General features: G+C 48.0%; 2 protein-coding genes across 2 annotated transcripts; both read left to right on the top strand.

Moving 5' to 3' along the window:
- Positions 1-50,882: 50,882 nt before the first annotated feature.
- LOC125759977 (uncharacterized protein K02A2.6-like) lies at positions 50,883-52,553 on the top strand. The gene is made up of 2 exons (XM_049419519.1): positions 50,883-51,306; positions 51,760-52,553. Exons 1-2 carry the CDS (start codon positions 50,883-50,885, stop codon positions 52,551-52,553), a joined length of 1,218 nt encoding a protein of 405 aa, XP_049275476.1.
- A 75-nt stretch (positions 52,554-52,628) lies between these two features.
- On the top strand, positions 52,629-62,274 carry LOC125759976 (uncharacterized). The gene is made up of 4 exons (XM_049419518.1): positions 52,629-52,920; positions 53,188-53,354; positions 54,074-54,216; positions 61,923-62,274. The coding sequence occupies exons 1-4, from the start codon at positions 52,629-52,631 to the stop codon at positions 62,272-62,274; spliced, it is 954 nt and encodes a 317-aa protein (XP_049275475.1).
- The last annotated feature ends 9,815 nt before the right edge of the window (positions 62,275-72,089 follow it).

The raw sequence follows: 72,089 nt of genomic DNA, 5'->3' as shown, positions 1-72,089 counted from the left end.
GGCTGCGGGCGCGGCGCGTTGACGGCGAATCCGCGTAGCCCCATCTGTCGATACTGGCATTGGCGGTATGTGTGGCCGGCTTCCCCGCAGTGATAGCAGAGCGGTCGGTTGTCAGGGGCACGCCAAACGTCGGTCTTTCGGGGGTCGCAGCGTTGTCCTGTCGGCGGGCGGTATGGCGTCGGTGGTGGTGACGGCGGTGCCTGGCGGCGGAACTGCTGCGGCGGCGCGGCGTCTTGACGTGGGCGAGGAGGGGGGGCGTTGCGTCGGGCTGCAGCAGCATAGCTCATGGCTTCCGGCTGAGCCTGCGGTGCTTCGGGAATTCCAAGCGATTGCCGGACTTCCTCGCGGACAACGTCGGCGATTGAATCCATTTGATGCTGCGGCGAAGGTAACAGTTTGCGCAGCTCCTCCCGCACAATCGCTCTCATGGTGTCACGCAGGTCATCAGACTACAGCGCCTGAACCTCCCCGTAGGTCGTCGTAGGAATGCGGCGGTTGTACTGCCTAGTGCGGATTTCTAGTGCCTTTTCGATTGTGGTGGCCTCCGAAAGGAATTCCGAGACCGTCTTCGGCGGGTTGCGCACAAGTCCGGCGAAGAGTTCCTCCTTCACTCCCCGCATCAGGAAGCGAACTTTCTTTTCTTCGGACATGGCTGGATCGGCATGGCGGAATAGGCGAGTCATTTCTTCGGTGTACAGTCCGACGTTCTCATTGGGGAGCTGTACACGGGTCTCGAGAAGGGTTTCAGCCCTTTCTTTCCGGATGACGCTCGTGAAGGTGTGGAGAAATCCGGTGCGGAAGAGGTCCCATGATGTTAGCGTGGACTCTCGATTCTCGAACCAGGTCCTTGCGCCATCTTCAAGGGCGAAGTAGACATGGCGTAGCTTCTCGTCACAGTCCCAGTTGTTGAACGTGGAGACCCGGTCGTATGCCTCCAGCCAGCTTTCTGGATCCTCGCATGGTGATCCGCGGAATGTCGGCGGCTCCCTCGGTTGATGCATGACGACCGTTGTAGGTGGCAGGGGGTCTGTCATCGTCTCGGCGGTAGATGTGATGGTCTTCGGCTGCCTGGCGTTTTCGCGAAGGAGCCCGTACTCTGGTTGTAGTCCCTTCTGCCGGCGGCTGGTTCGAGGTTCCGGGTTGACCTTAGAGTCGTCTTCTTCGCGGCTTGGGCTTGGGTCAGCGCTCCGCGGTGGCGTCCGGATCATGAAGCAGCACCTCCACCAGATGTCACGTGGTCGTGACGTCGACGAAGACAGCAGTCGGCGTTTGCAGGATGAAACTGTTTATTTGGCCGAACTTGTGGCCGGAAAATGAGAACTAGGACTACAGCAATACACGCTGTACAATGATAACGGCGAACAGGGCGTCGTCCGTCGATCAACTGACAAGCGGTCAAGTGCGTCGGTTTTTATACAGGTGCTATGGAACTTTCCAGCGATATCGCTGGTGGCGGCGTTATCTCTCGATAAAGCTGGAACATTCGCGTGCGGCGCGAAATCTTAACAAAACGATCTACTACAATCGAGAAGCCTCTCGAACACTGCTTCGCGGGCAGCGTCGAGCGTTGATAATCGCCCTTGCTGGTCAAACCCAAAAAACATCAAAATAGGACAAGAAGTGGGCGTGGCAATATGCACGTCGTGCAGGGCATGATTATAGATGACACGCTCGTCGTATGCTCGTGGCCGTTTCGTTAGCATGATATACACGAAAATTGGTATTGCGTGAGTGACTGTACGACGAACATAATGATAGCTTTACGCGACTATCATGACATGCATGTCAAGTAGGGCATTATTTGCATGCCAGGCTCATAGTGGGCTCGCGACCTCATTTACCTCGAGTGTATTTCAATGATGCAGCCGACTCTATCACCTGCAGCAGGAATCGTCCACATAAGAAGCAAATAATCTTTGCTGCCATCGCTGTAATTGAGCCAGTTTCCAGTGAACTGCCGCATTTCTATATGCGCAAAGAACCCAAGCTTAGTTTTGCTTGGCTGCTTTGTACCGTATTGCTCGAATTGTTTTATACCATGGAGTACCACCATGTGATACCTTAAACATTGCTAGTACCTCTCTGTAGCTTCCAAAGAGCGCAGTGGGTACGTCATACTGCGACCTTCGGTCTCTGCAGCGCAACTGTCCTGGGAAACAGAAGCAATTTTCTGTCGTACAGACGAAAAGTATAAATTGTTTCGCATTGTCGGGCGTCAAAGGCTCGTTCGGACCTTCGTACACTTTTGTAGTGCACACAATCTCTGTAACGCACATCATACCTGCAATAGACTACTGCAGCTCATTGGATGATGCACCAGCCGCGTCACCAGGTTCACGGACTCGGCAATAACAACCTGAGAAACCAAACAGGAGGAAAAAGTGGCGCGCCTATTTAGGTATACGTTAAAAGTGGCGATCATAAGTGGGATACGACACACGCCGACACGCAGGTTTGCTCCTGGGGCAGGAATGGATGGACAGCACAGCTGATCGGGAGATGACTCTCCTTTTGGGCACGCCGAGAGTCTTCCCGAGCGCAGCATTGTACTTGCTTGAAATGCGCGCGCTTAACGTAGACAAGGGCGTAACAAAATAACACGGACATTTCTTTACGTCCTTGTCTAGGTTAAGCACTCGTATTTCAAGCAAGCAGAATGAATCACCAACTAGCCCAGTCAGCCATTTTGGTAGCATTGTACACATAATCTGATGGCGAGACGTTCAGAGAAAATAGCATCGGTTTCTCTCGCTCCTTATTCTGCCGTCAAGTAAAGGGCACAACGTTAAGCCATTGCGTACGACGGGGCTCATCGCAAGGCACCACATGAAACGATACAGTTGCGTCGACACACCCGCTGCCTTTGAGCAGACGGCTTGGGTCGTTTGTACAGCTGGCTCACGCCGTCGTCCACATCGCTTGCCTTGAACCTGGTATTTCCAGTGAGGAGAACGTGTCAGTGTATCATCCGATGGTGAGCATGGAGGTGGTATCCAATGGGGTCTACAAATGCACCACGCATTTACCACCTACAAATCCCACGCTTTCGCGAATTCATTCCGAGAATCCCCGCCGACAAGGTACGCGTTGAGTCGGGATAGTGACCCGGAAGGTCGTCGACTTCGGAGATATTCCATGACGGCCGCTGCCTCGAGGACCGAAATGCTTGTGCTTGCGTTCCTATGAAGACGGGCCCTGGCGTGATGAGTAGCTTTGCAGCGACCCCGCCTCACGTTCAACAGCGCGCAGAAAGAGGTGTTCGCGACTGCCCCGTCGGACTTCTGCGTAACGCCACGACGACAGGCCGCCTCACTCACTCGACCGGGTTTACCAAGCACCTTCCGGGTAAATGCTAGCTCGATGCTTCTGTGCAGTGCTGACACCAGTGGGAAATGTTCCCGGCCGGCAGGTCATTCCATACCGGTGTCTGTCCTTTTGGTATAGTGAACTGATATTTAGCAGGTAACGCAACGAAACCAACGAAACTGCAAGGCCGGAGCGCGACGCTGGCAAAATAGGCGAAACATGGACGCTTTGCACGGAGTGAAACTGCAACCACCACGGCTGCACGCAGCGCCATGCTCGAGTGTACTAGAATACTTTGAGTGGCGCAACCGAAGCCGGCGCACCTTGCAAATCGGTGTCCACCTTTTTGAAGAAAGTAGCGGCGGCGCTGACGTCGCATAATCTTGAACACGGCTGGGGACGCGACACGCGCAAATGAAGGAACGCGCGCGTCTCCCGTCTTTCCCAGCCGCGCCGAGGAAAGTTGGCATGCTCTGACTCGCTTGCGTTCGCGTGTGCGAGTTGCGCCGCGCATAAGTGACCTAAATGCAATAAACAAAAATGAACAGCGTTTAACTCACTGCTAAGCGCCCGGGTGCAATACCTTGTACGCACGCATGAGCCAAGGCCACAAGATATCGCTATTTAAAGCTCCAATTTTGTGTGTCTCTATGCGCGGAGAAAGCGCGAATCAAGGTACCCTAGTCCCAATGATAAAGAGCGACAACTTGTGTGGTAAAGAAATTCGTGCCGATTTGACAAGCCCCTCGATGCCGATTGCGCTGTGTGGGTATATCACTTTGAGCCTCACTTCATCGAGCGACACTACGTGCATGTAACTAACGGAGCGGAAGTTCGAGTGCGGAGAGAAAAATTGGCCGCGTATCTGTGTGCTTCGCTGCAAATGTCCTCTAAAGACGATAGAAGATGCGCTGCGGGCGATATGGACGCCATCTGGCAATATGTCGGGAAACATGAGTGCTGTGTTGCGGGCTGGTAGTTCCGGCGCAGCGGCAGGCGAAGACCGGCGGTGACCAAAGCGACCGGCGGGGACGCCGGCCAGCCCGAACACGCGGTTTGACGCGAAGCGCTGAAGCAGAAGAAACGTCCGCACTCAACGAGTACTCTCCACACACTGTTTTATTTACACGTCGCCTGGGTAAAACAGGAATGCCAGAGCGGCGCCCCATGGCATTCGTACATTGCAATACAGAACCGAAACCGAAACACAACAATGAGCTCGTGCAGAGGGCACGGAGGAAGGCAAGTTTAAGCGCAATCGCATTTTCAGCGCAGCTTAAGAACCGAGGGTCTTTAGAATTGCGTATGTATGCATTTTCTATTAAAGGAACACACCACCTAATACTTACCTAGTGATGTTGCACCTCAAATGTGCGTAATGTTTGCTATTTGATCGACAATGTACACAAGTATGAACCTAGTCAGACGTTCAAGTTGGCTGGCCTTTGGGCAAGTGGTTCAACTTTAGCCAAGTGGCTAAATCGAGTGACGTGCCGACAAACAGAAAGACAGACTAAATTGTGGTAGCGTCTCTCAGTTTTAGATCGCGATCCTCCTCTTTTGTGAACAAACGCGGCCAGCGTCCCAGCGGCGCTTTGTCGGCGAGCCTGCCGGCTGGCAGGACCTGAGGTCTGTCCCATCGTCGTCGGTCCTTTCGGGGACCTGCGGGGATGACGTCGAGGCCTCTGCCACCGACTCCACCGAAGGAGCACTGCTTCACGTTTAATGTGGCCGAAGATACTGTGTCAATCGACGAGATCATCGACAGCGTTGAGGAAACCGTTGGCGATGAATGGGTACTGTTCTTGCAGCACCCAGGAACGTCAGAGTTCCTGGTAACAGCAGACCAAGCTACAAGTCTCCTAGTCAACGAAGGTTTCTGCATCAGAAAGAGAAAGTGCCCGTCGACGCTGTTGGACCCCCGATCGTTCATGTCAACGTCTACAGGCTGCCGCCGTACGTCTCCAACGACTCACTCGTCGCGGCTCTTCAACCTTATGGCAAGGTGCGTGACCTGCAATACACAACAGCGCAGAAGCGCCAAACGACCTACTCAGGAACGCGAGTCGTCAAAATGGAGATGACAAGGCCAGGCCCCAACTTTGTTACTGTACTCGGGTATCGCGCCATGCTCGAATACCGAGGCATGCGTCGAGTGTGCGCTCGATGCAGTGGCGAAGGTCACAAGGCCGCTACGTGCACCAAGCCTTTTTGCCAGAGGTGCAGTGCATTTGGCCACGTCACGGAGACGTGCACTGTTGCGTGCAGAAAATGCGGTGGGTATCACTCTGCCAAAGAATGCTTCCGAAGAAAATCTTATGCTGCAGTTAAGCAGAGCACAGTGGCCTCTCAGGAAGATTTTCCGTCACTAAGCGACGCTTTGGCCGAGCGCACGCGTACTCCCGATGCTACACCCAGGCTCGAAGTACTAAAGTCTACGAAGAGAGTTGTGCGACGCACACCTCCAGACAGCATGGACAGTGACTCGCATGCGAGTAACGCTCCCACGACGCGAAGCCCGAAACTTCGAGCTCCGAGTCTGAAGTGATCGCATGCGAAAGCTCGAACAACGCGGAGAGCGTCGCGACAACCAGCAACGCTGTTGAATCGTCCAGCGACTACCCGTCGTCGCAGTTGGACACGGATTGCACGTCACCGCCTAGGAATGACAAACCAGCGTGTCCAGTGACTACCGCGGAGGATGGAGCGTCGGCGCTTTGTTCAGGGACAGAAGCCGCTCGAGCTTCGCACGCTGCGACAAAGGCAACGACAGGAAAGAGAAGCGGCAGCAGAGTTACACGCCAAGAAGGCCAAGCACAGCGTTCTTCTACAAGAAGCAGATCCAGGAGCAGATCAGCGCAACGCAAACTAGACTGTAGCCCTATTTCGGACAGTGAGGAGGACCCATACACTCGAGGTTTCCTTTCGCTGCCTGACGAGGCGTCCAAGGAACTACCCAGCAGCCAGCGGCGGCCAAAGCCAAGTAGTTCCAGTGGAAACAGCGATGAAAACTGCTATGTGACTTTCAAAAACAGCATATCCACGGAGTGAATGATGCTGAGTGGGCGAAGCTGCGGAGGTTCATCGGTAAACCGTGAATCTTCCGTGAATTCTGCCCAGTACATCATCACCGACGTGAGATCGGGCGCGTTTATACTAAAGGTTCGATGAGTTATGACGACTTGCAGCTCACTTTAATTTTACATGTACGCTGTGAATCCGATACATGTGGCAGGTAGATGCATTTTTCTCTCTGACGCACGCCACCTCACACGGAGTCGGTGTCATTTTTATGAACAACAGGCTTGGAAGAGGGGCGCATTGTAGATTTGATACGGATGGCAGGGTGATCGCGCTTGACCTGTCACTGGATGGCAAGACAACAAGAATTCTAAACATCTACGCGCCTGTAATAATAACTCTCGCTAATGCGTTTTACAGAGGAGTGCGTTCGTTCATGCTCGAACCACTCTAGTACATCTTGCTGGGAGATTTCAACTGTGTCCTCGACACTTCGCGCGATATCCGAGGCGCGGTACAAGGTGGCTGTAACTATCAGGCACCAGATCTTGGCAAAATTGTTGCAGATTGGCAGTTGTTAGATGCATGGGTCACTCTGCATGGTGACGCATTTGCTGCCACCAGAGCGAGTGGACTTCACGGGAGCCGCTTGGATAGGGTATACGTACCGGAACTGTTTCGCGCAGCGCTCGTGACATGTGATGTCATGCAAGTGCCTTCATACTGCTTGACTGTCAGTGATCACAAGCCGCTGCTGTTCACCATGCAAGTGTGCAATGGTGGGCCATTTCCCCGCTCCTGGCGCATGGATCCCACCATATTGCACGATGAGGAATGTATCAAGTACATGGGAACAGAAGTAGCGGCTTCCATTGCTGAGGTGGAAGTGTTAGGTCCAGCCACGTGGGACAGGCTCAAAAAGCGATGGAGGTTGATCTCCGAAGAGGCGGGAAAGGAGAGGCATGCGCGCATTACGAGTCGCATGAATGAGACTCTCCGACGCATCCAGATAGTGGAGAGAGGAAACACGTCTACACAGGCGATGCGTACTTACGTGGACGCCCAAAGAAAGGTGTATTCTAACCTGTTGCATAAGAGAGCGGAAGCGTCTAGAATAGCAGACGAGTTGCAGCTGCCAAATGATGAACTCGGGAATGTCGCACTTGCAGTGATGACCGGAACCCGGCGAAATGAACCACAGCGGTTTTGGCGGCAAAAAGAGAGGACGGCAGCATAACGACCGAGCCAGTCGAAGTACGGATTACATTCAAAACTCATTTTGAGCGTCTTTTTGCACAAGAACTGCAGTTAGACGACCATGATTTTGAGCCCAGATTTCTTTCGTTCTGTAATGGACTACCCAAGTTCGAGGCCGAGGATACCGAGAGATTGCACCCCCAGCAACGAAAGATGAAGTCTCACAAGCCCTTAAGGCTATGAACACCACATTGGCACCTGGCCCTGATGGCATCCTCACGGCCTTTTACGTGCGTTTTTTCGAAATTCTTGGGGATATCCTGACTGATGTGGTGAATATCTTTATCACCGAAGGAAAAAAGCCGCTATCGTTCAGAGATGGTAGAGTGGTTCTTTTGTCGAAGAAGGGTATGGATCGGTCTAACCCCTAGTAGTGGAGACAGATCACTCTCCTCAACACGGACTATAAACTCGTGGCAACACTCTTAGTACTGCGGCTGAGACCCCTGCTGAACGAGTTAGCGTCACCCCTCCAGTCATGTGCGGTCCGTGGCCGCTCGGCTTTCGCAACGCTAACGCTGATCAGAGACCTCTTTTATTATGCCAAAGCAAAAGGAATTTCAGGAACTTTAGTAGCCCTAGATCAAGCGAAGGCGTTCGACAGGGTCGAGCGGCGTTACTTGTTCGCAGTACTGAGGAATTATGGCTTGCCAGACGAGTTCGTTAAGTGCTTTGAGCTGCTATACGAAGGCACAAATAGTCACATCTACTTAAACGGTGACATGACCGAGAGCTTCGCTGTAGAAAGGGGAGTTAGACAGGGATGTCCAGCCGCTCCTGTTTTGTTTGTGTTGTCGCTAGATCCCGTGATCAGAAAAGTCGCGATGTGTCCTAGAATTAGAGAATTCCCCATGCCAGGCACTAATGAAATTAAAGTTACAGCCTACGCGGACGATATTTCGATATTTGTAAGAAACAGGTTTGGTTTTGCCATATTATTGGAGCTTTTGAGGAGTACTCCGTTCTCTCTGGCGCGTACTTGAATGCCGACAAAAGCAAGGCGATGCGCTTTGGAGACTTCGCCGATGATCTCCCAGGTGGATTTTAATTCGTGGACGCGGTCAGAGTTCTCGGAGTTATCTTTGAAGAAGGGAGCATCGCAAATAGCATATGGGAAGACGCAATAGCCAAAACGAGGGACGTGATAAACAGGATTTCAGAATACAAGCTGTCACTCGCAGCGAGGGCAGGTGTGGTGAAGACGCAGGCGCGCGCGTAGGCTCACTACATCGCACACGTTGCGCTCTTGCCGCGCAGTTTCGCAGAACGCCTCAGGACACTTACCGGAGCACTTATATGGGAACATAAACCTGCCAAGATTAAGACTAGTTGCCTGAGTCTGCCAGCAGAGCGCGGCGGTCTGGGTCTACCAGATATTAAGATCTTCTCTAGAGCATTGGCAGCAAAAACAATGTCTACTCTGTTTGTTGAACTGGACTATCCAGGAAGCATCCTTCTAATATACTGGACAAATACTCTAAAGGCTACGTTTACAACGGAGAGATACAGTGCACCGCAAGCTGAGAGACCGCTCGAGTTTTAGAAGGGTGTGTGCGACTTTAGGCGCACAGTAGATCAAAAAACGGAGGGGAAAGGGTTTGAAGAACTAGCGCCAATAGAATTAGGTTAATTGCTGACGGAAGAGACACCAGTAGACGAAGATAAAAGAAAAACGAACCCAAGCCGATGGAAGACATGGAAGAAAAGCAAAGTCCCTCAAGTGGTTCGCGAATTTGACTGGCTGAGAAGATGGAGCATGTTGCCGACGCGTCAACGCCTCGCCAGATTCCACGTGACACCAAATGATAGATGCGTGAACTGTGGGCGATCCGAGACCACTAAACATGCGTTATTCGAATGCGCTGCTACAAAGGGTGTATGGCACCTTGTTTAGCGCGCCTTTGGATTTAGGGCTACATCCCTGTCCCAAAAGAATAAGGCAAGTTTGCCCAGTTAATACTATTGGTGACAATGTACATGATCTGGAGACGTCGGTGCCAGGCAGAAGCTTGTCGGCGTTCCCAGCCATGTTCCCAGCCATGCACCGTATTTATCGAATTGTTTTCGGATACCAAGTTGACGAGCTGGAAGCGAGTGGTGTTGATGCCTTCTTAAGGCGCTGGCACACTCGGTTTTTCAAACTACGTGGGGAGAAACTGGAATTTCCAGCAGCGCCATACTGAGTTCGGAAAAAGAAACAAGTTACCCGACTCCCCGTGCTACACTTCCCCCCCTTCCATTTTCTCCACTGTTTCTTTATTTTTTTCCTCATCTCCTTGAGAAGTAAGATGCTTTAGTTAATTTGGTTGTTGTTTTATTGTTGCTCGGTAGCGTACAGTGTATTACCCCAACCAGTGATTGCGTCTAGCGTTTGTATAAGTTACACTGACGCAATTTATAAGTATTTAGTTTATAAGTGTCTCTCGCGCTTGCGTGTACAGGTTCAATAAACTTTCCTTTGTGACCAAAATTTCTCCGTTTATGTATCCACTATCGTCTTTAAAATCCGTCTGTTCGACCTGACGCGGTGCCGGCAATTTTGCCGAATGCATCGGTATATCTCTCCAAGGAAACACCGGCGCCGCGGCCTCGGACAAAGCGGTGTCAGCTTGCGTCTAACGATCACAGTGAATGGAAACGACGTCGCATCGAGCAGGGCAATGCTCGTCGCCCGACGAATGTTCAACAGTCGCTGCTGCGAAGGAAGGCAGTGAAACGTAAAGTGAAACGGCGGGTGCGGTCGTGGCAATTGCTTTTCAGCAAGCCGCATCCGTTGACGACCTGCACAATTTCGCCGTTCCATTGACGTCGTGGGCAGTGCTTGAATTTCCTGATTTCCTGAGCTTAACAGTGCATACGTTGCGTGCAAGTTGAAGCAATGCTTAGAGCAAATTTCAAGAAATGGCAGGTTCATAACTGTGTTTTCTATAACTAGATTACTGTCGCGCTTCACCACTGCACGACAAGGTACAATCACTCTGCGCCTCATAAAAAAAGAACAACAAGCAGTGTATCTCTGTATGAGCGCAACCGATGAGCGAAGCTCCTTAGAAATGGGACGCAAATGACTATGTACGTTTTGAAACTGTTTATGTCCGCCGCGCGCCTTGTTTTTTGTGACACGCGCGCCGAACACCGCGGGGGCCTTTTTTATTTTTTTTACACCGCGCTTAGCGTTTTGATGTCTTTCTGTGCCGGCGCCGCATCTACATTGCAGAGAGCTTTGATGGCGACTGTGGGCCTAAGGAGCTTCGCTCCTAAGAAAAAGCAAAAAAAAAGAACTCGAGTCTGCCAGCGGCTCACACGGCACATATTAGTTGTAGCCGGCACGTTATTGTGGTTCAGTTGCGATGGAGCGTTCATTTCTACATTCTTCTTGCTCTTTCTCGCCGCCTCTGAAACGCAACGGCAAGCAGCCGCCTGCGACGTCGGGGGACGCTTTCAAGAGTAGTCGACTGCAGCGCCGCCGCTATTTTCTACACAAAATGGGCCGTTCTAAGGCAGCCGGTTGCGCCACTCAAAATATTCTAGTACACTCTAGCCATGGCGTTATTTCTGTTTTCCTTTTAGTTTTGTGCTAAATTTGTTCTTCCTTGAGTGGCGCGGCTTAAATAAGCGACAAATATTGTTTATGGACGTTTAAGAGAAATTTAATCGGGTGTTCCTATTAGCAGCATTAAATCACTGTCGACCATTTCCTGCCGCCTGCGTTTGACACTTTTCACATCACGAGTGCGTAGTGTGGGAAACCCCAAGGGGCGTCAGCACCCATCCTTTGCTTTTTCTCTATATTCTCGCTTTCGAAAGCTTTGCTTGCCATAACAAAGGTACCGTTGTAATCGCCATAAGATAATCTACCATCGAAGCTCAACTTCCGGTTTTACTTCAGTGTCCCTTTAAATGCGAAGCATTTCTTAGCGAACCTCAGGCGTTATGGCTGTTTCTTTTTATCTATCTATCTGTTATGTATGCAAAGCTGTAGTTTATTGGAGCTGACTTATCTGGGTACAAGCGTTGCCAAAACCAAGAGGAGGAGGAAAGAATCGTCCGTCAGACGCTACTCTTCACTCACTCTAAAGGCGGCGCCACGGGCGCACATGGTTACCAACCGTATTCACAGGTCAATACACAACATCCCTTCCCCCTTACGGAAAGTAGTCCCGGTAACGCTGAGGGGCTTTTCTCTCACGTCGAGGGTATCTAGAAGCTTCGGCAGTCGGAGGTTGGCTTGGAAGAGCTGTGCTCCTTTGAATGGCTTCCAGGTACATCAGGACCGTCGGTTCCAAGGGCGAGACTGCTGGGTGGACTTGATTTAGGTAGTGTCACTCACTCTTAGCAGTGGTGAGTCTGGGCCAGTCACTGCGAGGTCATCACCATCGACTGAGTCCCCACAAGTATCGCTGTCAGCTTCACCAAGGTGTAGTGCGCTGGCCCGGTTGCGGAGCTGATCAACGTGTCTTCGCCATAAGCTACCGTCAGCCAGACGAACTTGATAAGAAAGGGGTCCGATGACTGAAGCAATGGACCCACAGACCTACTTGGTGCCACCCTGATAGTTCCTTGCATACACAGCGTCGCCTGGATAGAAATGCCGAACACGTCGAGAACCATCAATAAAGTAAGATGAAGAGACGATCCAACCGTGTGAAAATCTGGATGCAGATGGACAGTGGCTGATCGCAGTCTTCTCCCCATCAAACGTTCAGCGGGACTGTTCCCTGTAGTTGTACTGGGTAAAATGTGCTGGCCCAGCAAGAAACGAGACAGCTTGGTGGCCCAGTCTCCCTCCGACAAATTACGCAGGACTTGTTTCGTCTCCTCACCAATCCTCTCTATCTGACCATTCGGTGACGCCTGATAGGGCACGACTGCTGTCTGCCGAATTCGGTTTCTGTTTGCAAACTCGGCGAACTGTTATGACGTGAACGCAGTTCCATTGTCCGACACTAAGGCTTCGGGAATACCAAAACGAGCAAACATCGCGCGATGTCTTTTAAGAACGGCTCTTGTCGTTATTGAATCCATCGGGGAAACTTCCAGCGGTTTGGAAAGAGAATCGACGACTTGCAGAAAGATTTTTCCCTTGAAAGGACCGGCAAAATCTGCGCAAACCTGACCAAGGGTTCTTAGTGAACCCCCATGGGTACACCGGCGCCTTACTGGGAGCTTGCCGAGTTTCTTGGCATAATTGGCAGCCAGCTATCTTGCGCTCTATGTAATTGTCCATGCCCGGCCACCACATGGTGCTTCGTGCAAGACCTTTCATCCGTACTACACCTGGGTGCGTAGTGTGTAGGATGTCTAGGACCTGGGCCTGTGTGGAACTTGGAATCACAACACGAGATCCACACAGCACACACTTTCGGTTAGCGGACAGTTCGTTCTTCCTGCCACAAAAGGACGGAATCCCTCGGGCACCTTCATGGAAGGCCAACCTTGCAAAATCCAGCGGTCTACCCGCGGCAGAACAGTGTCCGTACGCGTCAGTGCTGCGATCTTGGTACAGTCTACTGGAACTTCCGGCGCAGCTTCAAGCAGCAAGATGTCTGCCAACGGTGGCACCTGCTCATCACTGACAGGAAGCGGATGACGACTGAAAACGTCGGCGTGTGGCAACTTGGAGACTGGTCCGGACAAGAGTTCTTGTACACAGAAAGTTGCAGACTCCAGTGCAACATCTGAGGTGACAATACGGCAGGAACGAGCTTAACTTGATGCAGGAGGCCTAGCAAATGGTTTATGGTCTGTCAAGAGTTGAAACTTCCGACCAAAAATATACTGGCGGAATTTCTTAACTCCGATTAGCAAGGCCAGGCCTGCCTATTTGCGCATAGTTGCGCTCTGCGTTTGATAAGGTTTTTGAGGTGAATGCCACTGGTCTTTCAACGTCATCTTCACCCACTTGACTCAGTACTGCACCCAGCCCGCAAGGAGAGCCGTCGCAGGCAAGCCTTATGGGACGTGTCACATCTTAGTGTGCTAAGACGGCTGATGGTTCCAGCAGACTATTGGCCCTCTGGTATGCCTTCGCTTCCGTCTCGGTCCAAGTCCATGTCTTGTCTAGAAGGTGGTGAAGTGGTTCCAAGACATGTGACGCTCCTTTCAAGAAACGGCCATAAAAATTTAAGGCACCCAGGAGCGACTGCAGCTTTTTCTTGTTCTTCGGTTCCGGAGCTTGCTTGATCTTTTCCCGTTTTTCACGCAAAGGACTTACTCCGTCTTTGTTGACGCGGTACCCCAGTTACGTCACTTGCTTGAACCTGAATGCACACTTCTGGGCGTTCAGGCGATTCCCGTCGTATTGGATACGCTGCATCACCTTGTGCAGCCGTTCGTCGTGCTCAGCAACGGCTTTTCCACCAATTAAATGTCATCCAGAAAGCACTGAACCGCTTCCAGTCCGTCGAATAGTCCTTCCATATAACGTTGAAAGATGGCTACGGCGACTGCCACAGCAAACTGCAATCGCGTCACCTCGAACAGGCCCTTTTGAGTTGTCACGGTCTGCAGCATGGCGGCGTCCTCATCGACACAGAGTTAATGATAAGCGTGATCCAAGTCCAGCCAAGAAAGCACTGCACATCCTCCCAGGCTGGCGAGCAGTTGCTCTGGAGTTGGAAGCGGATACGTCTCCCACTTGACGTCTGCGTTGAGTGTTCTCTTGTAGTCCCCTCAAGTTCTCATCTTTCCGTTCTTCTTCAGAATCGGGACAATTGGCGTCACCCAGCGGGAATGCCTAATGAAACTGTAAATGCCTTGCTCCACCAACTGTTCGATGGCTTCCTCCACCTTGGGCAGTAGCGCGAAAGGTACTTGCCCCGGATTGTAAAACTTACCCCCGTATTCAGAAACGCTCCTGGACTTCAACTTGACTTACCACCGCCTTCAACGCGCATCGAACGCGCTGCATTTATGCAGTGCCAAGGCAGCACAAACACGTCTCAAACGCGCTCTTTGAGGTGGTGGCAAGTCAAGTTCAAGTCAAGCAGCATTTCTGCATACACGGGGTTAGGCTTGGCTTGCTCCTCCACTAAGATCCGCACAGGAAGACCCATGCTCTTGCCCAGCCCAGGTTTGAAAACATTGGTATAGTCTTGCAGCAGATTTTTCATGCTCGTCACCACCTTGCTCGGGTTGCGTACAGCTGGTTGGGCTTTTTTACTGGAACACTTGGAAGCTGGAGCTCCACTGTGCTGGCGCAGTTCTTCCAGAGTTATGCCTAGCAGTCAGAACCAGTCTATCCTCAAGATATTGATTCCCGACCCATTCGTGATCAGCAGAGGTAGTTTGCCCTCTCCACAAGAATTTCCACTTCGCCCACGACACAAATAGGTTGCCGTGTGTACGTCCGCACTCCCTGGGAACTCGGTCGGAGCGCCTTCTTCGAGATTCCCAGCTTGCTCAATGTCCTCAAGTGGACAATAGAACAAACGGATCCAGAGTCCACTTCCATCGATACCTGGCGTCCGTTCACAATGACGTTAGCCATAAACGCTGGCAATCCACTAACAATAAGGTAAAGTCCGTACACTCCTGAGTGACCCAAGTTGCCTGGGCGCTTATTGCCACTCTTTGCCTTGCTTCTTGCCTCTTCCTTTTGACGGCAGGCACCAACAATGGGACCTTTCCGCTTGCCGAAATGACGCACTGCAGAGCGAAAACCACAGCTTGTTGCGTCGTGGTCACCGTTGCAGCGGAAACACCTCCGGGTTCTTGACTGCTTGGAACGCTCTTGTTTACCGCCCGGCCTATCCGCCTTTGGTGCTTGATCGGACGCTGCCGGCAACGCCCCCCTGATGGTTTCCGATTGCCGCGTCGCATACTCGGCAGCGACGGCCTTTTCGTACGCCTTCTTGAAGTCCAACGCAGCCTCAGTCAGGAGACGCCGTTGCAGCCCTTCGTCACGAAGGCCGCAAATTAGGTGATCGCGGAGCATGTCCTCCAGGGTGATGCCGTACTCGCAGTGCTCGGAGAGTGGCCGCATGTACGCCACAATATCCGCGATACTTTCACCCGGCTGCTGACAGTGTTTGTGAAACGTGAAACGCTTTAAAATCACCGAAGGCGCTGGCGTAAAGTGGTCCGTAAGCTTGGAAAAAATGTCTGCATACGGCGTCACAGACGGCGTCGCCGGAGAACACAGCGTATGAAGGATGGCGTACATAGCCGCACCACAAACGCTGCAGAGCACTGCCCGTTGCTGCTGCTCCTCAACCACACTATTCGCCGTGAAATAGAACTGTAGGCGTTCGAGGTATGTAGGCCAGGCTGCCGCGTTGTCAGGAGAAAATAAGCACCCTCGTTCGAAGAAATTGAATATGTATGGCATTAATCCACAGGTGATCGCATAGGTCGCTGATTATTTCACATTACGCCAGCAGACTGCAGTCGTCAATGGTGCCAGTTCGTGCGCATCGCTGGTAACATCGGGGGTACCCCAAGGGTCGCTACTGGGACCACATTTATTTCAGATGCACGTCAATGATATAAATGAAGGCATAGAATCCTATATACGGTTCTTCGCGGACGACTGTGTTTTGTACAGGGAAATCACGGATTCGCGGGACAAAGTGTTCGTTCACAGACACTTGGCCGAAATCAGTGATTGGCGTATATGATGGCACATACTGTTGAACTTGAATAACACAGTTTACATGGAGTTTACTCGTACGAAATTACAGTCTCGAACCTCGTACACAATAACAATGTCATTATAAGTAAGGTTCATGAATACAAATACTTAGGAGTGTATTTCTTGCCTAACTTAAATTGGCAGCGACATTTTGACTATGTAACAGGCAAGGCTGGGAAAGCGCTTGGGTTCCTTCGCCGTAACGCGAAGAACTTTAATGTCAACTAAAGAATTGCTTTATAAAACATATGTGAGTTTCTTACTTGATTATGCGTGCGTCGTTGCGGACCCCTCAACAGTACGCGGCACAGTAAAACTTGAAAGGGTGGAGAACGCCACTCGATTTGTTTGTGGACGTTATGACAGAAAGTTCAGTCCTACGCGCGCGAAAGAATTATTGCAATGGGATACACTAGATTCTCGAAGACGAAGACTTCGCTTGAAGTTTTTTCACATCTTTCATTCAAAAGTCACCATTGATAGGCATCTTTACATAAATGCACCTAACTACTAATCCCACGGGGTTGACCACGAGAATAATGTTTTGGAATTTCCCTGCAAAACACACTCCTTTAGCAAGTCTTTTTTTCCTAGAACGATGCGGGACTGGAGTCAATCAGACATCTCTGTCGCAAATATATCGTCTAATGACATATTTTTCGCACTGCTAAAATAATTCTTCTTCTATTAGAGTTGCTGTTCACTCATGTTACTGCTAGTGATGACTGCTCTATTCTTGTGCTTGTAATTTCCTGTATTGTGCAATATTGTTCATATAATTATGCTTTTATCACTATAATGCACTTCATTGTTAAATAAATATATGTATGCTTCTGTACTTGTAATCTTGTTTCTTCATTTTTTGTTTGCACAATGATTCACTGTAGTGCTCCTTAGTGTACAATATTGATCTTCTGGTGAATGTATTTAGTTATGTTCCCTTGATGCTGCTATACATTGCCACCAGCTGTATGCCTTGAATTTTATTTTTCTCCCCCTCCACTGTAATGCCATGTGGCGCTGTGGGTATTGCATAAATAAATAAATAAATAAGCGATCTCGCTCAGCGTACTGCCGCCGACGTTCACCGAAGCTCCCCTTCGTTTCCTTGTGTGGCGTCTGCCGCTTCCTTTTGCAGCCGCCGCCGCTCACCACACCGGTTCGTGAACTGTCGCCAAATGTTATGTATGCATAGCCGTAGTTTATTACCAGCTGACTTAGCTGGATACAAGCGTTGCCAAAACCAAGAGGAGAAGGAAAGAATCGTCTATCTATCTATCTATCTATCTATCTATCTATCTATCTATCTATCTATCTATCTATCTATCTATCTATCTATCTATCTATCTATCTATCTATCTATCTATCTATCTATCTATCTATCTATCTATCTAGCCGCCTAAGTCTGGGCGCTCTCCTGGTCGTCTCTATGAAAAAGTAGATGACTGGGCTAGTTGGTTGTGCATATTTAAAATCAACAGCGCAAAAACGGACGTCCACGGAAAGCAAACACACAGGACAAGCGCTCACTTCCAACTGATTTTTTTATTGACAAGAAATATATTATAACTGTTTGCGGAAAGGTTAAGACCCGAAAAGAATAGAACAAGAAATGCTATGACAGGTACTAGGCAAAATACTAACAGTCACAGCACCCTGCAGCGCCCACCCCCGAATTCTAAAAAAACCCGCTCTCTGGCAGATAGCAAAATCAATAGCTTGCTAACGCAACCGTTCTTTTCGCGCGTCATCTGCGCAGCCTCACTGATTACTCCTGCTTGCTCATCTTTGCTCCTATCCATAACAACGTTCCCTTCAAACTGCGGCGTGCACGCGCACATGCTGATGTGCAGTGCCAAGAAGCCATCCCTGCCGTTCCTTACCTTATTGGCGCGCTCACGCAAGCGCTCCTTCAGGCATCTGCCCATCTGGCCCACATAGCACGCCCGCAAGACAAGAGCATCCGGTACACCACTCCTTGCACACAGTCGACGAACTGTGTTCTGTGTTTGACAACACATTGTCTTGCTCGTCTCTTCACGGGACAGGTCCTGTTCGCCAACTGGAACAACCCTTCGGGCGCCCTGAAAACAACTTGCACATTAATTCGTTGCCCTATTTTCTTTAGGCGATGGGACACGGAGTGCATCTACGGGATGACTGGCACTCTATTCCGCTTTTAAAAAGTTCTTTGTTCTCTGTCGACATGAGTGCCCCTACGTTTCCTTTTTCTGTGCATAGACTCAACTACAAAAATGAGCAAATGACGCGGATACTTTCAATGATTACTTTCAATCTGTTTTACACTTGATAACTCCGTCGTTCCTCCTTTTATAGGGCATACTCGTAGTTCTATTGACGATATTGTTGTTTCAAACCAGGGTGCTGAATCTCATTTTAAAACTCGATCCGAAGAAGAAAGGTAGTCCTCATAATATAGACAATGAATTCCTCATTAGGTACTCCTTATGGACTAGTCGTATTTAACTTTTATCTTTCAGAAATCTCTCTCGACGTCTGTTGTCCCTACAGCATGAAAATCGGGTAAAATTCTTCATTTATTCAAATCCTGAAAAAAGCAGTTCTTATTGAACTACAGACCCATCTCTATCACATCCCTGTGAAATTCTTGTCAAATACTTCAACACATATTTTTAAAGGAAATTATAGTATATTAAAACTGCAATAATGTTTTATCTGATGCCCAGCACGGATTTAGACGCGGGTTAGTACCATAACCCAGCTCACTGAATTCACTCATGACATCGTCCAGGCCCTTGACGCTGGTGATCAAATTGATGCAATATTCATAGATTTTTCCAAAGCTTTCGACACAGTTTCACATTACAAAATGCTAAAAAAGCTCACTGTTATTCTTAAAAACAAAGCACTAGTAAACTGATTATCTTCTTTCCTATCTAATAGGTCTCAGTACGTACTCTTCAAGTCTTCTCATTCCTTTACTTGCACAGCAACGTCAGTCGTCCCTAAAGGATCAATATTAGGTCCACTCCTCTTTCTGATTTTCATTAATGAACTGCCAAGTAACACTCCTGTTTAAATCCGCATGTATGCTGATGATTGCGTTTTGTATCATACGATTAAAACTGCTCATGATCAGATCATCCTTAACGATTCATTTGCATCATTTCAATCATGGTGTGACACTTGGCAAGTGCAAATCAACTTCCGAAAAACGGTATCCATGTCATTTACCAAGCGTTCTTCCCCCCCTTCATTTACCTATTCGTTTAATGGTTGCCCTCTCGGAAATGTTTGACAATACAAATTTCTAGGTCTCCTTTTCACTCAGGATTTATCTTGGTCTCATCACACCGAACTCATGTGCAACCGTGCGCTTAGAAAGTTAGGCTACCTGCAGCGCACTTTACGTTCAGCACCTCTCAGCATACGACTCCTCACTTATAAAACACTGGTTCGTCCAATATTGGAATATCGGTCTGTTGTGTGGAACCCACACAAAATATCGGATATCAACATAATAGAATCTGATCAGAAGAAAGCTGTACGCTTCATTTATCGTCGCTTTGACAGGTTTTTTCACTTAGTTCCCATCTTCCTATCTTACAGCTTACCAGTCTCTTTTCCCGTCGTCATGTTGAATATTTAAAGTTTCTTTATACCTTAATTCTCCACAGTTCCCCCAACTCAGCAAATACATCGCACCGCTAGACCAACAACCACCCGAATTTACCATGAGTTGAACATGTCTACTTTTGTTTCTTTATACCTTAATTCTCCACGGTTCCCCCAACTCAGCAAATACATCGCACCGCTAGACCAACAACCACCCGAATTTACCATGAGTTGAACATGTCTACTTTTGTCCTTCGTGCGGTGGCGTTTAAATATAGTTTTTTTTGTTCATTCTATTGAATTGTTGTATGCCTTGCCTGGTTACGTTCGATCTTTATCACTCGATGACTTCTTATTGTATATTACTAATCACTGATGTTGAGCGCCCTTGGTGTGCTCTTCTATGTATGTATTTGCCCACTCCTGCGATAGCCCTGCGGGCTGGAGTATGTTGAAATAAGTAAATAAAATAAAATGTCACGGAGCCAAAAGTTATCCATCAGTTTTTTTTTCTTCTGTTCAACGGGAGAATCTCGCCAAAGAGTGACGTTGGGGGGTCTATCAGGTACGGGGCGTCTATAAGGTATGACAAGAGACAATAAGAGTCACGGCTTTCGCAATGTCATGCCAACGTCATCAGTAGTTTACACCAAGCTGTAAAAGCAACACCAAATGAGGGCTGCACAATCTACAAGGAAGTCACGCAGTATTTCTTAAGCCTGCCGTAGAAACGCACTGCTAACAGAGAAGAAACCTCTTCGTGTCCGCATGTGATTCCTCCTGTGAGCCTCACTCTTGCCCCTCCTGACGCGCCTCTCATTGACTACCTCTTTCTGCAAGGCCTCACTCTCTCCCTGCCTGGCGCGCCTCTCGTTGGTTCACCCCTAAAGCTTCATCCTCGCCACTCTCGGCACGGCGCAGCCCTCCCTTCCTAGGTAGCCTCCCTATCAGCACGCCGCGATGCCACATTATCAGCGCTACGCCATTGAACGGGGTAGCCTCCACCATAGAGTTTCCTAGAATTACCTAGAGGGAACTCTGGCGCTGCGATCGTTCAGCCACCATGGGAATGATGGGTAGTCCACGGATTTGCCTAGTGTTTGTGCTTGTGGGCTTCGAACGCACTTTTGGCTGTGCTTATTGCTATGTTTTGGTTTTCTTTCGAATAAAAGAATAGATCGTTGTGAACTTCGTGGCCACTCTTGAATCGGTGAGCCTAAAGAAGTTAAAGTGGTGAAGTGAAACTGCTGACTTTTGCTGAACTTCGTTTTGCGACAAAGCGGATGCAGGCGACGCGGAGCCAAACGGAGCCGAAAGAGCGAAGTTTAGGCAAATCCGTGCAGTGCCCATGATTCCCATGCTGGCTGAAGTGCGATGCATTGCAGCTCCCATAGACACTAGCGCCAGAATTCCTTCTAGTAAGTATTGTAGGAAACTCTATGGCCTCCACTAAGCACGACATCTCTGTAAAATAAACACACTGCATACATATACGCACCCCTATATATATACAATACGCACCCCTATATATATATATATATATATATATATATATATATATATATATATATATATATATATATATATATATATATATATATATATATATATATATATTCAAATGTAAGGCTATGAATACCTTGCAGTTTCGTTTTCAAATGCATTCACTTTGAGCGATAATATAGCTCGATTGATGTAGCTTGCGGCACGTTGGCCGACACGTCGACAACAGCAATGCCTTCAGCAAAGTGACCATGTGTAACAATACACTGCAAACTGAACCTATATTAAGATACGTTTAAAACTCAGGAAGTTCAGTTCATCGAAACGAATACGTGTCTTGCTTTTTATAAGGTCTTAGTCCGCTGAACTGCCCAAAAGATGTTTTGTACCCAACTGTGTGCAAAGCACCTCAAGGGCTTAAAATATGGAGTGGGTTTTGTCGCCACCTGTTTATTGAAGCTCATGTTCTCCAATGGTCGTTCGGCTTGCTTTATATAGTAACTAGTATCCATTAATTACGATGACCTTTGTAGGCGGATTTCAGTATTAATTCTGCATCGCAGCACTGTCGCTTACTGCTTAATAAAAGGGCTGTCTACCGTCCTTCATTGCTTTTCTGTTTTGTACCGCGATGGAAAGCATACCGTCTGAATGTGCAACCTTCTCTGGAATGTGAGTCCAAATTTTTAAAACAGAATTTTTCGATCTGCGTTCGGTGTACTTTCATTGGCGTGAAACACAGCCACAGCACTCGTTAAAGTGCCGCTAAAAATTAAAACCCAAAGCACGTGATTTCTGTAGGATTACTTTGTCTTCGCTGAACACTATTGTATTGCATGTAACAGTCGTTTTCAGCGCGCTAGCGGCTAAATGAAGCCTTATTATACGATTACAGAACACGCGTTTTGCTGTGATCGCAGTCTATGCGTTTATTTTAACCCTGCTGCCGCAATCCAGGCGAAGTCGATTAGTGAGAGAGACAATAAATGCACGCCTTCACAGCGCAGCCCATGTGAGGCATCCTAACAACAATACAGCGGCAGAGTACGACCAGCGCGGAGAGCCACATGGCATAGCCCAGGAGTTGAAGCAGTCGAAATCCGAGACGGCGCCGCAAGCAGCGCCACCGGGCGCCTTTTTCGCTGCGTTAGAAAAAAAAGCAAAAAAATGCTTTCTCACGCAAAAGAACCTGCCTCAAGAGCATAAAACACAATTTCAAGTTATTCATGTTTGCTTTTAAGCAAAATGAGTCTACCTTCGAGGATTTTTTGTCCTACCAGTAGATTTACCACATCGCTGTTGGGTACGCTAGCGGTCAGTCTATCACGATTTTCAACGTCAAAAGAAAAATATAATTCCTTTTTTATGGCGCAAAAGCGTGCTCGTTGCTGCCGATGTGACGAACGATTTTCTCATTTTCACCACAATTAGCAAATTTTCTGCGAGCGGTAGACAGTCCCTTTGCGGTTTCCGCGGAAGCGATTTTTCTATCGACTCGCCTCAAGATTCCATCTTCGTACAAGCTTTTGCCTTATTTGGTAGTGGAATTATTAATTGAAAAAAGCAAATATGCGTTTTCATTTTTTCTCAATGCTGCCTACGACCAAAAGCAGATATGTCCTATTTCAAACCTTCAAACTGTTTTTTTTATATTTCAATGTTTTGTGAAGTTATATATTTCAGGATCTGCCTGCGTTTTGTTGACCTTTCGAACGCATTGAAATTATCTTCGATAAATTAATTGCATTGTTCTCACTCTCTGTTTTCTTTTCAGTATATAATATTGGACAAGTAAAAGGATCTGGCATGCTATTAAACGATACACTCAATCGATGTGCTCTGCTTGTGGATTCACGGAATAAATTATTCATTACACAAAGGCTATATTCTAGTGTGAAGCATTTCATGGCGAGTCAAATACACTTCCCCCATATCTATCTATCTATCTATCTATCTATCTATCTATCTATCTATCTATCTATCTATCTATCTATCTATCTATCTAGATGCCTACGTCTGGGTGCTCTCGTGGTCATTTCCTTAAAAAAATGCCTATTCATACTGGTGCCTATATTGCTAGTGCCACACAACTTATTCAAGTATTGAGAACACTTAAACTTCCTCTATACATCACTATGACATCCGTTGCCGACTTCAGATGTCGCCCCGCCACGGTGGCCTACCGGGTATGGCGCTCGATTGCTGACTCGAAGGTCGCCGGATCAAATCCCGGCCGCAGCAGCTGCATTTTCGATGGAGGCGAAGATGTTTGAGGCCTGTGTACTTAGATTTAGGTGCACGTTAAAGAACCCCAGCTGTTCAAAGCTGTCGGAGCCCTCCACAACGGCTTCCCTCATAATCATATCGTGGTTTTAGGACGTTAAACCCGAGATATTCTTAGAAATATTATTTGACTTCAGAGTTCCTTGAAAGTACCTTGTTGGCTGTTTGCTAACGTGCACCATATGTACTTGAGCAAACAGTCCACATGACACAATGTGAGCGTGATGCAGCTAACTTACGCATAGCTACATCATGCTCTCTTATCCTAGCAATGTTTAAGTAAGCGAGCATGATGCAGGCACTCGTAGCGATGGTCTATAGCAGCGAAACCATCATCGTTTCAAGGCATGAAGACCAGATAACGCTAGAGATAATGGAGGCTTGGCATATACAAAATCAAAGTCATGCATCAGCTTCTCGGCTATTGCTTCGCAGCACAAGGTAATATTGTACGTGAAAAGGAAATGGGAATTTTTCTGTATTGATTAGTTCATTTAATATCTGTATGTAGCCACGCGTGGGTGTACGTTTTGGTTCTGCACATATGAATAAAAGTTTAGTTGAAAGTCCAACGCTTGGGTATTTAGCGTTGTTTCGTGATTTTGTCGTACTTGGTGGTGCCGTTTCATAAGTATGAATCGATACAAACCAGCCCTGTAGAAAAAGAAGTAGTTTAAAGGAGTGGTGCACAAAAATTCGGACACAATTTGACTGTTTAATCACACTAATGGGTGCATATAGGTGAATCTGTACAATATCAGCCACAAATACAGCCTAAAAGGTATTTTAATTGAGTTTTGAAGTTCGTGAAAGTGCCGGATCGGAAATAGAAGCAAAAGACGATGAGGTCACCGAGTGGATACCACGTACGTCACGAGTTCTGGCCGGGTTACCGGAGGCGTGTACGAGACCGACAAAGCTGGTAGCGACACCTGATGATGCGTAGCCTAACCAGAAACCTACAATATACCATTGCAGCGACTTACCCGCTTACTGATTCTATGTAAAGCATTTGCAGTGAGATAATTAGCAACTCACAGTATTCTCATTGCTTTTTTTCCCGACAAGAACTACAACGCGACGGAAAAAATCGAAAAAAAAATTAATTGTAGTTGGACAAAACGCCACAAGCTGTCGCTACGGGCTCCGCAGTTGTACGCAGTTGCTGCGGCTGCTGCAGCCGTCAACAGCTCCGGTAACCAGGTACCCGCAAACGATAGGAAGTCTACAGACGAACATAAGCTCTCTGCTGCCGGGATCATATTGCGTAGTGGACAGATAACTGCTTCGACCCTCCGACGTGCGTACGTGGGATTGGTATGCCTTGAGAACGCGGCGTTGCCTGATATAAATACGAGTCAGTAAAGCGTACATCACGTCATTTGCATGTTACGCATAAACACTGTTACAGAGTGCCAATGTTGTGATTTCTATGCTTCCTTCGTCACTTCTCATGCTGCTACTTTACGAATGATCGGAGCGAAAATGTTTCAGCACGTCTAATGCTGCGGCTACTGCAAGCCTGGCGGAAAACGTCGCCTCAGTTGGACAATGACTACAAGAACAAAATCGCAGCTACCGGCGAGATTCGCAAAGTGAATCGAGCTTTTCTTACTGATTTTTACACTCCTGCCAGCTCTTTCGTCCATCGCCGCACTAGGTAAGCAACGTATTTGACAATCGAGGAAACAGGCACTCGCAACGGACAACACCTGCTCAACACAGCAAACGAAACAGCAGCACTGACAACATAGCAGAAGCTGGCCAGTGACGTCACTGGTTCTTGCGGTCTTGTTTACCAAGTAGACCAGCTACGTCACGGGGCTACCGAGTGCTCTTCGAAATCGAAACTGCCTCCGGTCATAACATACGAGCATATAATTAAACATTCGTCTCGCGCTGGGGCGAATTGAGTTTCGTTGCCGCTATTATCGAGTCAGTAGCCACTGATTAAGAGCAAGAAACAGAGGTTCACAAATTTTCTGTCACCACTCCTTTAATAAAGAAGCGGGGGCTCGTAGAGAAAAGAAGATGACGACGAGGTTCGATTGGGCCCTCCGTGTCTGCGTCATTCTCTCACGTTTTTAATATTATTTTTGGTGCCGAAACCCCCGTGTGGACTCATCTTACTCTCATCGCATACTTCGAGGGCTTTCTACTCTGCCACTATACTGGTAAGGAAAGATAAACAGATTGACTCCAGTGCAAGCCAGCTGCAGGAACGCACCTAACTTCGACGAATGGATCGACTGAAAGCCAAGCGAGCGTCCCGACGAGCACAGAACACAAAGGTCATGCAGGAAGCTAGATCTCTGCTGAGTCCGCCCGATGTTGACATTCCCAAGCTCAAAGGTATGCGTGATCGTCTTTCTTCAAGTAACGACAGGCTATCGGAGATCGATGACGAGATCCAAGAACACATACCGGCGGATGAGTTAGGAGTCGAATATGCGACTGCTGCCGAGTACAACGACGAGGCAATCAGCATGCTTGTCGAATTGACTTGTCGGATCGAGGCACTTGAAAGAGCCGAGAGAGATCGTGCTACACCTTAGCAAACGCCACCTCTGCAGCCTAACGTCACGAATAACGCTGTTCTACCGCGCAGTTTCTGTCGACCTAGTCTTCCCAAGCCCGATATGCCAATGTTTAAGGGACACATAAATCAGTGGACTAGGTTCTGGTAACAGATCGAGCAGACAGTTCACGTAGAGAAGGCCCTCTCGTACACAACGAAGTTTTTTTTTTACCTGAGGGCGATATCTCGCTGGAGAAGCAGCAGCGACCATAGCAGGACTGTCAACATCGGAGTCTCGTTAGAAAGACGCTATCGATATCCTGAAGGAACGATTTGTTGAGAGAAACTGAGTCGAGAAGCATCACCTAGCCGCTCTAAGGAACCTTATTCACGTTAAGCAAGGCACAGACGAGCGAGATCTGAGACGATTGTACGCTACTACGCAGCTGGAGATTCGTTGCCTGAATTCTCCCAGCGTGCCTACGCTAAGCTTCTCCGCCATGCTCGTCTACATACTGAAAAAGGCTCTACCGCAAGACAAGGTTCTTGCGTTTACTAGACAACAACGAACTAAAGCATTGAGGAGTGACTCATCAGACGGCACCCAAGTTGTGTCTGAATCAGCTTCAGCAGCGGATTCTTCAGATGCCAAGTTGAAAGAAGTACTGGCATTCATTCGTGCCGAGTTGGAAAGTCGTGAGCAATGCATGATACCAAGAGAAAAACGTTGTGAACGTTTTCGCTAGGCAAGAGGCTACATAAAGTCAACAACGCCTGTTTTTTGTGCCAAAGATACAGGGCAAAACGTACTGATGTCAGGTATGCGCCTATACCTGCAGATAGAATCAGAATGTCTCGGCCGTTTGAAGTGGTCGGTGTAGATTTCGGAGGCCCACTTTACGTCAAGCAAAGGGAGCCGAAGTCTGGCACCGCAAAGACTTTCGTGTTGTATTTCACTTGTGCTAGTACCAGAGCGGTACATGTTGAACTGACAAGTGGCCTGTCATCAGCGGTTTTCTTCCTTGCGTTTGGCAGATTTCTATCACACAGAGGAATTCCTCTTACTATTTACTGTGACAACGCCCTGGCATTTAAGAGAGCATCGGGAGACTTGCAAGACATTTCGAGCGTCATGAATGAATCCCGCTTTTCCAGTTTTCTTGCTCTTTATCGCATCCAATGGAAGTTCAATATACCTAGTGCACCATCGTGGGGAGGATGGTGGGAGAGATTGATACGGCCTTTGAAGACGCTGCTTTTCATGACACCCGGACAACAAACGGTCGATAGCGAACAGCTAACGTGACTACTGACGAAAGTGGAGGCCGTAATTATTTCCAGGCGACTGACTTATACGTATACAGACGCAAGAGAACCTGCTCCAATTTGTCCAGCCAATTTTTTAGTCGGAAAAGCTCTATTGGCTGAACCAGTGGACAGTGGCGAGGAATACTAGAGCCGAATGTTGCAGACAAGCCAGGACGACCTAATTAAAATCTGCGACAAAGAACCAACTCCTCAAGCACCTGTGACATCGTTGGAAAAAGAATATCTTCTTGAGCTTCGTTCGCTCCATCACTACCCGACAGCGACAGATAATGACTTAAACATCGACGACATAGTGATCGTCGAAGAACCCATTGCCTCACGATGCGCTTGGCCACTCGGAAGAATAACGGAAGTATATCCTGGACGCGACGAACTGGTACGAGCATGCCGAGTTCAGACTCAAAGTTGGAAGATTACCAGGCCTGTGCAAAAACTGTACCCACTAGAAATACCATCAGTTTCGGTGGGCCCGGAGAATGTAGAAAAAGAAGTGGTTTAATAAAGGACCGGGGGCTCGTAGAGAAAAGAGGAAGACGATGAGGTTCGAATGGGCCCTTTGTGTCTGTGTCATTCTCTCCCGCTTTTAATACGCAGGACATAATGTGACAGTCTCAATAGAAACCACGAAAACACGTGAGCTGCTTTAGCTGAGCAATGAACATTCATGTATTAGACGAGGCTGCTACAGTGGGAGACGATTGTGAATGAGGTGAGGAAATGTTGATGTATCTAGAACTCTTCAAGGTAGTAGAGCTCAGCCCCTCTGGTGAACTAAAATGGTTAATTGAAAAAATTGAGGGACGCTTAAACTTCGCCTTCAAGAGTTCAACACGATAGCGATATCCTGCCCCTAGTGCGTACTTCGACCACTTAGTGCATAATTCTTATTCATGCTGGTACTCGGGAAGTTCAGATTGTGCATTACTGCAATGTAATTGAGAAACTACGAAGTGGTCGCATAGCCGCAGCATGCCGAGCTTTGCTGTGTGCCTTCTTTGCCTCCGTCTTGCGTGGCGGCCCTCGCTGTCGTGCGCAACTTGACACTGATGCCCCACGAAAAGTCGCCGATGAGGAAGTCATGGCCGTGTGGTTTGCGCTGGTGCACGACAAAGAATCCATCACAAGCGTGTGGAGACACCGGTGACGTGAGAGAACGTGTGTGCGCGTGACATTTTTTTCACATATCAGTGCACCCACTACGTGTGTGAAACAGAATTGGCGCACTAAGATGGGTGCCTTATATAATGTGTAACATGCTTTAAACCCGGAGCAATTATACGCGAGGAAGTTTTTTGTAGTTGCGATGCACCCGCAACGTGGTATTAAGGGAATACGCGCAGTAATGTGTGTCCCTTTGAAAGGGGTGGCACGCATGTTTGTGACTAATGAAAGTTATTTCTAGTGCAGTTCCAAGCAGAGCAGTGGCTGTGAAAGTATCACAGATGTTATGGCGTAGTGTTGCATTCACTCAGCGACAATAATGGAACAAGCACTGCAAGATAGGCACTCAAAGTTTACTGTATATGTACTGTATAAGTTCAGAAAAACAGGAAAAGTTCTTCAAAACCTGTTGCACAGCCATGGAAGCTGGAAAGGATGAGCACCTGATCAATAAATAGCATGACATAACAAAGAGGCGTGAGTGTTTGGAAAAACATCTGCTTGCCGCGCAGAAGGCCGGGGTTCGGTTCTCGCTCAGACCCAACATTTTCATTAGTTATTTTATTTGCCGTCTTCCATATTTCGCTCACAGCCATCGACGCCAACACCAAAATTTCTGCGCAACGAGCTCTTTAACGCTATGGCGTTATTAGGCTTAGACGTAGTGAATGGGAGAAGTATCTCTGGCTCATTTCAGAAGAGGGTAGTCCCTACCATTGTTGCGGAGTTGCAACTCCGGAATTGGAATGACTCCGAAATCATTCCACATTTTCGCGACCCCGGAATGGAATGGGAATGAAATTAAGTGGCTTTTGCAGGGAATGGAATAGGACTGGAAATATGCCTTTTGTGAAAATACAGCATGTTTTCGTCTACGCGCTGTTTTTCAAATTGAAACATTAGTAAGTCAGTGCTCGAATTGAACAACAAATCAGTTTTTTTTTAAATGTCTTGGATAATTACAAGCACGGTACGTTTGTAAGCAACGTGCCTACCACAATTACGTGATTCATCCGTATTCGATGCAAATGCACACAGTGCCCGAGCGGTGCACTGTTCCAACTAATACCAGCAGATCTAGATGGTTTTGTTCCCCAATAACCAAATATTAGTATTCTCCATATTCTCGATCGCTCTAGATGCGTGGCAAAACGGCTAGCATAGTTCGGCAAAAAAATGTGCAGCTCACTCAGACTCACTCATGAAATATACCTTGCCTTAAGACTCACTCGGACTCAGACTCACCAAAATATTCCTCAACTGTACTCACTCAGCCTCAGTCTCACTAAACGTTTTGTCAACCGGACCGACTCAGACTCAAACTCACCAATATATTAATCAGCCGAACTCACTGAGACTCGCGGCTTCACCTGAGTCTATGTGAGCCTGAGGGAGTCGACTCATGAGTGAGTTTCCCGACCTACACTGCTTAGTCTTCTTGAACACTACTTTTGTCAGCATAAATATACGCCATGTCGTCATTTTAGCATTATCACATTGAAGCTTAAACAATGTTAAAACAACACAATTCGTTCAGTCATGCTGACCATGCAAATACTATAGGTAGTGGGAGGACTGCCCCTATGGGAATAAGTAGGGTGGTTGTACTACACGAGATATGTCACCAAGCTACTATCCCTCGACCTTGGTAGCGTGTTTTGCGTACTTTTGCAGTTCTTAATGCATCTGATGACACCAGCTTTATGGGGCCTTCATTCTCATCTCGATAAAACCAGAGAACACCCATACACTTAGAGAATGGAAACTGTACCTTTGACAGTGCAACGGAAATAAGGGTAGCGGTGGCGTTGTGAACTAAAGTAGCCGACCAAGAGATGCTGTTGTACAACAGGAAACGGAAATGAGTTTTATGCAATATGGCTGCCGTCGCTCGTTTTTGGTTGCTGTGCAGTGCGCTCCGGTCGCCCGTGCTCGTACAAAAGAAATAAATGTATAAGCCACGTTTTGTTCGCTTACCGAGCCCTGTGAGTGTCGTAATGAATCTTCTGAACTGTCTTTCGTGTGTATTCCGTGCCCCAACTGTGTCAAATGCTACGAAGGTGCCAGGAGACGCCAGTGCCTCAACTGGCATTAACGCACACAACACCGGCGATGTGTAAGCCTGATAATGTTTTATTACATATTCATAAATCATTACAAGACAAAGTACACCACTGAGCGTTCACACAAGCAACCAATGCGGTTACATGGTGAAGTAGTGGCTCATAAAGCGCGAACGCACGAGCAAGAAGAGCTACGAAACCTATGTATAAGCTCGTGTACACTATAATTATTTCCCTATTTCCTCGTGCCAATTTTATGCAGCCTCTTTGGGACATCACCTGGCCGGTAGCCTTGCGGAGAGAATACGATAACTTGCAGCGCAAAACTCGGTGGCTGGCAAAACTCACTTCTCTAGACCTTTTGACTTCACATTGTGAAACCACCCGAATCCGTATTTTCCTTACTACTGGCTTGTTTCTTGACAAGTTTAGCATAGCAGGTAAGGTGCTGCGCTGGTAAATGCGAGGACGTGGGTGTGAATTCCCTCCACGACGGCCGCATATGTTTTGTTTTATCGCCTAGGAAAACTAGGCGACAAAATGGATGCGGCTGCCGTGACGGGCATTTCTGTGGGGTGCGAAAACCGAAAACACGTGTACTTAGATTAAGGTGCACATTAAAGAGCCCCAGGTGGTCAAAACTGATGCGGAGTGCCCACTATGATGCGCGTCATAATCGCATCGTGGTATCAGCACGTAACTCTCCAAAAACAATTCATATATTAAATTTCTATGGATTCAGAACTATTTTAACTGGTGGAGCGAACCTATAATAAATTCGCCCTGGATGAAAAATTATCATAACGTCTAGTTTCTCTCTGCAGTTATGTCCAAAGAGGCAAGTAATGGCTCGGAGTAGCACAAAATTTGTTTCAGCTTGCAGCTGACCGCAGACAAGTGGCTGGGAAAATTCCAACCTTTCTTGGTAAAGAGCCCACTTGACAGCACGGCAAGTGACCAGAAATTAATAGGTATGGTCTAACCATTCTGTGCGTTCCCACATTGTAAGTAACCAGCTTAATTCACAACAGAGATATATAACAAACACTTCATGGTCACAACAATACTTTAGTAAATATCAGTACATTGCTTGTAAACACATGGACAACAAGTAAAATTGTACAACCAAGTCATGAGCTCCTTAGATTGCTTATCCTTTTTGCTTAGAACAGTTATAACACAGCAGTGTATGAGCACAAAAACAATAGTCTTGAACTGCTAAGTCAATTTTTGCAGCAGACTTCCAAGTCTTTGCGTGGCTTAATTCTCTGTTTTTGAATTCCAAATACCAAGAATCCTAATATGTGCAAACTAGGGGTGTGCGAATATTCGAGTGTCGAATTCGAATCAAATACTACCTAATCGAATAATTCGATTCGACTTTCGAATAGCTAGTATTCGAATTTTCGAATAATTCGACAGGACAAATATCTAAAGCGCGACAAAGGCCGATGGTGCAACTTGGTTAGGGTGGGGTGGCAGAAACTAACGCTAACGTCGTTACACTAGGCCTTCCGTTAAAGCTTTCACTGACATCCTGGTTCAAAAGCGAGCGCACGCTCATCTTAAAAGAGATTGTCATTTTCGCACGTAGGAAAACACATGAGAATACTGTCAAGCCCTTCACAACTTCGTTCCCAAAACGAAGGCATGGACTTCTTACGCAGTTCGTCGCGTATGCTGCGAGTGCCGTAAAATGTCCCGACTGACCTGCGAAACCCTCGGTCATTGGCTTTGCTTGTAAAAGTTTGTTCACGCTGGGCAGTCGCCACTGCCACACCGAACCACTCGTTCAGAAACTTCCATCGTTGCGGCACGCAGTTGAAACACTGCTGTGAACGGGCGCCCGAAGATTTTGGGGCACGAAGCACCCATGGCGATGAAGCACAACATTACCGTTGTCAGATGAGCCGTATTGCGCGACCATGGGGAAAAACTAGCCACCATACCCCCCTCTGTTAGTCTTTAGGATGTTTGGAGTGGCGCTGCTGACTGGAATGGCGGCTCTTCTATCAACATGCTTGCGCGCCCATAGAAACTGAAACAAAAGCCACTCTCGAACAAGTGCGTAATGAAACTGTCGGCACGCCGTAGCGTCCCTGATCTGTCCTTTGTCTTGCCGTAACTGGCGGTACACATTTTGTGTAGGTACACTATTCGATATTTTTGGCCACTATTCGATTCGATTTGAGGTGAAATTTCACAATTCGCACAACCCTAGTACAAACATTTGCAGAAACAATTTGCGACAGTGAGCACTGCAAAATGGGCCATTAGTCACCTCCATCATAATACGAAGGAGTTTCTCTGACACCCCTCTCAAGTGTGCTACAGCACCTATTGGAATAGAGAATGCTTCTTCCAATTTTCTGACAAAATTGAAAGCTGCTTCTGTGGGCACCGTTAAATTACCTAGAGTCTTGTCCTGCACCTCCACTGCTTTGAACATCATGGAGATTTGGTTTGGTGAAGACAAATCTTGGCTTTTGTCTTTCAAGAGATCCTTGCACTGTAAGCATGTTGCTTTTTTTCAGAAATGCTTGTACTAGGTATACTGACAGGTAACAAACTATGTTTGATTCAAGTACATCTGCTGGTTCTTCGGTGTCTGAAAGGTTTGAGCTGCAGGCGTCGGCCACAGTAGGACTTTCTTGATTGAGTCTTAATTTCTTTAGCTCAGTTAGAAGAACAGCCTTATCTGCTTCGCAGTTGCTGCCATCTGAAAGCTTGAAAAGCTTCCCGACAATGATATGCCTGAGACCAGCATTGAACTGGAATGTGTTTGCAGTCTCGTTACAGCTGTGCTGCTGCCGAATGATCCCAAACATGTTCTCCAAGGGATCTTGATTCAGACGACGAGCGAGCAAAAACTTGAAGTTATAGGATTCCTGCAGATCTGCCCACAGCATACAAAGCGCTTTAATTGTCACCTGCCAGCCCTAAATGGTTCTTGGTTGCCTAGGTTCATTGAATTTCCAAGATTTAATCCATGCAATCCAAGAATGCAAGAATTCAATGTGCCCTGTAAAAGTATTAATTGTATACCTCATTTTTCTCTCAGCTATCTTTACACAAGAACTGTTTAATGAATCAAACTGATCTATTTTCACAACAAACTCAGCTGTGCTTGTGGCTTCTGGTGGAGAACATTAAATGCTATGAATGCTTCTATTGCTAGATAGACACTGTTGCTGAGCACTCACTTTACTTTCATGTTACCAAATGCACTTTCATAGATGTGCCCTCAGTGAGTTTAGGTAGGCATTTTAGTTTCAGGTGATGTGTTGATTCATACAAAGTCTTAATATGCCCCCAGGAAGCAACCTTATCACCAATAGGAATATCATGCTTCCTCAGAATATTCCTCATACATTTCAACAGGTGGGGGACGTCAAAAATGAAGGAAATCTTCTATTTATCAGCAATAAAGAAAGGCCTGTCAGGGCTGACACCCAGTGTCCTTGCAATAACGCAATTGCTGCTACCCTGGTCACAAACCAATGCTTTGACGAAGAGGCCACATGCCTTTAGCTCAATGATTAGCTTTTTCAATGACATTAAAAGGGGCCCTGCGCGAACTGTTCCCTCTCTTTTCAAAAAGGCTACTGGCTGTATCCATTTCTTCGCTATCCCAGAGACCACAAGTGCTGCAGTGTGCGCTGTGCCATTTCTTCTTTCTCTCGCATTATCAACATATCCATGTATGATGTCTTCCTTAGGGTCATACGGCAGATTTCTTTTTAATGAAATTTTGTCAAAAATTAGGCAGCAAGCTCTGTCTTGAATTTCCCAATTTTTTTTTTGCTTTTCTTTGAATAACTCGAGAATCTGAGGCAGAACTCCTGTCTTTATATTTACGGCCGACAGCCACGTCCTTCAGGACTTTACTGTGGGAAGGCTCAGTACTAGGGGTGTGCGAATATTTGAGTTTCGAATTCGAATCGAATACTAACTAATCGAATAATTCGATTCGACTTTCGAACAGCTAGTATTCAAACTTTCGAATCATTCGACAGTACGAATATCTAAAACGCGACAAAGGCCAATGGTGCAACTTTGTGTAGGTGGGGTGGCTAAGACTAACGCTAACTTCGTTACAATAGGCCTTCGTTAAAACTTTCACCGTTTTCCTGGTTCGAAAATGAGCGCAATTTTACTTTAGAGGAGGTTATGTTATTTCAGCACGTAACAAAAAAGAAAGACAAGAAAAGTGGCAAGCCCTTCTCAACTTCACTTCCGAAACAAAGGTACGGACTTTTGAATAGTTCGGTCGCGTATGCCGCAAGTGCCGTAGAACGTCCCGAATTTGGCATGCGAAACCCTTGAGGATTGGCTTCACATGTGAAAATTTGATCACGCTGCACATTCGCCACTGCCGTACTGCACCACTCGTTCAGAAACTTCCATCGTTCCGGTGCTCAAACAAAACGCTGCTGTGAACGGGCGCCTGAAGTTTTTTGGGTCCAGAGCATGGCCATGGAGCACAATAACGTGACAGTTGTCAGATGAGCCGTATTGTACAATTATACGAAAAAAAACTAGCTACCGTACCACCACCCTCTGTTGCCCAAGAGGTTAAGAGTGGCACGGCAACCTGGAATGGCAGCTCTTCTATCAACATGGTTGCGCGCCCATAAAACATGAAAAAAACTCCCGAACAAACACGTAACAAACCTGTCACCCCGCCGTAGCTTTCTTGACTTTTCCTTTCTCTTGCCGGTACTGACAGTGCACGCTTCGATACTATTCGATATTTTCGGCCACTATGCGGCACTATTCGATTCGAGATGAAATTTCACTATTCGCACACCCTTACTTAGTACCTTTGATATATATTTATATGCCTCAGGGCTTGTAAAGTAAAGAGTAAAGACTGAGGGCAAACTGTCTAAGTTGCATCGGCCATCGTCTCCCATGTTTTTTCAGTGGTTGCAGATGCATTTGCACTCTTAGAATTTCAAAAAAGTCCTTCTTTAGGTACCTGCCTGCTTCAAGAAGCTGCGCATGAGATGCAATTGGTTTCTTGGACTTTTTAAGTCTTGCAACAATTTGATGCAGGTGGGAGTTCTCGTCGCAGTGGTGCTGAAGCCTCTTCATATAACATGGAGTGAGCACTTTCCGGGTCCTGGTCCTGGCTCTTGGGGTTCCTGGAAAACCAAAAAGCCACATCACTAATATTAAGTCTAAGCAAGAGGCTTTAAAACTTACACTTTGGTTTAATGGTTGGCTAAGTTTGGTACACTAGAAACACGTACATTTGTATTTTAATGCAACGTATTCTTACCTGGAATTTTGTGTGCATCCTTTACAAAATTTGCAAGCTATGCCCAAATTGAAATACCAGGTCAGGATACTGTAAAGGCTAATTTGGTATTTTTGCATGTTATGAGAACAAAATAAACACAGGCAAAATGTATTTTTTGTCACACAGCCACGTATATGACTGGCCAAAAGTAGGCACACACCCAGTGGCGTATAGTAAAACGTTAAAACAAAAGTGAATTTATTTAATGAAAGCATCTATTTAATGTAATGAGATGTATCATTAACGAGTTGTAGTGCCAATATTTATATATTGGGGACGCATGTGGGAATAATTCCTTTTTGTTTTGTAGAATAAAGACACACTTACTGGAATTACTATGTAATCTTGCATTAATCTTGCATTAATCTTGCTTTAATAAGAGGAAGAATACCTACTCTGTGTAGTTGGTGCTGTTTGCAATGGCTCCTGTGCCCCTGGGATGCTGGCTCTTGTATAGGTGGAGAGATAGTGAGGGGCACTGGAAAAGAATGGTGTATATTACTATATAAATTTAAGCAGGAGCAATGGCATTGTGCTTTATTTTTGGAAAGCTCCCACTTACTGGTCTCACGCCTTGATGCTGAGAGCTCTGGAGAGAAGTCGGGGAAATCTTGGTATTCTGAAAGTAAACATCATTACATTAATTCTAAATCTGCTTTAGAAAAAAACACATCAGATGAAATACGCACTTTCGATCAAGTAAACAATGAAAATTAGCATCCATGGAAGCAGCGAAACGAAGCTTCGACACTTCTGACATAAGAAATATTATTCGCGAAACCACTGCAGTTACAGGGTGGAAGGTACAAAATACTCATCAGGCAAAATTCGTTACAAAATTTAGATTTGATAGTAATCGTGAAACCAAGGAAAATGACAAGAGTTTCTGAACAATCTCGACGGTCTCAACACGCACACACCCATACATTCTGGCGAGATGGGTCTCAGATCTCAATATCGGTGGAGGGGTATGAGACCCCCAGAGACCGCATTAACTTTAAGCCCCCTTGACTTTAAGGACTGCTGATAATAATCTAAATGTTTAACGCAATCTAATCATTCATGAAGAACCCCAAAGCACTTAAACGTTCTCTTTCACCTAATGCGATTACCATTACGTTGAATACACCGCTGTTCGCGCCCCTCGCGGATATAAAATCTCTTTTAAAAATTTGTGCTCGATTTTTAGAAACGCTGCACGCATAGCCACTTCAAATTGACTAGGCGTCCTATTGAAAAATCACGCGCAATGCCTTTAGGTACAGTACACCGAAATCACAAACCAGACGTCTCGCGTGTGCAAGTTACACGGCAATGCAAAGCTGACACTGAACAATATGTGGTTTATGTATTGGTCATTATAACAATGTATTAGTTGATGTAAAAACTATGTCAAAGAAACGACGACGGACCATTGAACAAGAGCATAACTGACGCTCCGGCTTACCTGTTTACGGTGCGAAATCAACAGATCGACTCCATGAAAGCGTCAAACGTACCCCTCGATCTCGATCGCTGCGGCATTCCTAAATTCGCCGGTAAACTGAGTCAGCTACTATTGCTGTAAAGATAAAAGGGCGTCTGCGAACTGAAGCGAAAGGTGCTTCCGCATTTACGTTGCCGCCGAACAATTTGAACGCCAACGGCCATGGAAAAGATGGATACAAATTGGATTTTGTTCCAATTAGTCATCACTGAAGTCTTAAAACGTGGACACTTCAATTAAAAAGAAGCTATACATATTAAGTCTAAACATAAGTAACTCTCTAGCTATCCAAAGCAAAATAACATGTTTGAATGATTCAGTGGCTTGCGCAAAACAATTCCTTGAAGTGGAAAATTTGGGTGGTTTAGCGCCCCTAGCAGGGAAAAATGCAAACTAAGATAGCCGACCGCTAAAAGAGGGGTCAGTAGCTCCACTCTCTGCGCATATCGATGGAACTTGCTGCGGTCGATTTTTTCGCCCTCTGCGGCGATCGCTAGAACTTGAGACTTTCCGGGGCCTGATAAAACTATGAATATGCCTTGCCTAAGTTGAGGAATTACAGGAATGCAATTGAACTGCCCAGCCATTCCCGGACTGGGAATGGGCTAAGTTTTTTTCATTCCGAGGAATTGAAAGGAATGTGGAATTTCGGCAAGTAATAATTCCCCGGAATGGAATTGCAATGGAATGGATGCGTCCATTCCGGAACACTGGTCCCTACATATAGCTGCTGAACCTCGTGCCCTAATGTCAGTCAGGGTTCCCATAAACAGCTCTCTGCGTTAGAAGCAGAATGAGGGCGCCTACAGAGATGCTGGTCGTTCCCGGTAAAGAACATGCCTAATGTTTTTCCTTGCTCTTGATTGTCAACGAAACAGTGACACAGAAGCCGTCGCAGGTTTCCTTCTTGCACGCATCCTGCGCGATCCGATGAGCGCTTGGCTTCCGCTGTACATTGACAGCATGAAGCACGCAACTCTGACGCGACTTCAGTGGCCGCCTTTGAAATTAGGCGCCGCAGCGCAACTGTAAGGTGACTTCCAGCAAATTTAATTTGTAGCAAATTGTACACGGTCCACGCGTCTCGTCGGATGAAGAAAACGAGAAAGAAATTGCAAGGAACTAGAAGAAACACCAAGAAAACGAAATGGAGTATATTAGTGTTATATGTGTGGAAAAACGAAATTTATTATATTTCGATGTCAGAGCGATTGAAGGTTTGCTGATTCCTTTGCCTTTCGCGATAGCCGCCGCTTGATCAATGATGCGCATTTATTGTGGTGATGCCCAGCTAAAATATGTGTCTTATCAAATGCTGGTGCGCATCCGCATCTTGAACAGTGAATTGCAAAAGAAGCTTCAGTCCCTTTTTATACATTTCAGTTATGCTCTTACAAACGTACTTTCAGGCACCTACAATCGTTCCCATATATTTCTGTTCGCGTTATCGGGGTATGCTATACACAACGCAAGAGGTCAGTCAACGATTGTTTTGTTCAGGTTGCTCTCGCATGAGCTGCGGTCCCTGTTAATCGGATTGGTCCTGACGCTCATCTTACAGAGCTTGTGCGGTGCCGAAAATAGAAAGGAGATGCCCGCCTTCTCACCAATCTTCTTGAGCTTGTGTGATATTGCATGTCACTGTCAGCCGGCGTCAAACCAGAGAATGGTGAGAGCTCGACTTCGGCTGGTGCGCAGTGAATCACGGTGTCGTGGTGGGAGAGAAAATCCCATCCTAGGATGATGTCGTGAGAGCAGGCAGGAATTATGATGAATTCGACGGCGTACAGAGCATCCTTAATCATGACGCGGGCTGTGCACACCGCTGTAGGGCGTTGGCTGTGCGGAGGGAGAGCGCGGAAAGTGAAGTCGTCACTTTTCGCAGTAATCGGCTATGTTTGGCGTCAATAACGGATACGGCGGCTCCAGTGTCGATAAGGGCACATGCGCGACCACCGTCCACAAACACGTTTGCTGAGCGCTTTCGCAGTTCGATAGCGTTGCAGCCCTTGCCTCGTGGGCTGCGACGACTAGTGTTCCAGGTCACGTGGGACCGGGCGTGGCCGCATCGGAGACAGTGAGCGGTGTCGTGGTGACGGCGAACGGTGGGTAGATGGAGCTGGGCGAGACGACGTTGACATAGGCGGCGGTGAGTCGTAATACGGGCGGGTTGACTGACTGGGGATGGTTGAGGTGATACGAGGCGGCTGCACGCGATTGCAATAGCGGTCGACATGACCGGCGCAACCGCACGCGAAGCAGATCAGGCGATCGTCGGAAGTGCGCCATCGGTTGGCCGGGGTAAGTCTCATCCATGGCGCATGACGCGGTGGACGAGGCGTCTGCTGATACGACGGCATGATGGGCTGCATTGGTGGCCTAGGTATGACGTCGGCAAACGCAGCTGATACACTCGCTTCGAAGGCCTGAGATCTGGCAACGGCTTCGGCGTAAGTAAGTGGAGCAGGCACAGGGATCGGTTCGGGTGACCTGGCTACAACTTGTGCGTAACTGAGCGGCGCAGGCGCCGGAGGGGGCTTGTGGTATTCCGGCATGACCTCCGTGATTCCCTGCTGAATAGCGCGGCGTAAAGGAGGCAGCCGCGTGGTCGACGTTTATTCAACTCGCTGCGGGTGAGGGAAGGCAAGTAGGGAGCACTGGCGGGCAAATTCCTCGTGCACGAATGACTTGATGTTGGCGAGCAAGGCGGACTGATCAGAAATGGCCGACAGGCCAGCGAGATCGGCGTCGCGTGATGGAGGTCGACGGGTCAGTAACCGCTGCCGGCGCAGCTCCTCGTAGCTTTGGCAGAGCGTGATCACCTCGGCCACAGTACGAGGGTTCTTGGCGAGCAGCATACTGAATGCATCGTCGTCGATGCCTTTCATAACGTAGCGGTTTTGTCAGACTCAGGCATGGCTGAGTCGTCTTTCTTGCATAAGTCCAGGACGTCTTCTATGTAGCTCGTAAAAGACTCACCGGTCTGCTGAATCTTTGTTTCTTGCTACAACTTTTGTTTCGGAAAAGATTGTTCTGCAGCCACAGTCTCTGAAAGGTTGGTGTATGTTCCAGATATAGAACGTGTTAAGAATAACTGTGTGAGCATGGTATCTCTCACGCTGTCAATGAAGGAAAGGAATGAATGAATGAAGGAATGAATTTTGAACCGAAGGTCATATGTGCAGCACCTTCTTGTGGCGCTCAGTGATGAAGCACGTCGATGAGATAGGGCCAGCAGTGAACCACGTTTGTGACCACATAAAAAAGAACAGTTGTAAGTCAGCGCTGTTGTCGTGCCTTCTTCATCTTGTGTCCTGTCTCAATTCTGCGCTGTTTTTTGCCAAGTTTAACCATGAACCAACTAGCCCAAGCCTCGGCCATATTAAGCTTTATTCGAATGCACCATTTCAGTGATCTCTTGCGTGATAATGTGCAGATCAACGTATTCCTCAAAAATTGACAAAATGCCTGAAACAATATCCAGAAGCGCCATCATTGCACTCAAACAAAACAAGGTAATCATCTACATAGCAAAAACACTTTACAGATTTTTTCCTTAGAAACTCGCTTCTGTCTTCTTGCCCACATATGATGCAAACAATTCACTACATACGGGAACGATGCACGAACCGAAGATACACCACCCTTCTGCAATTAAACAGGCCCATTCCATTGAGCAAAAGTTGCGGTGATGTGCACTTTGAGCATACCAAGAAAGCCTGTTACCGCAACACGCGCGCTCATTCTGGAAAGCAACGGTACCAAAATGAAATAGTGCTTGTTCTAGATACACATGAGATAATTACGGGGAATGGAATAATATGGATCCTTTATGTCGATAAACATACCCTTGTACGAGACAGTGCTGTGTTCACTAAGCTACTGGATGACATCGGATGAACTATGAACTAGGAAAGAGTCATTCACCTGCGACGTTTTTAGGTGGCACTCTAACCAACACTCAATTAGGGTGCCTTCTTGCGTGTTTTGTCCGCTCATATGGAGGCACACTAAATGCAACAGTCTTTTGCCGCGTTCCGATTTCAGAAATAATTACGAGCTAAGCCCTTCCACTTTCATGAGTTTTTGCAGCGAAAAACATTGGTAGGGCCATTTTCTCTTTGTTTTGTACAGACTGAGCGACTGCATTCAGAGTGAGTTACGTTAACAGGGAAAAAAACGTTTTCCTGCTTTTTCTCTGACTCGGCACTAAACACAGCTTCAACGGCAGCTTCAGCTGTACAAATGAACGATGCGTTGCGAGCAACAAGAGACCCGCCGGCCTTGTCAGAGGCCGGAAGACAACGGTTGTTTCTGGTAAGAAAACACACAACCCTTCTAACAGGAGCACATGTGCGACAAGAGTATTTCCAGCGTGACGCATGTGACGCACCTACAGCTTCTGACACACAGCGTTCATTTTCAACCACCAAAGCTCGCTTGGACATGCCATGTCCTATTCGGCGAAGTGATGCTGGTAAGTTCTGCCTTTCAAAGGCAAATTTGAGTTCTTGCCTGGCACAGCCACCTTCCTCGTTGTGAAGGTGTCCTGACGACTGTCTTTGAATGGACCGTTTGTGCAGCCGAAGAAAAGATATTTTCAATATCCCCTTGATTTCCAAGGCGTTCTTTGTCAGAGCACGACTTCGCACCCGCTCAGCGAAGGCGAAGAAACACCACGACCATGCTGCTCTCAGTGAACGCGCCATGGTAAGCAATTCAAGACAGGAACTATTTATCCTTTGGTTGCGCAAACTGCCAATGGAAACACAGTCGCGAGGACAGGTTGACTCCGAAAAAGCCGTCTCTGTACCACACTTCGCGGGGCGGACTAGTGCTATTGGACTCAAATTTTCCCTTGAAGTCCAGAACTCACCAGCGCAACTTTTTCAATGCTTTATCAAGCTCCAGGCGCTACAGGCGATGTGGGCGTTCACGTGAAGTGAGTGAGTGAAATAACTTTATTGGTGGTATGGCTAGCACACAAACCCGTCGCGCACCCGCCTAGTCCCATGTCGGGAACACAAGGCCTAGCCCACAGGCGCGGTCTAATGCATCTGGAACAGCCAGTATTTGCTGGTCTTGAGCGGTACTACTCCAAGCGAGTCCCATTCCTATTTGACTAACTTGGCAAATCTCGACCCGCGCTGTCACTCCATGTGTCCTAGTTTGGAGATCTTGCCACACGACAGGCAGGCGTCGTGGTGGTATACGCGGGGTGTCATTACGCACTAAGGACATATGTGATGTTGACGATGATTGCGGATGGGCGGCAACAAGAAGGAGCAGAGAAAAGAAAGACGAAATGGGCAGGAGCAGTAAAATAAAAGATGCAGTTCTTGGTCTAGGGCTCGGGTCTTAATTACGCGACATTCTTTATGGTGCCGAAATCCCCCGGTCATCGCCCTTCCAAGACTTCTAGCTTCGACGGCATCAGTGGAGTGGCTGCGCAAGAACCGTGGCGTCCTCAGGGCCAGCGTCACGCGAACACTTACGCTCCTGACCGACGAACTGCGGGCCATTCCGTGTCAAGGCCCGTAAAGAACCGTGCCGCGTCATTGGACAGTGGTCCTGCCGAACCTACATATCCCTACGTTTTCCGGCGCGCTTCGCGACTGGCAGTCTTTCTGAGACCACTTCAGAGCCACGATACACCTCAACGAAGAACTTCTGCAAATTGAGAAGTTTAACTACCTGCTCTCAAATTTGACTGGTGGAGCCAAGAGAGCAATCGAAGGTATAAGGCTCACTGAAGATAATTACAGCATCGCCATCGAGAATTTGACGGAGCGGTTTGGTCGACGCGACTTGCTCGTCAACAAGCACGTTGACCACCTCGTCGCCTTGGCACCAGTCAAGTCTTCAGCAGAGGCTGAAAAACTGCGACTGCTCTTCGACGTTCAGTTTCGGGTCTCCCCATTGACCGGTTTGCGCGGCTCACCTGACCAGTACAACGTTGTCCTCAACCGCGTCCTAATGAAGTGCCTGCCTGACGACTTCGCGATACTCTATCGCCAGAAGGTGAAGGAAGCGCCGCAGGATACATCCGGTATCGCGACCCCTGAAGAGAGAGCTCGACAGGCTACAGAAATGCTACGTTTTCTACAAGTCCAGTTTGAGATAAGAGAGGAAGGCAGACGACGACGAACGGCGTCAGCTTCCTCGCATTGGTTACCTGAAGAGGACGTCCAATCATCGCCAGCGCCAGTGGGGCATCTGCCAACGGCGTCCGCAATCGCTACCGAGTCTGTTGCAGTTACGGAAGAAGCGTGCCCCTTATGCAACTGTTCTCATTTCACCATCGCGGAATGCAACATCCAGCTCTCAGCGGATGAAAAAAGGGTTCGCTTGCGCAGTGCTCGATGGTTCTACCGTTGCGGCAGGACAACCACAGGGCTCGTTTTTGTCGACGTGCGCGCAGCATCATGAGTAGCAAGTGCCATGGTCGACATTTGACCATCCTCTGTGAGTTGTTCCAGTCAGCTGCACCAACCCATGCTAACGCGACCAGAGTTGATCAGGATGAGCCACGCATCGCCGGACGAGACACCAGCACGCCGTCAGTGACATCTGTCCCAAGCGCCCTGAACGGAGTCAGCGCAGTCCTTCTCCAGACAGGACAAGTGTGAATTGAGAGCGGGTCACGAAGGCGTCTCGTACGGATTCTTCTCGACACCGGAAGCCAGCGCCCATTTATTCGAGGGTATGTCTTAAAGGAATCAGATGCCCGGTTATCGGAAACGAAGAACTTCCCTTGGTTACGTTCGGCCACTTCACGCCCCGCCAAGTAACGCGCAGTCCACGGGTAGCTTTGACTCTTCGACGCCAACCTAGGGACACAGCGGTACCCGTGGAGGCCTTGGAGGTACCTGAAGTGAGTACGGTCACAAGCCCGCCTATCCACAGTACAGTCTTGGAGTGTCTGAGCGAGAATAATTAAGACGTTGCAGACAATTTGTATCCCGACACATGGCACCCGCAGGAAACAAGCGTGTTGCTTAGTTCCGACGTCTACAAGAAGGATAGATCGCTTGTCCAGTGATCTCACGGGTGTGGAGACCAAGTTCGGATGGACCATTCAGGGAACCATGGAACTCGCAGGAAGTTCAACGCCTACGAGCGCTCTATTCCTGAACTGCAGCACGACTTCCCTTACTCACTTCGATCATACTACAATGCGTCGTCTCGACGTCATCGGAGTCAAGCCATCCACTGAGAAAAAAGACAAGGCTCTGCCAGCACTATATATAGCTGAAGAGAGCACCGTGGACTTATATGGGCGCAACCAAGTGCCGCCGGTGACGAAAGTTTCAGGGATACCTTTAAGTAGGTATAGTCGAAGATTAGCCAAGAGCTATCTGCAAGCGCAATTCAGCAGGTTCCAGGAACAGCCCGAGTTTCTAAAGCATTAGGACGCGGCAATCAGAGCGGATTTTAAGGGACCGACAAAGCAAGTTGAAGAACCACAGCCACAAGAGAAGGCATATTGCCACGTGCGTTTCTTATTATTACTTTTGTTGTATTCGGTTTCCGCCCACAAAAACTGTCAGCAACGCTCAGCGCAAACTGCGCCTCATTCATCGAGAAGCTTCGGGATGATTGTAGATCATTTTGTTAAGATTGCGCGCAAGACGTGAACATTCGAGCTTGTTCTAGAGGTTCCGCGACAATCAGCGATAACGCTGGAATATTCTACGGCACATGCATAAATTCCGACGCGCTTCACCGCTTGTCAGTTTATCGACGGTCGACGCTCTGCTCGCCGCTATCAGTTTATTGCTGTAGCTTGACTTTCAGTTTCCCGGCCACAAGTTCGGCCTAATAAAGAGTTTCATCTCGTACGTGCTGACTGCTGCCTTCGTCGACGTCACGACCACGTGACATCTGGTGGAGGTGCTGTTCGTTCATGTTCCGGACGCCCCCGTCAAGCCGTGAACCCAGCCCACAGCGCGGAGAAGACATCGACGCCAACCACGACCAGCGAGCTAGCCGTAGGCAACAAGGCCTAGCACCGGAGTACCGGACGCTACCCGACAAGACTCGGAACACAAAGGCCAGGACCACGATTGCGGCAACGATGACAGACACTGCGCAACCGCCCGCAATCGTGATGCATCAACCGAGGGAGCCACCTACCTCCCGTGGGTCACCGCTCGAAGGCCCGGAATGTTGGCTTGAAAGGTACGACCGCGTCGCTCTATTCAACAAATGGACTGATCCCTAGAAGCTACGGCACGTGTACTTTGCCTTGGAAGACGACTCTCGAACATGGTTCGAGAACCGAGAGGCCACGCTCACAACCTGGGACCTTTTTTGTGCCGCTTTCCTGAACACCTTCACGAGCGTCGTCCGGAAGGAAAGAGCCGAAACCCTGCTAGAGACTCGTGTACAGCTGCCGAAGGAGAACATAGGCATGTACACTGAAGAAATGGTCCGCCTTTTTCGCCATGCTGGTCCCGCTATGTCCGAGGGGAAGAAGATGCGCTTCCTAATGCGAGGAGTCAAGCAGGAAATGTTTGCCGGCCTTCTTCGTAACCCACGTAAGACGGTCGCGGAATTCGTCTCGGAAGCCACAACGATCCAAAAGGCGCTTGAAATGCGTACGAGGCAGTACAACCACCGGAGTCCCACAACGGCCTACGGTCAGGTTCAAGCGCTACAATCCGACGACCTGCAAGACACGATCAGAGCGATCGTGCGGGAGGAGCTGCGAAATCTGTTGCCGTCCTCGAAGCCTCAAGTAGACTCGATTACTGACATCGTGCGCCAGGAAATAGAGCAATCCCTGGGAGCACTTTAACTAGTGCAGCCTGAGCCACAAGGGATCAGCTACGCCGCTGCAGTCCGCCGCAACATTCCTCCTCGTCGGCGTCAAGACGCCACGCCGCCGCAGCAGTTCCGCCGCCAGGCACCGACGCCATACAGCCCGACGACAGGACAACGCTGCGCACCCCGAAAGACCGACGTTTGGCGTGCCCCTGACAACCGACCGCTCTGATATCACTGCGGGGAAGCCGGCCACACATACCGCCGCTGCCAGTACCGTCAGATGGGCCTACGTGGCTTCGTCGTCAACGCACCGCCCCCACAGCGTGGTGAGCTGCCACGCGGCATCGCCGACTACTTGGCCGACTACTCGTTCCATCTGCCGCACAAACTATTAAGTAACAAAAGTAACCACCACGTTCCTGTGGGAATAATGTCAAGGATAGCAAACCACTACCAACCAGTGGCATTTGATACGCAATAGGGCCACCGACTGTGGCCTGTAGCCTCTTCAATATTACACTATTGTCGTGATTAGGCTGGCTATACGTTTTAACGCGGTATCATTACATCGCATTTCCCAAAAAGGTGGCGAAGCCGCGTAGCCTTGAAACAGCGAAACTGGACGATTCTGAAGACTAATCAGTTTGCTTCAAGATTGTTTCTAGGCCTTAGCTAGGTGATGCACGTTGCCTCTAGGCTGCTTCTAGGTCGTTTCTTGGGCTTTTGCTAAGTGATGAAAGCTTGTTGCTACGTGGATTGAGCACAGAGAGGTTCGAGTTATAGCGCAGAGTCGCGGACTATTTGTTGGGCTAACTGTTGCCTTCTTCCTTTTCAGTAGAGGTTGTGAGTTGTGGAATGTACCCAAATCCGGTGCCACATACCTGTTTCTGATGATGATAGTTTTCTGCTAGGCCGCAGAACTATCTGTGGCACGTACCCGTTTGTGGAGCTGCATTCTTCATTTTTAGTGACCCAGTGGAGAGTAGTAGGATTTACTCGCTTTCTGTGGCACTTATCCGTTGATGATGATAGTTTTCTTGTGCAGGCCGCACAATCCCACATACCCGATAGGCCGCTCCCATTACGACTTGCTTAACAGCTTCACTGGTAAAGAAGCCGCCTTTGTAAAAATTGACATCGCTGCATTTCTGCCTTTGTACTTCAGGAAAAACTTAGCGAAATGGAACTCAGTGTTTTCTGTGCGTCGTCAATTTATTCTGTTGAAATCATTGAACCCTGTGCTGGGCAGTATCGAAGATGCATGTATGTTGGATACTCTTTAGGTATGTTGTATCTCTATCAAAATACGTTTCGCAAGGCATGCATCACTATCTGTATTCCCGATACATTGAAGAATGTATCGTGTATCGTAAGATACAAGATACTGCGTTCGAACAACTGCCGTGCGAAACAATAAGCGTTGGCGGAACTGCTACCAGCCTGAAAAAAAAACTAAAGGCACTGACTTTATTTGGTCCTTCTGCCAGAGCTTTCCAGCCAGGATAAGCGATGAGCTCTGAGCGTCCCTATTGGTTTATCGAAGTCACGTTGTGGCGCTCGCGTCGTCTCGAGAAACAAGCGCGCGAAGTGCTTTGACCCTTTTGTTTTCTCGTTTTAACAGCGAAGCTCTTATTAGTCGAGGCTTTGGTGTCCGATGTTGTAGTAACGATGATCACGTGGCCTCGCAGTGTGAGGCTCGGTAGGAAAGGGAGGGCTAGCCTGTGCTGAGAGAGGCGAGAGTAATGGCGGAGGATATCGAGGGGTAAACCTTCGAGAAACGCGCCATGGTGGGGTGGTGGTGAGGAGCAGTGGTGTGTACAATAGCGTGTCAGTGTTCAGAAGTTTGCACTTTCAACATGGTGAGCGTGTCTCATTCTCCAAATGAAGAAGTCTCCCAACTTGAGCGTCAGCGAGAGCTGCTGCGAGAAAGGGCGTGTGGTCGCCGAGCCAGTCGCGATGTTCGCGCAAGGGAGGCCGAAGCTAAGCGCCAACAAACGAAATACTTGAAAAACGTTGAAGTACGATATAGCCTGATGAATGACGGGTATAAGCTTCGCTGTTTCGACAGTGTTCGCGAAGTGGAACTGCAGTATTCTTTTTTTAGTTGTGTCGGTGCCATGACACTTGGCAATGTGACACTTGACACGGCCTGTGCCGTTATTCCAATGCGCGCGGCGTCTTTCGCGCACATTCTGATGCAAGACTCGATGCTGGCGCACGTCTCTTTCTTTTATTCAAACAGTTTTAAAATCATTATTTGGTTGATAGCGAAAGTTCTTTCTTAGCTATCCTTTTCTATCCAATACTTTACCTACATGTCTATATTGTTTCTTTCTTACCGGTATGCTTACTGCAATGTCTTTAACGTTCTGCCAAAGTAAGCTGTTTGCTTTACTTTTTACTTTTAACTGTCTGCGTCATTTGTGCTACTGTTTAGACACTCATATTTCACTTGAACTTACTTATGTAATAACCCCTAGCGCCTGGAGTACATAATAACGTAAACTATTGGAAGCCAGCTTGACTGTTAGCGAAGGTACCAGAGAAACATTGTTATTACATAAGCTCCGTTTTTCTGATCATCTAGTCAGTTAGCTAATTCGTTTTTTTTTGTGGCGCAACAGCTGCTGAGGCTATGCTGCACCAGACACAATTTTCTGATGAGCGTACCAGTTTTACGCTAAATTTCATAGCCACTGAATTTAATTGTCATAGCTGTTAGGGGTTACCCGCCGCGGTGGTCTAGTGTTCATGGTGCTTCACTGCGGACCCAAAGGTCGTGGCGGCCACATTTTGATGGAGCGAAAATTCTTGAGGCCCCTGTGCTAATATTTAAGTTTTAGAACCCCAGGCGGTAGAAATTTCCGGCGCCCTCCGCTAGGGCGTCTCTCGTAATGATATCGTGCTTTCGGGACGCGCAAAACGCAACTATTACTATCAGGTCTTCTGAGTGGCGCCTGTATTTTGTTTCTATACTGATTCGATGTGTTTCATACGAAACCGCTGATATATTTTACTTAGATATATTTCTGTTCGTCGGTTTTAGGCTTCCTTTAATTATATTACGGCTACTAGTCACCAGGTAATCGAATCTATATGTGGCAATATTGCGAATAGCAGCGGTGTCCTCCGGCGCTTTGGGCAACTGTACCATACGTCCGAAACGTTCCTGGGCTGCACAAGTACTTGGCGACGTACACCTGTTTGGTGATACGTTATTGCGAAAACCGTAACATGTTTACGGGCAAAAAAGAAACACACAGCGCCATCATGCGGAGGCTTCTCATTTACGTTCCTGTGCTTAGATGACAACGCGCTAGCAGGTCGGCAAGTACAGCAGCGACTCCCATCAATTTCAAACGCGACAAACAAAAACCGCTGTCAGCAAAGTGTAAAAAAGAGCTGTCATGTTAAGAAGCTAAGGCAACGCCATTAAGCTGTTTCCGGATGATGCTAGTATACCTTGAGCAAGAAGTACAAAACTTTTGAGATACTAACAAACATTTTATTCGAATAAAACTAAATTGCTCGCAGTTTTAAATTTTCAAGCGAAGATTTTAGGGCATAGGCGTTTAGTGCTACATTGTTTAGATATATAACAGCAAATTTTCGAATGTATCTAAGTATCTTAACATACAATTGCAATGTATTGTATCGGATACAATCATTGCTGTAGTATCTTGTATATGCATCTGAAATAATTCTTGCCTTAGTATCTTGTATCGTATCGCGATACAATTGCGAAGTACCTTTGCCCAGCCCTGATTGAACCCATGGAATAGCTGACGGCGAATGCAAATTTGCAAATTTATCTTCAAATTCTAGAAAACTGGCTTCGTTCGTCGCAGCTTGACAAATATATAGTATATATATATATATATATATATATATATATATATATATATATATATATACGTCCTCACGCATAGCGCCTCAGCGCCCAATGTGGCAGCAATCCTGAGGAAACATTACAACATGCTGACTCAAAGCGAGCATTTAAAGAAAGTTTTTCCCGAGCCACCCCGCGCCGTCTATCGACATTGCAGTAATCTGCAGGATATCCTCACGTCCTCCAAAGTTCGAAACAACTACATTCCACACGCTGGTTGCCATCCATGTCACAAACCTCGATGCAAAGTATGCACTCCGATGACGACCACCACTGTGGCTAAAAGCACCGCTGTGTGATAAGATATTAGCCAGCTATGACAGCGTCAGCAGTTATAGTGCCGCGGTGGCGCTAGTGATGCGGTCGATAAGAGCCGCTGCTTTCTGATAATAAAGGATTCTTTTTGTTGTTGCCTTTGAGAAAGAAGCACGCCCACTTCTTTCCGTCTCGTCGCGACGCAAACATGGTGTCAGAAGTGGCGCCTGCCGATCATAGGCACCACGGCTATCGGACGTCGGACTAGCCTGGAAACGAGGACGCCGGGGTACCGCTAATCAGTGTCAGGAGACGTACAGGCTACCAGAAACCTTACAAGGAAAGACCAAGTGAGATGGCTTTGTTTCAAATTTCACCACCCGAGCCCTTCAGCTTCGCAACACCCAACGACTGGCCTCCCTGGAAACAGCGATTTCTTCGCTTCCGAACGGCATCTGGACTAGACGCGAAGCCAGAAAAAAGTCAAGTAGATGCATTGGTCTATTTAATGGGGCCTCAGGCCGAGGATATTTTCAAAACGTTCAAACTTGAACCTGACGACAAGGAGAAGTTTGAGGCCGTACTGAAGGAATACGAGGCCTACTTTGTTCCTCGACGGAACATCATTTATGAAAGGGTGAAGTTTAACACCCGAACACAACAAGACGGCGAATCCGTCGAGGATTTTGTTACCGCACTGCACGCGCTTGCAGCTACGTGCGACTACGGGCAGCTGCGTGAAGATTTAATTCGAGATCGTCTCGTGGTGGGTATCCAAGACCACAAGATCTCGAGAGCGCTGCAACTCGATCCCGACCTAAATCTACAGAAAGCAGTGCTGGTGGCACGCCAGCACGAGACCATCAACCAACAGCAGGTAGAGCTTCACCGCGTGCGAGAACAGGACGTCCACCACATACAGTCCCAGAGGAGTGCGCGACAAGTGGGGAAGAACGTGCCTTCGCCTGAAAGTGGAAGCAACGTTCCCAAACCATGTGGCTGGTGCGGAAGAAACAGGCACAGTCGAGCGTCTTGTCCAGCAAAAGATGCAGTCTGCCGAAAGTGCGAAAAAAGAGGACACTTCGAGGTGGTTTGCCGGTCAACGAGAGCTGTCAGGAACGTCGACAACCAGACCGAAGAACCAGGCTTCCTCGGAGTTGCATCCCATTCATCCACTCACAGGTGGGAAGTTCCAGTTCTCGTTGAATCCTCGAAAGTGGTATTTAAAATAGATACCGGCGCGGACGAAACGGTCATTCCCGCGGAGCTCTTCGCTCGCATATTTCCCGCGATAAAACTTCAACCAGCAAGGCGCCGCCTTCAGGGACCTGATGGAAAATCCCTTGCCATATCTGGTATGGCTGCTATGAATATGACGTTTGCAGGAATGAGCAGCTGCGAAGACGTGTACGTTCTGCAAGGCCTCCGAACCCCTCTTCTTGGGAAACCAGCGATAGAAAGGCTCGGGGTACTACCACAAGTTAATGTAGTGAAGAAACTGGAGCCCGAATCTGACTTTCCACAAGTGTTCCAGGGACTGGGGACCTTCAAAGAAGAATATGACCTCAAGTTGAATCCTGACTCAAAGCCTTTCGCGCTGTCGTCGCCACGTCGAGTCCGCCTTCCATTGTACGAAAAAACAAGGCAAGAACTCGAGCGGATGCAAGCACTAGGCGTCATCTCTCCTGTCACCGAGCCTACTACATGGTGCGCACCTATGGTTGTCGTTCCCAAACCCTCTGGTGCTGTTCGGATCTGTGTCGACTTCACGGAACTCAACAGATATGTTCAACGAGAATGGCATCCAATACCGGCCGTCGAGTACACCATTGGAATGCTACGGGGAGCCAGCATGTTCTCGAAACTTGACGCGAACTCGGGTTTCTGGCAGATACCACTTAGTGAAAGGAGCAAAGTATTCACAACATTTATCACGCCGTTCGGCCTATTTTATTTCAATCGACTTCCGTTCGGAATCTCGACGGCCCCCGAACATTTTCAGAGACGAATGGGACAGGTTCTTTGTGGACAGGAGGGAGTCGTCTGCCACATGGACGATGTGCTTATTTGGGGTGCCACGCAGGCGCAGCATGACGAGCGGCTTCGGGCAGTGATGGACCGCCTCCGCACATCAGGCATCACATTGAACAGAGAGAAGTGTGAGTTTGGGGTAACCTAGATATCATTCTTAGGACATACGATCGGGAATAACGCAGTGCGTCCCGATAAAGAAAAGCTTAGCGCGGTAACAGAAATGCCACGCCCGACGTCCAAGACAGAATTACGGCGCGTGATGGGCATGGCAAATTATCTGGCCCGCTTTGTCCCACGCATGGCGGAAGTCCTCCAGCCTCTTTCTCTGATGTTGAGCTCAAGACATGAATTTGTGTGGGGTCCCGCGCAAGAAGCCGCCTTCATGAAGTGGAAGACTGTTCTTTCATCGGACCCTGTCTTGGGAATGTACGATCCAGATATGGAAACAGTGGTGACAGCAGACGCCTCATCATACGGTCTCGGAGCTGTCCTGCGCCAAAGACAGAAAGACGGTCAGTTCAAAGTCATTTCTTATGCTTCCAGAGCCCTTACAACCACCGAGCGGCGATACGCCCACATTGAAAAAGAAGGACTTGCCCTTGTGTGGGCCAGTGAAAAGTTCCGTGATTATCTCGTGGGAAAGCGCTTTAGCCTAGAGACAGATCACAAACCACTCGTATCTTTGTTTGGGTCAAAAGCAATTGACGAACTAACACCGAGACTACAGAGGATGCGCATGCGTCTGATGCGCTACACGTATGACATTGTGTATGTTCCAGGCCGGGACCTGACGGTGGCGGACGCCCTTTCTCGGTCACCTCTTCCACGAACGGAATCCATGGAACTGGAGGCCGAAATCCAAGGCTATCTTCGACTGGTGGCCTCGTCAGTTCCAGTAACAGCGCCAAGTTTACATCTTATCGCCCTGGAGCAAGAGCAAGATCCGGTATGTAAAGCGCTTATCAATCTATGTACAAAGGGCTGGCCAAGCCGTCGAGACGTTGGGGTTGACCTGAAGCCTTACTGGAGTGAGAGGGCAGACATCGCCCGGGTTGAAAACCTGCCCATGTGCGGCTCTCGGATAGTGATCCCATCAAGACTAAGGCAGCCCATCCTTGAAATAATTCACGAGGGACACTTCGGAATTGAGAAGTGCCGGGCACGTTCCAAGAGCTCAGTTTGGTGGCCAAGTATCGACGCGGACATTGAACGACTTGTTAAGAACTGCCACAGCTGCCTTAAGCAGAGCACCAACCGAAAGATGCCTCTACAACAGACCCAGTTTCCAGATAGGCCATGGCAGCGCATTGCGATGGATTTATTCTTTCTTGGGGGAAAGTGGTGGCTTGTCGTCACGGATTATTTTTCACGATACCCGGAGCTCGTATCGCTGAAAAACTTGACTTCATCGGCGGTAATAAACCACTGCAAATCCATTTTCGCGAGACACGGGATTCCGGAAGTAGTAGTTTCCGATAACGGACCGCAATTCTCAAGAGCCCTTGGCTCTGAATTTTCAAAATTTGCAAAAGAGTACAACTTTCAACACGTGACGTCTAGCCCTCATTATCATCAGAGCAACGGAATGGCGGAGTCGGCCGTGAAAATTATCAAAGGGTCCTTAAAGAAAACTGGTGACGCTTATAAAACTATTCTGGCCTACAGGACAAGCCCATTGAAGAACGGATACAGCCCCGCCGAGCTGCTCATGGGGAGGAGACTGCGCACTGCCCTACCCACGTCCAGCGAAAACCTCCAGCCCCGGACGCCGGACTTCCAAGAACTGGCATCTTTCGAGAGGTCGCAGCGTCAGCGCCAGAAGAAAGACTACGACCGGCGCCATGGAGTGCGCGATCTGCCAGAGCTGTCCGAAGGAACAGACGTATGGATCGTAGACCTACAAAAAGAAGGGGTCGTTCGAGGAAGTGCCGACGAGCCCAGGTCGTACTGGATTGACTCCGGGGAAACTTTCCTACGCAGAAATCGCACTCATCTTGTCCCGCTGCCTCCGACTAGTTCAGAAGACGGCCGAGGAACAACGCCGCTAACAGCGGAATCGCCAGAAATATGCAGTGATGAAAGAAGCGCAGCGCAACAGTGTAACGACTCCTGTCATCATCACACACGAAGTGGAAGGTGTGTGGTTCCTCCAGAACGATTTCAAGCATCATAACAAGAGCAGCTTCAAAAAAAAAAGTGAGGAAGATGTGTGATAAGATACTAGCCAGCTATGACAGCGTCAGCAGTTATAGTGCCGCGGTGGCGCTAGTGATGCGGTCGATAAAAGCCGCTGCTTTCTGATAATAAAGGATTCTTTTTGTTGTTGCCTTTGAGAAAGAAGCACGCCCACTTCTTTCCGTCTCGTCGCGACGCAAACAACCGCCAATGGTTTTAGCTTGAAAATTCGTGGCGATTTTTCGTGTGAGACAGATAATGTGGTTTATTTGCTCGAGTGCTCCATCTGCAAGTTGAAGTATATCGGTCAAACCGAAAATGCATTTCGCTACCGTTTCAACAACAACAAAGCGCATGTGCACTCCATGCTTCATTTGCCAATATCTAGACACGTCGCCAGCACCGAACACACCTTTGAATCATTCACGGCGACTATATTGGACTCAGGATTTACGTCACGTTATAAATTCGAAATGCGCGAGTCATTTTTAATTCACAAGTTCAACACGGTTTCTTGCGGTTTAAACGAGAACGCGGGTGGTTTGGCTAGCATACTTGCCTAGTGTACAGTGCACACCTCATTGCTGGCACAAACTCGTCTTTGTTGCTATTCCTCTTGCCTATCAACTGTATTGTATTCACCATGCGCTCTTCACTTGCTGTTCTCAATGCACAGCACATTCCTATTGTTATTCGCAGTTTTATGCGCCTCGATGCGTAGCACACTCCTATTGTTATTCACAGTATTGGGTTCACCATGCGCCCACCACTTGTTGTTCTCGCGCAGCGCGTTCCTATTGTTATTCACAGCGTTTCGCCCATTAACAGGTGTTGCTCGCACTGCAATTGACACCTGTTGCCCTCGATGCTTAGCATCTTTGTACCTGCTGCTCTGGATGCACTTTTTTGCACCGGTTCGTTTCAATGAACGTTTTTTTTGTGTGTGTGTGTGTGTTGCACCTGTTGTGTTCTTTGTACCTGTTGTTCTTTGTACCTGTTGGATGCACTTTTTTGCACCGCTTGGGTTCGATGAACGTTTTTTTTGTGTTGCACCTGTTGTGTTCTTTGCACCTGTTCTTTGTATCTTTTTACCTGCTACTCTGGATGCACATTTTTGCACCGGTTGGTCTCGATAAACGTTTTTTTGTTGCACCTGTTTTGTGTTACGCTCGCTGCACGTTCTATTGTGTTGGACCATTGTACCTGCTGATCTGGACACACATTTTTGCACGTGTTCCTCTGGATGCAATTTTCTGCACGTGTAGCTCTAGATGCATGTTTTTTTGTGTTGCACCTGTTGTGTTGCACATGTTTGCACATGTTTGTTGCACATGTTTCTTTCGATGCACGTTTTGATTGTATTGCACCTGTTTCTCTTGTGTTGCACCTAAGCACGTTTGATTGTGGTATATATATATATATATATATATATATATATATATATATATATATATATATTATATATATATATATATATATATATATATATATATATATATATATATATATATATATATATATATATATATATATATATATATTTTGTTAACGTGTTTAATAGACGGCACTCAACGACCATGCGTAATGGCGACAGTCAGGGCAAGGCACGAGCTCTCTGCGCGAGCGGCATCCTTTCAGAAAGAGGACGACCCATTAGATGGCGCTGGAGAAAGCAACCCATTATTATGTTGCAAGGCATCGGTACAATTACCCCGGGTTCGAAAAGGGAGCCTCCCGGCGACCTAACAGCTGGTCACTATGAGCGGGTCATAGTAGGCCTTGAGGCGTTCCACGCCTCAAGGCCTAATACGACGGCGCATGTCTGAATATAGTTCGATGGGTTCGATGAGGCAGTTGACCAGGGATTTGCGCTCGACGACGCGGTAGGTGCCTTCGTTTTTCGGCAGGAGTTTTGACGACAGCCCGTTTGCAGTGGTAGGGACGGAGAGGCATACGAGTGCTCCAGTGAGGAACGTCGACGCAGAAGTTGTAGTGCCATCGCGAATGCTACTCTGCTGCTCTTGTTCACGCGTCGTAAAGTTCTTGGCAAGCTCGCGACACTCTTCAGCAAGCCTGGCTGTGTCAGAAATAGGCGCACCTCCGATGTATCCGGCTTGTATGGAAGTATCGTATGGATGGTGTACGACGGGTGCCTTCCGTACAGTAAGAATGGTGAAAAACCAGTAGTGCTCTGAGGGGCGGTGTATTAGGCGTAGGTGACGAAGGGCAGAATGGCATCCCAATTTGTGTGATTGGCAGCGACATACATTGAGAGCATGTCGTTGAGCGTGCTGTTAAAGCGCTCGGTTAGGCCATTCGTCTGCGGGTGGTAAGCAGTAGTTTTACGGTGAACAGCATGACACTCTTTGAGAATGGCTACGACGACTTCCGACAAGAAGACACGGCCTCGATAGCTGAGAAGCTCCTGGGGTGGACGGTGACGCAGCATGAATCGGTGTAGCAGGAAGCAGACAGCATTGCGCGCTGCAGCCGCTGGGAGGGCGGCGGTTTCGGCCAACGTCAGAGGAAGTGGTCCATACAAATCGATGCCCACGTGCCCGTACGGACGATTAGGGCGAGGTAATGGTTGTAGACCGGCTGGCAACACCTGCGTTGAAAGTTTTCGGCGCTGGCAAGCGAGGCTGAAGCGAACAAGCGCCTCACGTAGCGATACATCCCTCGCCAGAAGTATGGTTGTCGAATGCGGTGCTAAGATTTGGATAACCCAGAGTGCGCGCATTGCGAATCGGAGTGGAAGGATTCGCATGTTTCAGAACGCAGACGGTGGGGTATCACAAGTAGCCACTGGCGGCTGTCGGCGTTGTAATTGCACCGGTGCAGTAGGTCGTCAGTAATGGCAAAATGGTGGGCTTGACGACGCAACGCGCGAGTGGACAGTGTTGCAGACGGATCAGTGAGTAGGACGATCAGCGAGGCGATCCCTTTGTCCTTGCGCTTTTCGGTAGCGATAGTGTCAACGACGATGGAGGAAACAGCAATGTACGATACTGAGCAGGGCGCATTGTTGTCAGGCAAGGGGGAGTGTGAGAGGGCGTCGGCGTCAGCATGATGGCGTCCGTTGCGGTACAGCACGCGGATGTAGTAGTGTTGCAGGCGAAATGCCCAGCGGACGAGACTGCCTGAGGGATCCTTCATTGACGGCAGCCAGCATAGTGCATGATGGTCGGTGACGACATCAAATGCACGGCCATACGAATAAGGTCGGAACTTTGTAAGGGCCCAGGTGGTCGCCAGGCACTCTTTCCTTGACGGTGTAATTGGTCTGGGCTCTAGTAAGCGTACGGCTTGAGTATGCCACGACATATTCCGGGAACCCTGGTTTGCGCTGCGCAAGGACAGCGCCGAGGCCTACACCACTGGCGTCCGTGTGTACTTCCGTTGGGGCCGTAGGGTCGTATTGGGGTAGTATGGGAGGGGACGTCGACAAACGACGGAGCTTTGCGAACGCGTCGAACCATCGGACGACCACCAATTTAGGGGTCCGTTACTTTCAAGGGGCTTCGTCGGTGGCGATATGATAGTGGCAAAGTTTCGTATCAAGCTTGGAAAGTATGAACATAGCTCTACAAAACTGCGCAGTTCTTCGATGGACGTAGATATGGGAATTCGGCCACGGCCCGAAGCTTCGCCTGATCGGGAAGGATGACGTCCTTCGACACGACGTAGCCGAGGATTGTCAGCTGCCGTGCCGCAAATCGGCACTTCTTCAGATTCAGTTTGAGGCCGGCGTTGCTCAAACGTGACAAAACATGCCGCAGACGTTGGAGATGCGTGGAGAATTCGGAGCGAAGACGACGACGTCGTCCAGGTAACACAGGCACGTGTACCATTTCAAGTTGCGCAGAACGGTGTCCATCATGCGCTCGAAGATTGCGGGCGCATTACACAGAACAAACGGCATGACGTTGAACTCGTATAAGCCGTCGGGCGTGACAAAGGCTGTCTTCGGTCGAGCGTCATCAGGCATGGGTACTTGCCAGTACCCCGAGCGCAAATCGAGAGTTGAAAAGAATTCTGCTCCTTGGAGGCTGTCAATCGCGTCGCCGATTCGCAGCAGTGGATAAACATCCTTGCGGGTGATCTTGTTGAGCCGTCGGTAGTCCACACAGAAGCGCACAGAACCGTCCTTCTTCGCAGCGAGAACAACAGCAGACGCCCATGGGCTGTCTGAGGGCCGAATGACATCGCGTCGAAGCATATCGTCCACTTGCTCATTATTACCTGACGTTCTACGGGAGACACACGATATGGACGTTGCCGCAGTGGTGGGTGGGCGCCAGTTTCGATGCGATGCGTTACAGCGGCCGTGCGGCCGAGAGATATTTGCCCGACATCGAAAGATTGACGAAATTCATCCAACAAGCACAGAAGCTGAGAACACTGGACGGACGTAAGGTTGTCAGCAATGAAGGGACCAAATACATCAGCGGGTGACGAATCAGACGTGAAAACGGCACTGATGGTACGGTACCAGCGCGAATCATCGGGTGCGTCCTGAACTTGTGCGTCTTCAACGGCTTCTACTGTGCCGAGACATTCCCCTCGAACCAACGTAACAGTCTACGGAGATGGGTTGGTGACAAAGATAGCGGTGCTCCCCTCAGTGACTCGCATGGTCGCGAAAGGTACCAGCAACCCTTTTCTGGTGCAGACGCGGGCAGATAGCGAAATGAGTGCAATGGTGTCGGAGAAACCGGCGCAGTAGACCGACGCAGCCGTTCACGAGTTTGGAGGCACTTTCGTATCGTCTTTGACGGGGACCTTGCTCAGTACCGGTGGGCTGTCTGCCGGCGTCAAATGTGAGAACGATGAGAGTTCGAGTTCGGCTGGTGCGCAACGAATTACGGCGTCGTGGCGGGAGAGAAAATCCCATCGCAGGATGACGTCGCGAGAGCATGCCGCAATTATGACGAACTCGACGTCGTACAGAACGTCCTGAATGACGACGCGAGCAGTGCATACTGCTGTAGGATGAATACTCTGGGAGCTCGCGGTACGGAGGGACATCCCAGAAAGTGGCGTCGTCACTTTTCGGAGTAAGCGGCAAAGCTTTCCATCCATAACGAATACAGCGGCTCTAGTACCAATAAGAGCCAATGCGTGAACACCGTCCACAAACTCGTCGATTATATTCGATGGACTTCGCTGAGGGCCTTCACAGTTCGATAGCGTCGCAGCCCTTGCCTCCTGGACTGCGACGACTAGATTTCCTGCCATAGTGCGACCGAATGTGGCCACATGGGTGACAGTGAGCGACGTCGTGGAGACGGAGTGCGGCGAGTAGCTGGAGGTGGGCGTCACGTCGGTGACATAGGTGGAGGTGGGTCGTAGAATGCACGGCTTGACTGGCTGGTGACAGGAGACGCGACTCGAGGCGGCTGCACGCGTTGGCAATAACGTGCCACGTGACCGGCGTAATCGCAAGCAAAGCAGATGGGCCGGTTGTCGGGGTTGCGCTATCGGTTCGCCCGAGTAGGTCCCGCAGAGGTCGTAGGACGCGAATGACGTGTCGGCTGCTAAAATGACTGCATGGTGGGTTGCAGTCGGGGCCGAGGGATGGCGTCAGCATATGTAACCGGCACACCCGTTTCAAAGAACGGAGGTCTAGCGGCGGCTTCGGCGTCACTCATTGAGGCAGCCGCAGGAATTACTTGGGCCGTCCTAGCGACAACTTGAGCGCAACTCTTGGGTGCAGGATCCACAGGTTGCGGGTGGTACTCAGGCACGACCTCCGCAATTTCCTGCTCAATCGCTCGGCGGAGGGGATGATGCAGAGTGGTCAACGACTGTTGAACATGCGGCGGGTAGGCAAAGGACAGGAGAGAGAAGTGGCGTGCAATTTCTTCTCGCACGGATGACTTGACTTCTGCCAGCAACGCGGCCTGGTCAGTTATTGCCAGCAAGCTCTGCGTCGCGTGATGGTGAGCGACGGGTCATCGAACGCTGCCGGCGGAGCTCCTCGTAGCTCTGGCACAGCGTTATGACCACGGCCACTGCGCCAGGGTTCTTGGCGAGCAGTATGGTGAAGGCATCGTCGTCAATGCCTTTCTTTACGTTCCGAATCTTGTCAGACTCAGACATGGTTGCGTTGGCTTTCTTACACAAGTCGAGGACGTCTTCGATATAACTTGTGAAAGATTCACCGGCCTGCTGAGCTCGTTCGCGTAAACGCTCTTCTGCTTGCAGCTTACGAAATGCTGGCGGCCAAAAACGCTGATGACGGTGGTCTTGACATCGGAACAAGTCGCAAAATCGGACGCAAGGTTGTTGTACCACAAGCTTGCTACTCCCGCGAGGAAGAATACCAAGTTGCTCAACTTGCCTTTTTCGTCCCATTTGTTGGGTATGCTGAGGCGCTCGTAAATTGCGAGCCAGTCCTCCACATCGCTGCTATCGGTGCCAGGGAAGATAGTGGATCGCGTATACGGGGGACACCGGGACATGTGGTTGCTGCGGGAGGAGGCGTATGCTGGGTTGCGTCCTGAGGCATGGTAGATGGCAGGGTACGGGATCGAAGCTGCAGGGGCACTCTCTACCAAATTGTTAAGGCGTTTTATAGACGGCACTCAACGACAACGTGTAATGGCGACAGTCACGGCAAGGCACGAACTCTGTGAGCGCGCGGCATCCTTTCAGAAGCCAAAGAGCACGACCCACTAGAAGGCGCTGGAGAGAGCAGCCCATTACTATGTTCCAAGGCATCGCTACAATATATATATATATATATATATATATATATATATATATATATATATATATATATATATATATATATATATTGCCACGTGCACCGATTTTTCTTTATTTCCATGCAGCCAATTATAGAATATTATGCTACGCTTGAGCGCGCAAACGCGCAAAGTTCCGTGTCTTCAGGAACAAGCGCAGCCACCAGCGATAAGACTCGAATGTTCGATACCGCAAGTCTAAATGCCAGCGCGCCTAGCCGCAGATGAAATTACCGAGGGCTGACGGTCTGTTCGCCGCAATCGGTGTATAGCGTGCATCCCTATAGAAAATCTTCATATGACACATAGGCCTCGTATGCATACTCTCCTATGAACACATATGAATCAGAGGTGTTCTCGTATGATCGTACGAGATTATTAAATATGTGTCATACGTATCATCTGAGATTTTTTGATAGAGATCACTTGCTGCAGATTGCGTTTCCATTTCGACCAACTAAAGAGTTTCAACTTGGATACGCCGACTGCTGCCTCTCTCAATGTCAGGACCGCTGAAAAAAAAAGCGCTTCGGCCAGCAACGTCCAACAACGGACGCCTAGCTCGAGCACTCTGGCAAAGGGCTGCCAAGCACATACACCAAGGACCCCACAGGCCAAGGGAAGGGCCGCACACTCGAGGAAAAAACAAGCAAGGAAACCTGGTCCTGTGCGTGCCGAGACCACGGCGACCTCGTCGTCGAATCCGACCGCTACAGTGCCGACAACTCAGAATGCAGAGACGGCCGCACCAACGACCGGAGAAAGGAAACCTTCTCAGCGCCCCCGAGGACCAAGCCATTCAAGGTCAAGATCTTCGCCACCCTCCACAATACCACGGTCAACTCGACCCGAGCCCTGCACGTCCACTCCTGCAGGCCCACCACCGACCACAGAGGACTGCGAGCCATCGGACCCTCACCAACATGGAGGAAGGAATACTAAGGAGAGGCCCTATCGTATTCCAATGCATTGCGAAAGGTGTGGCGGAAGTGACGTCAGATTTATGGGGCAAAGAAACCGGTATGGGGCAAACAAAACAGCAGACGCCCCGCGGCGTGCTCTCCGCGGTGATTAGCTTCTGCGCAGATTTGTAGTCCCGGCGTAAACTTAGTGCGTATTGTGCCGTTCGCACGCAGTAAAATGTAGCAAGCAGGCGTTTACCAGGCTGTTCGTGCGTGGCAAGGCCGAGCGCTGCGTGCTGAAATTCTTCATGGAGCGTTTTTGTGCAACAGTACAGAATACCGGTACGTGCCGCGATGAAAAACGTTCAGCCCCTGCATCATCGTATTCCAACTCACCAAGCAGTGACTTACGCGTTCTGCTGGGTGTTAGGCCTTCCCTTTCTCGTAGCCCGATTTCCCGATCTGTTGCCGGATTAGCGGTTCTTTGTTCGTGTATATGGAGTGAGCGTAGTAGCTATTCGGCGCAACGCCAACCTATATAGTTGACGTAACTTCACGTCGATAAGAGGACACCGCTGTATTGTATACCCGATCGTGCACGTAAAGTTTGTAATTCCAGTACGCACACAACAACAAGCACGCAGCGAGCGCACAACGCGCAATACATACATCACGTAGTCCGATAACAACAACATAAGCTTATTGCCCTTTCGTTGAACGACACAGCCTCTAAAAACGTACGATGCCTTCGGCGCATGTTATGTACGGCGCGTCAGACGCCAAAAACAAATGTTCGTGTGTGCTCTGAGTTGACACAATGAGTACGAAGCAACAGAGCGCACATCCGAGAGCTTCGCATGCGAATACCATGCATGAGTGATCAATGAAGTGAACGTGTACGTACACATGAAAAGTGACACCCGGTACTTTCCGCAGTGCACGCGATTTGCACCGGGTATGCCGCAACAGCTGGGCATTGCGCAGCTTTCCTAAAGAACACACACGAGGAGCAGTATGCGTGAATCGACTGCGCCGCGGCGCCGCTTGCACGACGAAAAAAAAAAAGGCTCGAATCGCGCATGCGCTTGCAAACGACACGGCGGAAATCGCGAAATGTTTCGAGGCTTTTTCGCTAGGAGGCGATGCGGGTGTTTCCGATGTGGAGGCTTCACGAATGTGACGTCAGGGCCTCTCCTTATTTTTCCTTCCTCCATGCTCACCAAGCACACAGGGAACAAGCAGCTGCCTCCTCCTCAAAAAGGTACGATCTCCGGAATTACTGTGGCTCTATTATGGCTCATTCACACTGGGGAATCCGCCAGCCACAGCGACCGGAATGCTCCTGTCGCCGAAACACAGTGTCGTTCACACTGCACGCGCACCGCGCCGCCAGATAGCCATATTGCGCCATCTGTCGAGTAAGCCATCAACCACGGGTGAGCGCGGGATGGATTCGCAGTTGCCCGGATGTTCTCATGGTGTTGTCGCGGCTCGCAACTACGCCATGCAATTTTGCGGGTCTTCAGCGCTGCTATAAACGACCATGCTCGTTTCAACGCTCTTTGCGACTAGGGCGTGCAAGGCAGCTACATCGCAATGCTTGAAATGGTGCTAGCTGCATCAGAAACAAAGCAACATAGACAGCAGTACTCGTACGTACCTGTCAGTCCAAGCTCGTTGGCAATTTTATTCCACAAATCGTCCTTCAGTAAACTGTCCTTGTGTTTCGGGTGGCGTTTGTCGTAAAGGACGAGGTAGTTCCGCACCATTTCGATTAGCAATTCCGCTATGTGGATGTTTTCCGACTGCGACGGGACGAGCGTGTCGGACTTGGCCGCCATGTTTTCAATTTCCGCGGCGAGCGGATCCGGCGGCGGTTGCCGCAAAAATCGGTCCGGGAGCGATCGGCGCGGAGAGGGCCGTGTCGGCGAATCTCGCCTCCGCCGAACCGGATTCTGCGGCTCCCCGGTCGCCGGAACGCTCAGTGTGAACGAGCCATTAGGTCTTGACAACCCGGTCGCTCAAGTCCACCGTTCACCTCCCCCACCGACGACGTGCGCGCAATACCGCAGACACCCCATTTTTTGAGGTTAAGAAAAATTGTTGATAAACGGCTACGTCATGACCTTCATGTACAATTTCTCAAAATTTATTTACAATCCGGTATAGCCCCTCGGTGCATTCAATTATCATTAAAGCCGTGAATGAACGACTTTGACGAAGACGAAACCCAGAAATGCAATCAAATCCTAAGATCCGCATCACTAAAGCTAACCGAACTCGTTATGGCGCAATGTGAAAGGGCGCTCGCGCCTCTGGGGGCAGCGCAACGTCGGGCTAGGTCTAATACGTCCCTATCCACTCTAGAAGTTGAGGAACTGGGACGGTTTGAGAGAAAGAGGACAGAGGAAATCTTAGAGGTTAAAAAGAAAAAGATGGCAAGGGATAAAATTCCATACTCCTACGAGCTGCACATTGGCAACCCAGAGGGCCCTCAACCAGAGGTTAGGCCACAACTCGGAAACATAAATAAAACCTTTAACGACCGACCGAGAGACATCAATAGCACACAAAGCAACACAGAAGAAAACATAATTAACATCTCCAACGTTCAACTTAACAGTCATGAACGAGCAGTAATCTGCCGCGGACTCACATTTTGTCCTACTACTGGCCGATACAATCAGTTTACCTTACTACAAGACCTTGATAACTTCGCACGGAATCTTCGCCTAGAGGAATACTTTTTCGACAAACCCCAGAGAGAAACCACTACCACAATACCCTCCAGTTCAAGGCAACAGTGGACACCAAGCTCTCAGCGGGAGAAGCACCTAGATACCTACATAGAACCCGTCCAAAAAGACATACTTCGGGAATATAACACACACAGACCGGCATCAGCTGAAAATCTTTCAAGAAAGGAGTATGACTCACTTAAGGCACTCAGTGAACGAACGGATATCTTCATAAAACCAGCTGATAAGGGGGTAGGGATTGTAATATTAAATGAATCGGACTATATCCAAGAGGGTACCCGCCAATTAACTAACACCTCTTTCTACAAACCACTTTGTAAAGACCCAACCCTAGAACATCAAGCAAGAATAAACACCGCACTCCATGATCTCGTAGAGCTCGGAGAGTTAGATCCTAAAATTTCTAAGGCCCTTACTGTAGCACGTGCTACACCAGGACGGTTTTATATGCTTCCGAAAATACACAAGAAAGGAAACCCCGGCAGACCAATTATTTAGGGAAGAGGTACCCTCACCGAACCAATATCAAGCTACATAGACTCCCTAATTAAGGACATTCCGCCTACACACTCCTCCTACCTACGTGATACCAAGCACTTCATACGGATCATGAACGATATAAGTATCCTGGATGGTGACTTTCTTGTAACTCTTGATGTAACTTCCTTTTACACCAATATTCCCCATAAAAACGGCATCAAAACATTAGTAGAGTCCTATAGTGAGCACAAATGTGATGACTCGCCAAGTCCAACAGTAATTGAAGCCCTTGCGAAGCTGGTACTTCAGCTCAATAGCTTTGAGTTTCATAACCAATACTATCTACAAATAAATGGCACTGCTATGGGGACTCAAATGACACCCAACTACGCTAATATTTTTATGAATGATCTTGAAACTAAGTTCTTGTCAACCCAGAAAATTAAGCCCCTTCTTTACAAACGCTTTTTAGTTGACATTTTTTTCATTTGGATGGATACACAAGAGAACTTAATTAATTTTATAAAATCCTTCAACAAAGCTCATCCAGACATAACTTTCACTCACACATACTCAAGAACTGAAATCAATTTCCTCGACGTCCACGTAAAAGTAAAAGACGGGTCCTTGGCTAGTACCGTTTACAAAAAGCCTACAGGCAGGCAGCAGTACCTTCACTTCGATAGTTGCCACCCTCGTCACTGCAAGACGAGCATCCCGTACTCGCAGGCCCACCGATTCAGGAGAATTTGCTCCCGTCCCGAAGACTTTGAGGACAACACAAATAACTTGCGCAACGTACTTGCGAAGCAACACTATCCTCCATCTATAGTCAACGACGCCATACGTAAAGGGGCAAACCTAGATCACCAACAACTACTTTATCAGCAGAAAGAATTAAAACAAGAGGGACGGAAAAACTTGGTTCTAACATTTGGAAGCAACCCTCCTAACGTAAACAAAATTCTAAGGAGACACTATAACATCTTACAACAAAGTAAACGACTATCAAGAATTTTCCCTTCCCCTCCGAGAGTCGTTTATAGACGCCCCAAAACATTAAGGATTATCCTATGCGTTCGAAAACCGATAAGGCACCTGTAACTGGGTGCCAGCCATGCGGCAAGGCTCGTTGCAAGGTGTGCAAACACATACAGACAACCAACTTTGTTGAAAGCACACATTCTAATTTCAAATACTCTCTTCACTCAAGCATTAACTTTGACAGCTCTAATGTAGTACACCTTCTCGAGTGCGGAGTATGCAGTATTCAATACATAGGTCAGACAGACACGGCCTCCCGCACCCGCTTTAATAACCATCGTTCCCATGTTAATTCGCTTCCGCATCTTCCTCTGTCTCAGCATATAAACTCCGAAAACCACCCATTTGATTCCATCAAGGTTACACTCCTGCAAAGTGGTTTCTCCAGTACAAGGGAGCGTAAACAGCGCGAATCATATATGATTTATAAATTTAATACATTGAAGACTGGACTAAACATCAATCCGTGCATACTGTCTTCAATTCGTGCTCTGGAAGATTCACGTTAATAATAATCCTAACTGAAGATCTCGATTTTTTACTTTTTTATTTTTTTATATTTTTTTCTCTTTTTTATATAGTTTATTTTATTATATTTTTGGACATCGCTTCAGGAGCACGCTGTCGGACATACAGCATGCTCACACGCATTCCAATTTTAAGGTATTCTCCATTTTCTTCATAAGCATTAACTGGAGCCACAAACCGGAGATCGTGACCACCTGTTTTTAGTGAATGTGTCTTTGTACACTCTCCCCGGACTTTTACTAAGCTTTTTGAGTTGACTGCCTTTAAACGCTTATCCCTTCTTGTGAAGCTTCATCCCCTGTGGGATGAAGCTTCACGAATGTGGAGGGGGGAGCCGAAGACGTGAGGAGTGAAAATGGGCTGGAGGAATGCACCCATGTTGCGTTGGGGCTTCAAAGCATTGGAACTCGACTAGTGGCTACAGGAATGTACCTCACCTGGACCATCTTTGTATATCAGCGTAGTTTTTGGTTTCTTTCTTTCTTTTTTTTTCTTTTTTCGAGAAACACGTGTGTTTCGTAGGCCAAAGTATGTGCAAGTGGGGTGTTGACGACTTTTTTTTTCAGGAAACACGTGTTATTCTTATGTCAGTCAAAGTATGTGCACAAAAGTATTCGCGACTCTTTTTCATCAGGTTTCTTGCTTCTCTCTCTCCTCCCTTTTTTTTCGGAAGTACTTTTTCTTAACCTTTTTCTCTCTCTCTCGGCTTGGCGAACGATGATATAAAAGCGCATCGAAGCCTGGTAAATTTCATCCTGATGAAGATCGGTCTCCGATCGAAACGTCGACAAATAAACAGTTTTTTAGCAGTGTATACCTTATATATATATATATATATATATATATATATATATATATATATATTTGGAGAAGCTTTTCCAATGGGCCAAACGTACTTGGGAAGAGAAGAGACACAACTAAGCGGTTGTCTTAATTTTATTTGCCAACGGTTTCGACCGGAGGACCGGTCTTCGTCAGGGCTTATGAGCAAATACAGCGCTATGCGAACATCCAATATCGTCGTGGTCACTCTTAGTTGAAGGAAGGAAAGAGAGGAAATAATAAATCAGTCAAGTTGTCAGCGGTGACGTATAGTGTGTCAAACAGTTCCTCGGCTCATTCGCTAGAGCAAGCAAAGAAGAGAATGGGGAAACGGGAAACAAGCGCCGTTTCGGCGGAGTAGAGCAGGTGCCGTAGATGTGGGAGGAGGAAAAAAAATTGAAATGGCAGAAGCGCAACAAAACGCAGATATATATATATATATATATATATATATATATATATATATATATATATATATATATATATGTGTGTGTGTGTGTGTGTGTGTGTGTGTGCGCGCAGTCGTATATCAGCTACTTGGTCCTATTTATATAGCGTGCACATAACACTTAGAAACCAGCGGGTTGGTTATTCTGGTGTCAGACATGCAAATTTATGACAGTGCAATGTTGTAAGAAACAATGACTATACCAATCGGCCACAGTGAACGAAATTTATATCCCCATATTTCAAAACGAAATCTTTCTGATGTCCACCTGCCCCAGAAGCCGAGAGTTGAGCTGAAGCGGCTGTCTATTGTTCGAGGGCCATATTCACCGCAGACCTGCATCGACGGGGTGGCTTGAGCGACGCTCGAGGATTCGACACCGTAAGTGGCCTAAAGTGAAACAAATACTTTAGAAATGTTCCCACCCTGCGAATACTGTGATACTCTCTATCTCGCTGTCATTACTGTGTGTGTTGGTTAACAATGACAAGTGGTACACAAATCAGTAATCATACATGAATCGAAACAGTCCGAAAATGAATCACTGTGTAAGCGCGCAAAATACACAAGGAGTAAAAATACGGCAATGGTACATTGGCCGATTGTGTCAGGACGTCGTGGCGTCTGTCGGGTCATCATATCAAAAAATGCATATGAACTACCACCTCGCCCGTGTCCTTACACCTGCAACAACTGTGCCTCTCAGAAGGTCCTGCTACGCCTCACCGTGGTAGGCGATACGTGATGAATAAACATTCTGAGAACCAAGGAACATTCAAGGATCAAGAGCGAGATGCTGTATCGATGGCAAATAAGTGCTTTTTCTTGTGGACGCACTTAATGGCATTCCATCAGGGCGTAAAATACCATTAAGTGTTCACCGCACGTTGTACAGTTTAAATGTGTCGCATATGCTTAGTGTCCGAAGCCTGGGGGTAATGACGTGGTTTTTGTTTTGACTTGTGCCGTTGTGCCTACAACAACGTTCTGTTAAAATGCGTATTTACTGCACAGGTCCAAGAAGAGCGAGATTGTGACGGGATTTTGAGCTTTTATCTGGAGTTTTCAAAGCTTTTACGACGCTTATGTAAGTCAAAGTATGTGCAAAACGTATTCGCGACTCTTTTTCGTCAGGTTTCTTGCTTCTCTCTCTCCTCCCGTTTTTTTCGGAAGTACTTTTTCTTAACCTTTTTCTCTCTCTCTCGGCTCGGAGAACGATGATATAAAAGCGCATCGAAGCCGGGTAAATTTTATCCTGATGAAGATCGGCCTCCGATCGAAACGTCGACAAATAAACAGTTTTTTAGCAGCATATACCTTTTCTATATATATATATATATATATATATATATATATATAACGGGCGCAAAAACGTTAGGAACGGACCTTATTATTGCAATTTGGCCATCACAATATAGCTTTGAAGGCTGCAGACGGCACACAGACCAGGCACGTTTCGTACGTTCTGTTTTGTTATGATTCGTGCCTCTATTATCCTAGTGTCATTATCGCTGGCGCGCAGCCGTATATCAGCTACTTGGTCCTATTTATATAGCGTGCACATAACACTTAGAAACGAGCGGGTTGGTTATTCTGATGTCATACATGCAAATTTATGAGAGTGCAATGTTGTAAGAAACAATGACTATACCAATCGGCCACAGTGAATGAAATTTGTATCCCCATATTTGAAAACGAATTGTTTCTGACTTCCACCTGCCCCAGAAGTGGAGAGTTGGGCTGAAGCGGCTGTCTATTGCTCGAGAGCCATAGTAACCGCAGACCTGCATCGACGGGTTGGCTTGAGCGACGCTCGAGGAATCGACACCGTAAGTGGCGCAAAGTGAAACAAATACTTCAGAAATGTTCCCACCCTGCGAATACTGTGATACTCTCTGTCTCCCTGTCATTACTGTGTGTGTTGGTTAGCAATGACAAGTGGTATAAAATAAGTAATCATACATGAATCGAAACAGTCCGAAAATGAATCACTGTGCAAGCGCGCAGAATATACAAGGAGTAAAAATACGGCAATGGTACATTGGCCGACTGTGTCAGGACGTGGTGGCGTCTGTCGGGTCATCATATCAAAAAATATAGTAATGTGTATATGAACTACAACCTCGCCCGTGTCCTACAACCTCGCCCGTGATGAATAAACATTCTGAGAACCAAGGAACATTCAAGGATCAAGAGCGAGATGCTGTATCGATGGCAAATAAGTGCTTTTTCTTGTGGACGCACTTAATGGCATTCCATCAGGGCATAAAATACCACTAAGTGTTCACCGTACGTAGTACAGTTTAAATGTGTCGCATATGTTTAGTATCCGAAGCAGGGGGTAATGACGTGGTTTTTGTTATGACTTCTTGTGCCGTTGTGCCTACAACAACGTTCTGTTAAAATGCGTATTTACTGCACAGGTCCGAGAAGAGCTAGATCGTGACGGGAATTTGAGCTTTTATCTGGAGTTTTCAAAGCTTTTACGACGCTTAAGGAACCTTTGTATACAATTGCACTTCGAACTTTTATATTTTTAATGTGATTACCATCCACCTGTACTGTTGGTGTTTGGGTTCAGCATGCCAACATTCGAAATGGATGGACTGACCACTGTGCAGCACACAGCAGAGGTCTTTGAACGATGAGCAAAGAATTCAGGGATCTGCGCTGCAGATTAAGCAGTATCATGTGGATATGTGCAATAGGCGTGGCCTTCGTAACTACTACAAAATACACATCACAGAGGTGGCACGTCAGGAGCTATACAGCTAGTGATCATGTCGTGCTGAAGGACTGCGATGCCCGGACAGAAAATGAGTAGGGTTCTTTCACTACACAATAATTGTGAAAGACGGTGTGAAATTGATGATACAGCAGGAGGGGTGCTGAGAGCTTGCCTTCATATGGAGAAAATTCATGATGAATATGGAGAATCTATGCAAGCGGAGTGACCGATCATTAAAATAAATGTAGCAGCTTCCGACAAAGGCACCCGTGGAAATGGCAACGCGTTGATGGTGGAGAAGGTTTAGGGCGCTTTCTGTCACATACTGATAGGCAATGGCCCCGTGGGCGCGGCACGTGCTTCGGAGGCTTTTGTACAAATTCCTAACTTATTGTTCGCACTGCTCTACGTAGTGCGAGGCAAAACCTTCAATATATTGGCTGTTTTCATGTACATGAAATTAACAATTTTTCATTTGCCGTAAAAGATGAACACCACAATTAAAACGTGTTCCGCAACGCTTCAAAATTATTGACAGTGTTTCATATAGGCGAGGCTCGTAATGTCGCATTCGTAGACAGCTACGTATCTTGACGCAACTAGTACGTTCAAGTTGTGTGACTAGTGGCCAGAAAGATCAAGACAGGTCGGAGCATTGATGAATGAAGCCTTCTTTTTGGTCAACGTATCTTTGCATTCACTCAACTGCTGTGTACTGCTCTATTAGACTCCCCCCCCCCCCCGCCATGGTGACTAGTGGCTATGGTGCTCGGCTGGTGACCCTCAGGTCGAGGGATCGAATCGCAGTCGTGGCGGCCGCAATTTTCATGGAAGCCAAAATGCTTGAGGCCCGTGTGCATAGATTTAGGTACACGTGAAAGAGCTCGAGGTGGTCAAAAATTTTGGAGCCCTCCACTACGGCGTCACTCATAATCATATCTTTGTTTTAGGATGTTTATTATTATTACTGCTGTTTCAGACCACAAGGCAACTGCTATCCTAGACTGGCTCGGTGTGGTACATTCCAGAAATCACTTCAAGGGTAT

This window comes from Rhipicephalus sanguineus, chromosome 9 (genome assembly GCF_013339695.2).
Source record: "Rhipicephalus sanguineus isolate Rsan-2018 chromosome 9, BIME_Rsan_1.4, whole genome shotgun sequence".
Taxonomy (NCBI): Eukaryota; Metazoa; Arthropoda; class Arachnida; order Ixodida; family Ixodidae; genus Rhipicephalus; species Rhipicephalus sanguineus.
This window is presented reverse-complemented; position numbering and strand designations above follow the sequence as displayed.

Coding starts and splice junctions, on each gene's coding strand:
- LOC125759977 (XM_049419519.1), top strand. CDS start 50,883: ATGGGGCCTCAGGCCGAGGATATTTTCAAAACGTTCAAACTTGAACCT. Junction 51,307..51,759: donor CCACATACAGTCCCAGAGGA/GTGCGCGACAAG, acceptor TGACGTTTGCAG/GAATGAGCAGCTGCGAAGAC.
- LOC125759976 (XM_049419518.1), top strand. CDS start 52,629: ATGCCACGCCCGACGTCCAAGACAGAATTACGGCGCGTGATGGGCATG. Junction 53,355..54,073: donor TGGAGCAAGAGCAAGATCCG/GTATGTAAAGCG, acceptor TCTGGCCTACAG/GACAAGCCCATTGAAGAACG. Junction 54,217..61,922: donor ATCTTTCGAGAGGTCGCAGC/GTCAGCGCCAGA, acceptor AGGGCTGCCAAG/CACATACACCAAGGACCCCA.